Source organism: Peromyscus maniculatus, chromosome 14, assembly GCF_049852395.1.
Source record: "Peromyscus maniculatus bairdii isolate BWxNUB_F1_BW_parent chromosome 14, HU_Pman_BW_mat_3.1, whole genome shotgun sequence".
NCBI classification, from domain to species: domain Eukaryota; kingdom Metazoa; phylum Chordata; class Mammalia; order Rodentia; family Cricetidae; genus Peromyscus; species Peromyscus maniculatus.
In genome coordinates, this window is record NC_134865.1 from 83,839,464 (window position 1) to 83,889,960 (window position 50,497).

At 50.2% G+C, this 50,497-nt stretch overlaps 2 protein-coding genes and 1 long non-coding RNA gene across 6 annotated transcripts; 1 reads left to right on the forward strand and 2 right to left on the reverse strand.

The window, feature by feature from the left end:
- Window positions 1-17,068: 17,068 nt before the first annotated feature.
- Bag5 (BAG cochaperone 5) lies at window positions 17,069-22,696 on the reverse strand. Of its 4 annotated transcripts, none has more exons than XM_006987973.4 (2): window positions 22,557-22,696; window positions 17,069-20,694 (listed from the first exon to the last, which is right to left on the reverse strand). In XM_006987973.4, the coding sequence occupies exon 2, from the start codon at window positions 20,667-20,669 to the stop codon at window positions 19,326-19,328; it is 1,344 nt and encodes a 447-aa protein (XP_006988035.1). In that variant the 5' UTR covers window positions 20,670-20,694; window positions 22,557-22,696; the 3' UTR covers window positions 17,069-19,325. The 4 variants fall into 4 exon arrangements, with proteins under 4 accessions (XP_006988035.1, XP_042117153.1, XP_006988034.1 ...); XM_042261219.2 differs by lacking the exon at window positions 22,557-22,696 and adding an exon at window positions 22,085-22,462; XM_006987972.4 differs by lacking the exon at window positions 22,557-22,696 and adding an exon at window positions 22,097-22,461.
- A 124-nt stretch (window positions 22,697-22,820) lies between these two features.
- Coa8 (cytochrome c oxidase assembly factor 8) lies at window positions 22,821-50,204 on the forward strand. Its single transcript, XM_006987974.3, has 5 exons — window positions 22,821-22,952; window positions 35,207-35,404; window positions 37,186-37,249; window positions 47,519-47,609; window positions 49,867-50,204. Exons 1-5 carry the CDS (start codon window positions 22,830-22,832, stop codon window positions 49,970-49,972), a joined length of 582 nt encoding a protein of 193 aa, XP_006988036.1. The 5' UTR covers window positions 22,821-22,829; the 3' UTR covers window positions 49,973-50,204.
- LOC121822498 (uncharacterized) lies at window positions 37,087-41,339 on the reverse strand. Its single transcript, XR_006063664.2, has 3 exons — window positions 41,229-41,339; window positions 40,874-40,987; window positions 37,087-38,454 (listed from the first exon to the last, which is right to left on the reverse strand). It is a non-coding gene; the product is annotated as an uncharacterized LOC121822498 (long non-coding RNA).
- Window positions 50,205-50,497: the final 293 nt, after the last annotated feature.

Genomic DNA, 50,497 nt, shown 5'->3' on the forward strand with positions numbered 1-50,497 from the left:
GACCTTCCCTGGAAGGGCCGCAGGCCAACCCCTCACCAAGGCTCTCTGGGGGGTGGCCAGCCTGCCCTACCCACTACCCCTCCCTGCCTTTGTCCCTAGCCCCTCTGACCTAACTGCACACCTGGCATCACTCCCGCAGAGCCCAAGCATGGGGGATTCAGGGGGGTCCGGGATTTGAGGTGTAGGTGGAACCATACCTCCACTCAGGCGTGGGGACCCTTGTGTGTGGCTGCCATTTGGGGGAAGTTGGGCCACATCCTGCAGCCTGCAGAATGAAGGATGGAGAGTCACGAGACCCTTATCTGAGCATCCATCTCTCTTACCCGAGTTGTTAGCAACATTGCCTTAACTGGCCTCAGGAGTAGCTACAGTATATAGGCCAGGGAAGACTCAAAGGCTGGCTTGCCCTTGCTGAGGAAAGGCTTTCCAGGTGAAGCCTGCCGGGCCAGAAGCTGCCACATCCCTCTAAATAACCCCTCACCTCTGCTTTAGAAGGAAGCCCGATGCCTCGTGGGTTCCCTAGAGAGAACATTGGCAGAATCATGCCTTGATCTGTCATTAGGACCAAAAGAGAAGGGGTGGGTACCGTGTCTCTGTTTGGGAAGGAACTGAGCAGCAGCCCCTACCTGAGCCCGGGAGGCTGACCACGGCAGTCCCATGTTCCTGGTTCCTAAGACAGAGGAGAGTTTGTCTTATCCCTCAGGCTTTGCCTCCTCCTCCCATGAAAACGCTAAGGCGTTTCTGGAGTTTGGGTGCTGCCAACCACTGGGGGGGGGGAGGGGCTGTTACTGTGCTGTGCGGCACCCCATCCGGCCCCCATCTGGCTGTCATCCCCGCCCATGAAAACCTCTGAGCTTCTAGGTCTGGTCACCAGGTCTTTGTCCTGGAAGCTCCCTGACCACACCACACACACACACACACACACCCTCAGGGCCACTAGACACCCTCCCTGGGATATGTCAGCTCTCAAAAGTCCTCACCTCCCCCAAAGCCCCTGCCTCCCCCACACCTCTGTCTCCTATGGAGGTGCCTGAGCCTCAGCTGACTTGCTTGTTCTGGGGAAATATGGCCGCTTCCCCACCTGGAGCTGGGCACGTGGTAAGCACCCAGTGGACGGACGGTAGCCCCTGGCAGACACTGCCCATCACGGTATGTTCTGGGGACACCTCTTCCCTGCTGTGTCAGAACGGCTACTGCCACCTGCGTGTCCCGTCGTTGGCCTCCCTGAGCTGCCCCAGCCCCAGAATTCTGGGCGCAGCCCCGAGAGGGCTTCGCCTACGGTCACAGTGGAAGCAGCGATGCCCAGGAGGGCAGTTCCTGGGGTCCTGGCTCTGTACTGGGGTGGGGGCTTTGGGGCAGGAAGCAGCACCAAAAAGGTTACTCGCAGCAGTAGTCTGCCAGGCCCATGTGGACTGGGGTACACTCAGGAGCTCCCCACGTGGGCTCCTGGAGCTCCCTGAGAGCTCCATAAGGAAACCCCCAGGCCCTCCCCCTCCCTCCACCTAGACCTGCACACACTGCACACACACCAGTGCCCCAGGCCAGGGAGCCCTGGTCTCTGCCCAAGAGCCCACCTCTGGCCAGGAGACAAGCTGCCTCAGTGGCTCATCTCCTGACCTCAGGCTATCCCCCTCAACCCACTTCTGGAGCTTTCCTGCTTGTACTGAGGACCTGGACAAGCAGCTGCACAAGTCCCTGGACCAGGCCTCTGGCCTAGCCTGGTCTCCGGTGGCGCCTACCCCAGCAGGTGCTGTTACTTGATCAGGGCCGGGGGGGGGGGGGGGGGGGGGGTAGCACCCCTCCCCCACTTGGCGAACTTTCCAGAGAGGAAGCCTGGGCCCCTCCAAGGCTGAGCTGGGGCCTTGCAGGGTCTCTCCTAGACCAGGGGCTGAGGACAAAGCGGCAGCTGCCAGCGGGGTGGGGTGGGGTGGGGGCTGCAGCCTTTGTGCTTGCGGGGCCTCTCCTGGTGACCTCACCATCCACCAGAGAAGGGCCCTTTCTTCCCAAAGGCAGCCCTTGGGAATCCGCCTGGGGACAAAGCCGCTGCCAAGTGGGGGACCAGCGAGTGGCTGGCCCTCCTCGTGGCATAAATTAAGGGGGGCCGGAGAAGGGCATTGCAGCTGGTGCCTGTGAAGGGCACACATCCCCCACTCCTACGAGCTACCCCGCCTCATTCATCTGTCCGCCCTGTTCATAGATGGCTCTTTGGGCATTGGCCCAGGCAGAGGGTGGACAATGATGATGGACGGACGGGGGGTCTCTCAGCTCTGGGAGAACTGGGACGTGTGGGTCACAACTGCCTGCCAGGCTTGGGCAGATGGGGAAGATCCTGTCACAAGATCATGAGCCACAGCAACTTGGGGCCACACAGGCCTCTGGGAGCTACAGGAAGTCAGGAAAATATTTGCTTTTCTGTGTATCGTGTCCAGTGACACCCCTGCCCTTGACATGAGGCCAAGGGTTTCCTGTCTCCAGGGTGCTCACAAAGCCGCCTCACAGCTTGCTGGCTCTAGCCCTGTCTGCACTCTGCTGGAGACCCCTCAGATCGGGAAGGGCGGATGGCACAGAGGGTCTGCCAGGTCTCAGAAGTTGTCTACCATCTCGAGCTGAGCCCCCCCCTGCTAGTGGGGTCCGGCCACACTGAGTGAGAGGATGGAGCGGGTAATCAAGGGCCTAAAGGCCCCTATCCAGTGAGAGTTAAGCAGGAAGCTCCCAGGCTGACGACATCCTGACTAGAGGAGCATCGCAGAGCTGCATTCACCCAGCACCCCAAAAACCGGGGGGATGGAAAATGTATAAAGATCTTTCCAAACCACTGTGCCTCGTGTCACACAAGGGCAGGGGCATTTACAGGGCGCTGGGTCTCCCCACGTACCCCCTCCTCACCCCATCCATGGATAAGAAAGGGAATCAGTCTTGCAGACCTGGCTAGGCCAAGAAGAGGCCAAGGCTTCCAGGGCACTGGGCTCCCAAAGGCCAGGGGCACAGCGTCCCCAGGGGCCCCACAGGCCCTTTGCCCCTCCCCCCGCAGACTGAGGAGTGGGGGTGGGGTGTAAGTAGGCCAGCACTTTGTTCTGCGTTGCTATGGTGCAATCGCCTGCCTGTGCAGGCTTCCTTCTGGGCCTGTTCCCAGGACACCTCGAGCCAGCCCCAGCCCCAGCCCCCCCAGCCCCTGCCCAGCCAGCCTGTCCTCAGGAGCTGTTCCTAGACTCCAAGACCCTCACTATAACCAGTCTCCCCATCCCTGCCTTGACACATACACATGCAAGCATGCACACACACATACATACGCACACACAAGCATGCCCACGTATACACGGCACACCTACATAGCACACACAATGCATGTTTGCACTTATGTTAATGTTTGCACACTGGCATGAATTCACACACATGCACACGTGCATATGTGCACATTACACAGCCACACACAGACTACTCAGTGAAGCCGGGAGAGCACCAGGTCTCAGGGGCTTAGGTCCCTTAGGTGGCCCTGCAGATTGGCACTCCAGCCTCCAGAGATCGAAGCAATGTGGGGCTGCTCGGACCAGAGCAGGGGCACAGGGGCCTCAGTCAGGGTTGATCTTAACCTCAGCCATCCACGTGAGCTGAGGCTCAGAGGCTGTAGCTGAGCGGGAGGGGAGGGGAGGGAGGGACCCAGGAATCAAGGGACTCGGGGCCTAAATGGTACAGGGCATTGAAGTTTGGAGTAGACAAGAACTCACTACGGCCTCAGGCCTCAGGATCACTGGGGGAAGAGCGAAGTGGGACCAACCCTCTTGTTCTGTACCCCCATCCTGCCTCCACATCCACTCCCCCAGCCCCAAGCTCCTGGCCCTCGAGCTTCTGTCTTCTGCCCAGCTTCACTGTCTCTCCTGCTCTTGGGCCTCAGCGTGGAGCAGAATCCCCAGTGGGGCAGGCTCGTCCCCTGGCCAAAGGACAGAGTAGGACTGCCCGGCTTCAGCAGTGTCAAATCACGCGGGCCGGGGGAGGGCTGTTGTTCTCTTGCAGGGAAGTGCATTTGGTTTGGGTCATAGAAGAGGAGTACAAACCTCCTACAAGGGAGCAGCCAGAGTCGAGGTGAGGGGACAGCCTGGAAATGTGTGTGGGGGTGGGGGGCAGCACAGATTCGCCCTTTCAGACCCACACCCAGAGGTCATGCCCAGGCTCTGAGTCCCACCACCCTGGTGACATTGGGACCACATGGGAGCTATTGGGGAGTGGGCCAGGCAGGGCCAGGGCTGGAGACATCCCCCTGCAATCAGGAGTCTTAGGGTGAGTTAAAAGCGGTCCGATATGCAGGGCTCCATGCCAGCCTGTGGTTGTTCATGGTGGACAGTCATCAGAAGCCCAGCTGGAGCACCATCTACCACCTGGCACAGGGCTGCTGCCCAGGTGGTATCACAGGACTTCTCCACCATCAGCTGGGACAGGTGCACGCAGCAGGGGAGGCCCAGGCCTGACAGTTGTACCAGCAGGCTGGGCCCTGCCCATTTTTGGTGTCACATGCTCAGGTAAAAAAAAAAAAAAAGAAAGAAAAAACTGGCCTTGAGTGCCTCCTGGTGGTCACATAGGAAAGAACAAGGTAGGGTTGAGGAATTCTGAAGGAAGCAGATATGCCTTTTGAGGATGCTCCAAGGTCAAGGGCTCTAAGCTCTATGCAGGTGAACTACTCAATAGACTGGATATGGGTTGGGGGCAGGATGTGGCCAGGACTGTCCGGAGTCCCCTCTGCACAGCCTGGCAAGGCGAGGCTGGCTCTGCAAGTCCCTAGCAATAGGGGCTTTAGAAGGCAGAGCTGGCATCGGGGAGGAGCCCAGGCTCTGGTCCCTCCCTTTAAAGAGCCAGGCCTTTTCTAGTCACCTAGAAGCACCACTTGGGGCACCCTCTCAGTGACTGGGTGAATGTCCACAAGAAAGTCACCTGACCAGTGGCCTGGGGACAGAATTCTGTAATGCTGCCTCAGGAAGCTGATGCAAGAGGACTACAAGGCCTGCCACCAAGCTTGGCTTCAAGGCCAGGCCTGGCAACTTAACAAGACTCTGTCTCAAGAAAAAAAAAGTTGCTGATGATATGGCTCAGTGGTAGAGCACTGGCCTAGCAGAGGCGAAAAGCCCTGGTCTCCATCTTAAGAGGAAAGAATGTGAGATGGAGATAGAGAGGCTAGGTAGGTGAGCATCTCATGAGCTGAGTCCAGGGTACTGCCCCTGGTAACACCTAGCTGGAGATGGGGGCCTGTGCCTCTGGCTCCTCACTTTTCAAAGATTTGTTGCTGGTCATGGTGGCACGTTTTTTTAATCCCAGCACTCGGGAGGCAGTGGCAGTGGATCTCTGTGAGTTCGAGGCCAGACTGGTCTACAGAGCGAGATCCAGGATAGCCAGAGCTACACAAAGAAACCCTGTCTCAAAAAAAAAAAAAAAGTTTGTGTTGTTTTTTTTTAAATGTATATGGGTGTTTTGCCTGTATATATCTCTGTGCACCCATGGGAATCTGGTGCCTGTGGAGGTCAAAAGAGGGTGGTGGATTTCTTAAAATTGGAGTTAGAGATGGTTGTGAGCTGCCAGCTGCCATGTGACTGCTGTGAATTGAACTTGGGTCCCCTGGAAAAGTAGCCAACGCTCTTCGCTTTTAATCACTGAGACATTGCTCCAGCTCCTCCACCCCCTCCATGGCTCACTCCAGGGAGACTCCTGGTCCAGAACACAGACCCGCTCCTTGATGTGCCCGCAGCCTGAAAGCCCAGGACCCAGTTTTGCAGACTCTCATTCAAACGTGGCTAGCTCCAGCCTGAAGACCTTTGTGTTAGCTGTTCCTATTGCCTGCCTCCTGGCCTCTAGGATCCCTCCAGAAGCCATGTTGGTTTTGGGTCACCTGCTTTTCCTTTGGGTGCCTTGATCAGGAGTGAGAGCCAAAAGATGGCCTTCCATGGGAAGATGGAAACTGGGCTGTATCCAAGAACGGGGGTCACTGAGGGGCCTGCTGCAGCCAGCTGCCGACACTGTCAGGACTAGACTTCAGGCTACAGAGAGAAACGGAGTGCCTTGCTCCCCAGGCTCCTGGACTATACCTGGCCCTGGACCTCGAGGATCCTTGCACCTTGAATGCCCAGCTCACCTGGCTGTTCTGTTAAACCTAGCTTACGTGACCTTGTCCTGTGACAGGTTTTCTTATGTCAGGCAGGCTGAACCCGGGGACTGCCCTTCCCTCCTTAGATCCACCCTCTCCGTCTGTCTTCCAGAGCCCTGCTCTGGCTCTTCCCTGGGTTCCGTCTCCCTGGCCCCACGAGCGGGGACAGCTAACACAGTACCCTGTCCTGAAACATCCCACTGCTCGTCAAGAGTCCACCTGTGAGCCAGGCCCTCCCAGTTCCAGTCTTGTGCCAACCCAGAGATCTCCCACGCTCTGCAGCGTGGGCTCTGAGCGTCCTGTGGCTATTCCCACTAGGATGCCTCCCTCTCTGGGGGTTTCTGTAAAGTGGGTGCCCCTAACGTGGCCTTTACTGCCTCCCCTGTCAAAGCAGCCCCTTTTCTTTCCCCTGTACGTTCGTGGCATCAAGGTTGGGAAGTCAGGACCCATGTCTGCCTTGTCAGAGTACCTCACTGCTACCTCCAGGCACGGCACTTCCTGTCTGTGAGCACCACGGCTTTTCGATGAGCCGGGACCCAACTGTCTTACGTCATCGGGGTCTAGGGGGACTCATCCAGCAGAGAGCTGTAGCCGGGTTGCCTGTAAGCCCTTGCTGGGCTCTTCCACTTACCCTCAAGTCAGGAGCCATCCCTTCAGGGGCTTTCTATGACCAGATAAAAACCTCCCGATTCCCCACCCTAGCTCAGTAGCCAGAACCAGTTCTGCCCTTGTGAGCAAGGGCAAGACAGCTGCTCTGGATCAGGCCTGAGTTGGGAAGAGGATGCATGGAGCCCACTGGGGGCAGATGGCTCTCTATTATGCTTTCAATGTGCCATCTGGATCCTAGGCACCTTGCTGTATGGATGATTGCTAGACACCTTCCCTACCCCAGGCCTGGCCAGGAAGATGAGGAGACACAGAAAGCTGGTGTGCCTTTCTTCTTCTCATTTGTCACCATGACCAGGTACTCCCCGAAGCAGCTGAGAGGTGAGGGAATTAGGGAGCATGGGAGAGAAAGGGGTTCCCACTGCAGAGTTTGAAGCCTCTTGCTAGCTAAAGTCAAGAATTCTTAAGCCAGAGCTAGGCATGGGGCACCTTTAATCCCAGCACTTGCAAGTAGAGGCACCTGGATCTCTGAGTTTGAGGCCAGCCTGGTCCACAGATCAAGTTCCAGGGCAGCCAGGGCTACACAGAGAAACCCTGTCTCAAACAAAACAAAACAACAAAACAATCTGGCAAACAACGAAATTTGCTATGAAAACAATACTCTCTTTATATAGGGCTATTTCTGATGAGAATATTAAACCAGGCTGGGGTGTAGCTCAGTTGGTAGAGGGCTTGCTAGCATGCATAAGCCCGGGGTCCAGTCCTCAGTACTGCATAAACTGGGCATGGTGCCAGCTTATATAGTACTGAGGACTGTAATCCCAGCACTGGGGAGGTGGAGGCAGAAGAAGCCCCAGAAGCTTTGGGGCCCCCAGCAGTGTTGAACAAGAGATTGTCTCAAATGAGACGCTGGAGGTTGTGTTCTGAATTCGGATGGCCTTGGCACGTGTGTGTCTGCATGCACAGTAATTTATGTGTTCACGTACAAGACTAAACAAGTTAAAATAATGATGAGCCATGCTTAAGGCTAGGTCTGAGGTATATGACCTTTGCATATATAGCCTAATTCCTTCTCTGATATTGTCTAGGACTTTCAAACAAGACCACAAACCTTTGGATAATAACATCTTAGCTTCTCTCATGGCCTAGGCTTTTACCTCATCAGCTCTAACCTACCCCATGCACATCAGGAGCCACTCTGATTCATTTACTGAAAAAGTGGTTTCTTAGCAACCTTCTGAGATACAACTGGGGAAGCCCCTAAAACTGTACCTTAAGTGAGACTCTCTTGAGAAGCCCACAACCACACCTAAGGACCTCTTATCTATTCCCTGAGGTCTTGTCTAGTAATCCCAATGTTTAACACTGTTTAATTTCTAATAAACTCCAACTCTGCTTTATACTGGCTTGCCCTGAAATTCATTTTTATTAAGAATCCCCACTTTGGGGCTGGAGAGATGGCTCAGTGGTTAAGAACACTGACTGCTTTTCCAGAGGACCTGGGTTCAATTCCCAGCACCCACATGGCTATTGGTGAAATTATTCAGGCCACTCCACGTAGTGAAAAGGGAGGTTTATTTTGTGGGGTAACTCACAAATGAAGGGATAGGCTACAAGGTCTGGGGAAGACGTAGCACAGTCCGGCGGTGTTCTCTGGAGAACTCTGTTCGGTCTACCTCTAGGGTCCAGGGTCTGGGAACCAAGAGAGGGCAGTGCATGCAGATCTCGGGTCTTCAGGACCCTCTCTTGGTCCCGCCTTGTAGGCGTGATAGTTACCGAAGCCTCAGTGGGGGTTGGAACTTCCAAACCAAAGCTGGAATGGCTACCCACTACACATGACAGCTCACAACTGTCTGTAACTCCAGTTCTAGGGACCTGACACTCACACAGATGTACATGCAGGCAAAACACCAATGCACAGGAAAAAAAAAAAAAAGAATCCCCACTTCACCTGAGTGAGTCTTTAGCCACAGCACTGCCCTGACCCCCCCAGAACATGGGTCTCTCAGTTTCTGCTCTCTCTTGGCCAATGGTTGCTGTAGAGCCAGGCCTGGGTCTCTTTGCCTGCACCTCTCCTGACCTAGAACAGCTCTGGCTGTTGTTTAAGACCTCACCTATTCATCCACTGAGCTCTAGATGAGCAACGTGGAGATGCCTGCAACCACATCCTGCCGACACTCCAAGCCACAGAACCTCTGCCCTCAGTTCACACCCTTGGAGAAGGGGCTGGGTGAAGGAAGCATGCTTAGGGAACGTCAGACTTCAGCATTCCTGGAGAGGAGCAGAGGTGGGCAGGCCATGGGGAGCCCTGCACTTCCACAGCAGAGGCTGTGTGGCCAAGGTTCCTCATAATTGATACTACGTCAATATCTTACAGATGTAACCATCCAACAACCCATAAGTGATGACCCTGTCTCTGGACAGAAAACAGGTGCATGGGGGGACATCAGGCACTTTCGGGGTATCCCGTGTAGTTGGTGGCAGAAACCAGAATGGGGTGGACCATGTTGTCCTGCAGCATGGCGAAGAAGATTGCTGGCCCCTGTCCTGTTGTAGAATATTGTTTTAAGGTGTATTATTTTTGTTTATGTTGCATTTGTTTAACACTGTGAAGCTGTGTTCCTGTGCCTGTCTAAAACACCTGATGGTTTAATAAAGAGCTGAACGGCCAATAGTGAGGCAGGAGAAAGGATAGGTGGGGCTGGTAGACAGAGAGAATATACAGAAGGAGAAATCCAGGAAGAGGGAAAGGAAGTAGCCAGAGAAGGAGGAGGACTCCAGGGGCCAGCCACCCAGCTACACAGCAAACCATGGAGTAAGAGAAAGATTTACAGAAGCAAGAGAACAGGAAAAGCCCAGAGGCAAAAGATAGATGGGGCTAATTTAAAGTTAAGTAAAGCTGGCTAGCAACAAGCCAAGCTAAGGCCGGGTATTTCTAAGTAGTAATAAGCCTCTGTGTGTGATTTATTTGGGAGCTGGGTGGTGGGCCCCCCAAAAGAGCCAAAACAACCAACAACACTGTCCTTTTGTACAGCCACACTGCAGCACAGACTTATGTGGTTGCTGCAACCCTAGACCCTCCACAGGCAGCCCCCCAAAAGGCCCCTCAGCAAGTACAGCAGTGGCCGTGTTCCTGAGTGGTGGGGGCAAGCGCTGAGCTCAGTCAGAGCCTGGATAGCTGGGTGAGACATGCCCTGATGACCTACCAGACCTGCAGTCCTAGACACCGGAGAGAAAAAACAAAGCAAACAACCAACCAACCCAGAGCACTCTGGAGCACACTAGAACCACTGCAAGGCAGCTAGGCATGGTGGCACACTCTTCTAATCCCAGCTCTCGGGAGGCAGAGGCAGGTGGATCTCTGTGAGTTCCAGGCCAGCCTGGTCTACATAGAGAAACCTTGTCCCCAAATACCAAAATAAAAATAGAACTACCACAAGGAGAAAAGAACGGGAGTTTTTTTTTTTTTTTTGCGGAATGCCATTTATTGAAGGAGGGAGGAGGTCTTAAATACAGGTTTACAGCACAATGGGAGAACCCCGGAGGGCAGAAGTTCACTACTGATGTTTTACAATCTTGCATCTAAGCTGTTAACGCCCATTATGTAGGATACACAGACAAGGAACTTCCCTTAAGCATTCAGGAGAGTGGAACCTGGCAGGGAATTAGCATAGGGAGGATATCAAGGTCAAGGTCAGCAAGCAAGGCAACAGTTACCCAAAGGGGGGGCCAGGGACCTGCAGGTCCCCCTAGAAAATGATCTTCTGACTTAGGTTGTGTGGGACATCAGCAGGTCTCCTTACCCGTCATGGAGACGCCTGCCCAGGCCACACAGGCGCTCTGTCTTAGGGTGGTGAGCACCCCCCAGGCATTTCCAGACTGGGAGTCTTGTAAGTGGAACCTGGTGGCTGCAGAGGGAAAGGGTGCGGTTGAGGTTGGAGGAGTGGGTTCTGGAGGTTGCAGAAAGTCTGTCCAAGGCTCTCAGGTCCTGATCTGTGTTCTCAGAAGCCAGTTCACACTCCCATACTGTCACTTCTCTCCCCCTCAGCTCCAGGAAAGTTCTGGATTAGGCATGGCCAACCCTTCCTTCCTAGTGGAAACTCCAGGATCTGAAGTGACAGCCGCCTACATCTGCCCACCAGATAGCCACATGGGGCTGACACTCTCTGCAGCTGTGGGTGGAATCTGGACTCCTAAGGACAAGAGCCTCCCCAGGGCTGGGCTGTCTGCTGTAGGCTTGTGGGATGGCGGTGCTTGAAAGTAGGGCACCCTCGAGCTCAGGGCTCACATGTCACATGAGTCAGGTACCCAGGTGGAGCAGGCAAGCACAGGAGATACTTGGATCCTATTTGGTTTTGGTTATGTACACCTCCCCACCTTTGTAATGATGCACCTGGTAGTCTAGCTCCCTGACCTGCCCTGACCTCTACACACACATACCCCTGTCTAAACAATGCACCTAGCAACATCAGAACCAATCCACCCCTGACCTCTGTTGGGCTATACACAATCTCATCTCTGAACAATAACGTTTTCCTGCCTCTGGTAACAATGACATTTAGAGTTTTTATTCCAGTGTATTCCTAAAGTATCTATGTATGAATAATAGAAGGCCTGATCCAGCCTGAACTGGTTTTGGATGCAGTGCACTAGGACAAAACTGTGTCCTCAGTTGAGCATGGTAGCGCACACCTTTGATCCCAGCACCTGGGAGGCAGGATAGGTGGATCTCTGTGAATTTGAGGCCAGCCTGGTCTATATAACATCTTAAGGACAATAACAATGTCCTTTGGTAAACTTCTAGAAATAACTATTTGCCATCTTATGCATGACTGAACATGAATATGATTAAAAGCAGGTGCATTGGGAGGGACATAAGCAATAAGCAAAGTGAACATATATGACCTCATCTATCAGTTACATTAGAAAACCACCCAACTGGTGGGATGCGACCAGAACAGATCCGAACACTCTGCCTGAGGCCGACCCAGAGCCCAGCTGTCCATCCTGCGAAACCCAACAACTTGGAGGTGTTGGTGAGATTGCCCTACTGAACAACCCGCTCAGCTGAGATCCATTCGGGAAAGGATTCAGATCCCTACAGTCCGCAGTCTGAGGAAACAAGATCAGCTGAGGAGTTGACGAATGAGCAAAACGTGACGTGATGTGATGTGATGTGATGTGATGTGATGTGATGTGATGTGATGTGATGTGATGTGACGTGACGTGACGTGACCTGAGAACACAAAAGAAGGTGCTGCCCAGCCACCGAACCAGATCACCAGAATCATAAGCCCACCCTACACCAACTGGGAACAGGTAAGCCCCCATCTCCGGACAGGCAGATCAGATCTCTAGCCCCTAGGCCCTACCCATCAGAGACTCAGGAACCAGACAGTTACCTTTCCCTGCTCCCCCACCAAAACCAAAACCAAACAAACAAAAAAAGCCAACCCCTACACACCTAACAACCACTGGAGCCATAAGCACACCCTGCACCAACTGGGAACAACTGCTCCCTGAGACAGAACCCACTAACACTGATTGGACCCGAAGAAACAGAGCCCAACAGCACTGATTTAACCAAGAACTCCTAGTGGACCAAGACTAACAATTAGAACAAGAGAGGCACCTTCAGACATAGACACTGCCTACACCGAGCGGAGGAAGAGATGAGTAGATGCCAGTGCAAAAATACAGGCAACAACATAAAGACCTATATGACACCATCAGAACCTAGGGATTCTACACCTGCAAGACCTGAACATACCACGGCAGAAGAAGCAGAAGAAATCAATCCTAAGAAAACCACCCAACTACACCCCTTAATAACTAACTCCTTCTTCATTTAGAAGAAGTCCCAAACAATCGTCAGGACCCTTGAGTACCCTCACTCATGTGGCCCACTGTCAATCTCGATGGTGTTGGCCTGCTTCTTCCACAAATACAAGTGAATCCTTATTTTCAACTCTTTACATAAGAGGCCAAGAACTTGAAAACCTCTGACCCAGGCCCCAACCACCAGTGACACAGATGAGGACAGTGGCGTGATGGGAGGGTGTCCTGCTGCCACGGACATGTCCTCTGTGAGCATGGTGGGGAGCAGCTGGGTGGGGTCCCACAGGATGCCTCTCAGTCAGCAATGAGCCAAGGGTGAGGTGAGGGGCACAGAGCACCTGAGCCATGCAGGCTGGAAGGAAGGAGAGGTCCAGCTGTTGGGTGGAGACAGTCCCTGGAGGAGCAGGTGAGGGTGGCTTTCACCTGCCCACATGGGCTGGCCGACTTCCACTGCTCTGCTGAGGAATTGTGGCTGGGGTCCCCCAATAAATGATAGAGATGTTGCCCCATCCCTGGGTATGATGATATGGTCACAACTTTGCACAACTTTGGTCTTTAGCCATGGTGGCTCTGGGCTGGCCCTCTCCTCATACAGTATCCGTTAACAGGTGCCCATCTCTTCCAGGAAGCCTCCCCAGACTTCTCAACCACACGTGACCCTGCATGGTGGCCCTCACCCCAGGGTGCAGGCCCTTGGGTAGGGATCACTTGTGTCCCCAACTGACACTGAACAATAAGTACCTGGCTTTGAACCTTCCTGACACCCTGGTCGTTCCAGAGACTTGGTTATTCTGTGTCCTCTTCTGCACCCCCAGTTTAGTAATTCTGCACACCAAGCCATTTCCTGCCCTGTTGGAATCAGTTCTTCCCACCCCTTAGCTTTTCAAGACAGGGTTTCTCTGAGTAACTCTAGCTGTCATTTTGTAGACCAGGCTGGCCTTGAACTGCCAGACTCTCCTGCCTCTGCTGCCTCCCCAGTGCTGGGATCAAAGGCGTGTGCCACCACCACCCAGACTGGAATCAGTCTTAAAGAGGACAGCTTTGTCAGTCCCTCTCTGATCACCCACCCCACCCCTGAACACAGCATTTTTTTATTTTTTATTTTATTTGGTCACAGAACAGCTATGAGTTCAGCATTTACTTGAGTTCTTCTAGGTGAGCTTTAAGGCCAGCACCCAACACTGCATAGTGAGGCAGCGGTACTGGGAACAGGGGAGACTGTCAGCTCTGGAGGTCATCTGTCCCCATTCATGGCAGGCCTGAGGGTCTCATGCACACGGGGCACTCTGCATCCCACCGGAGCTCCTGACAAAGTGGCACCAGATAATGGGCTAAGGGACGGCAGAGAGAAGGTCCTTTCAGAGAAGGAGCCTGAAGGGCTAATCAAACCTCCTCTCTAATTGTTCAGCAAGTACCTTCTGGGTGCCTGCCATGTGCCAAGACACCACCCTAAAGAACAGCTCACCCCACAGGCATGTGTGTGTCTGTTCCTACCAGGCCCTGGGGCTACAAGGTACAGAGGCCAGCTTGAAAGGCAAGGCAGCCTGGCCAGGGACAAGCAAGCCAGTACTAGAGTGGTGAAGGCAGACACCTCCAAGCCTAGAGATGGGAAGGAGCAATGTGGAAACAGGCCCAGGCCACAAACAGGCGGGCTGTCCACGACTCACCTCTGTTCACTCAGGACTATCCCAGTCCATGTCTTAAGACCTCAAAGGGCTGCACTGAGATACATGCAGAGCAGGAGACTGGAGACAACCAGCAACGTTCATGTGCGGAGCAGGCAGCTTCAGGAAGCGGCCCGAGTATTCAAAGGCATTTGGCACCCGGTGAAATGAAGCGAGAGTGGAGGTCAGTGGGGATGGTTGGGCAGCCTGAGGCCCTGCTGCTCTGGACAGGTCCATGCACCCCGAGTAGTTAGACATGAACTTCACGTTGGTGTAATTTCTGCAGGCGTGGTTCACAGCTGGAAGACATTAGCCAGCAGGCAAGCCACAGCATTCTTGTCTCTGAAAGGGACTGGTGTTGCCAATGTAACTGGAGAGCTTGGAGCAACGTGACATCGTGGCCAAGTGTTCCATTCATGAATCACCCTGAAGTGTGACACCTACTAACCCTCCAGAAGCCCTCTGGCTTTGACAGAGGCAGAACTGTGGTGTGAACCCTGGGTTACTGGAATGTTGTCTAACCCTCAACTCTCCTGCCAGCGTTCTTGCAGTGGGAGCTTCCCAAGCCTGATGTTCATGCTGTGCCTTAAGGTGGTGGAATCATCTTTCTCGGGGGACCACAAACCAGCCATTGCTCCAACTTCCCAGAAACATTCTTTTTTTTTTTTTTTTTTTGTCTTGGGACAGGGTTTCTCTGTGTAGCCCTGGCTGTCCTGAAAAAAGCTGGCCTTGAACTCAGAAATCCACCTGCCTCTGCCTCCTGAGTGCTGTGATTAAAGGTGTGTACCACACCACCACCACCACCATCACCACCACCACCACCACCAGCACCACCACCACCCTGGCCCAGGTAAATTAACTTATGTAGACCTGCACTTCCTTGTCCTGCCTTCCCACTAGTTATGTGACTGAGGGACCATCTACGGATAGTACTAAACCTGCAGCAGGTTCTGAAAACTTGAGTGCATGGGAAACACTGCATGGCACCTGGCCCACAGGGAGGTAATGGTAGCGTACCCGGTAAAGGATCTAATTATAGCATGGGAAATAGGTGGCTTCAGACACGTCCCAACCAGGAAGGGCAGAACCCAGTGCTGCTTCCAGGACTGGACTAGGGCCATGCACAAGCTGGCTTGGGTGTCGCCTGCTACAGGGACTCATGTTCTATGCTCAACTGTCCTGTGGGGCTGCTGGGTTTCCAGATCTAGGCTTGTCAGTTCCCAGGATGGCCAATTCCATATCCTTTATCTCCTAGAGCACAGTTCTCAACCCGTGGATCTTGACCCCCTTGGGGGCTAAATGACCCTTTCACAGGGGTGACCTATCGGATGTTTACATCACGATCCATAATGGTAGCAAAACTAGTTATAAAGTCGCAACAAAAATAATTTTATGGTTGGGGTCACCACAACATGAGGAACTGTAGTAAAGGGTCATAGCATTAGGAAGGGTGAGAACCACTACTGTATAGCTGATTCTACAGAATAGCCAGCACTTGCTCGGGTGGACACCTGGGCCAAGGCCAGAGCCCACTCTCCCACTGGTGTGGGGGTGTGCGGCATGTTTTGGGGGGCACAGACAGGCTCTGTAGTAGCCTGCAGTGTAACTGAGATTTTCCTCAGGAAGATGATCTTTCTAGACCAGATCCTACAACCCCTTCTCATTTTTACAAGGTCAACTCCTATGCAACTAAGGGGCAGGGTGCCAGGCCCATCCTAAGCCGAGGTCTAGGGACCTAGCCAAGGCCATTACCTCCATACAATACTATGGTAACTCTTAAGGAGTTGCCTGGCGCACCAGGGCATAAAGGGCTCCTTCCCAAAGTCACACAAAACAAGAGGCGACAAGGTAGAAGGTAGAGGTCAACAGAGAACACAACACACACTTTGGATTCATATCCTTTTTCCACACCAAGAGTAAGAGCTTTGTTTTTATTTCAGTAATAATTAAGGGTGAACCTAAAGTGTCTATGTCAAGAGAATAGTGAATTTTTCAGACACCCTAATACAATGGTCACATGGTTAATAATGATGAGGTAGGAACTAGTGTGCTGGAGACACTTCTGGATTACAGATTACACATCAAAATCATGGGGAAATGTTTGCAATTTTGTTTTTGTTTTTTGAAGACAGGGTTTATTTGTGTAACCTTGGCTATTCTGGAACGAGCTCTGTAGACCAGGCTGGCCTTGAACTCACAGAGATCCTCCTGCCTCTGCCCGGCTTGTTTCTGCAATTCTTTATTTTTATTTTATGTGCATTGGTGTTTTGCCATGGTGTTGGGTCTCCTGGAGTTGGAGTTACAGACAGTTGTGAGCTGCCATGTGGGTGCTGGGAGTTGATCCAGTAGTTAACTACTGAGACATCTCTCCAGTCCCCATTTCTGCAATTCTTTAGGGAAAATATCCAATCAGTTAAAAATGGCAAGGCCTTTATCAGCTCTGGTGGCATACACTGATAATCTTAGTCTTCTCAAGGCTGAGGCAGAAGGATTACAGCAAGTGTGAGCAGGCCAGGGCTACGTAGTGAAACTGCCTCAAAAACCAAAACAAAAACAATCTGCATGTATAGAATTAGCTGAGGTTCAAAAACAAAACAAAAAACAACAACAACAAAAAAACCACCACCCAGGGGACACTGCATTAAAGCTGAAAGAAGCCAAGTGTGACAGGGAACACCTGTGATCCCAGCACTTGGGTGTGGAGGCAGGAAGGTCAGGAGTTCAAAGCCAGCTACAAATTAGAAACAGGAAGAAAAAATATTAAATGAGAAAATCTGGTGGAATTACAGCTAATCTCTAGGCATCTTTAGCAAAATAAAGCATTGAACTGGACTGAGTATACACATTTGTTCCATTTATTTTAACAGTGACTTTGTCACAAGACTTTCATCTAGGTGGACAGAGAATGAACTGGAGGCAAAGCTATCCAAATTTCAGGGAAGATGGTGAATGTTCCCAGCCACTTCCTCCTTTTCAGAAACAGGGCTGGCATGGTTTAATGCCGACCAAGGCCTGGCTTCTCCAGGAAACAGGTTTCCCCGCAGCTGCTTCTTCACACATGCCCATGAAACTACTACAGTGGTGAGCCCAGGTCAAAAGTCCAGGAAGCGGCCCACAGTGACACACACGGGTCCCAAGAGGGACAGGAAATCAGTCTCAACTTTGCTACTGTTCTTTATATGAGATAACTGGGTCCAAGGAACTGTAACAGGAGATAAAGCCTCTCCCAACAGCCACACAAAGTCATGTGACCACCTCCAGGACCCAAAGAATCCACGTGGAAATCCCACTGGTGGGGCAGAGTGGGGGTGGGGTGTCTTAGCAAGAGTCAGAAAACCACTTTAAGGAGAAAATCTGCTTCAACAGGACAATGGATACTTTGAGAGGAAAGGCAAACGTGTAACTTTAAGAAACAAAGTTAAAGAATTAAGTAACCCGGGGAAAGGTGCAACTGAATGACTTTCATGAACTCCCCAGAGAGTTCAATTTAAAAACCTGCAGTCAGACTTGAAGGGCGGTCTAAAGTCACGACACAGAGGACCAGTTATCACACGGCTTAGGCCGATGGAGGATTCCAGGGACTCTAGTGGGGAGGACTCATTGCCGGAGGCCCTGGGGACCTACTGTTCTGAGATGGTGCACTTAAGCTAACTCACTCATCGGTCATACTTTTAGCTGTTTAAAGAGAATTCCCTTGCATAGTTTTCAAATTAATATTGGGGGGGGGGCACAGAGAATGACAAAAAAAAAAAAAAAAAATCAAACGAACAAACAAAGCCCAACACAGCTCACCAGAGTTGAAAAGGTTGGCTCTCACAGGATCTTGTAATGAAACGAGACATGGAATGAGGTCTATTAGTCATGATGCTGGGATACTGTCAAGACACTGCAGAATTTTGGGGAGTTCCTGTTTACATTAATAGACAACCGTAAAGTTGGCTACTTAGAAAATAGTCACAGAAACACACATGCCCTTTAACAGAAGGATAAAACAAATAATAAAACCCTTTATATACCCGATGGGCTATAATTAATTTTCAGGCAAAAGAGGGGTCCTTATGTCAATATCATTAGGTACCCCATAGCCTCACTCCAAGTAGGTACAAGCAATGTTTAGGATGCCAGCAGCAGTCACCTCTGACAGCTGCAGAGACCTGGTCCCCCTGGATGACCAACAGTCTCTGGCATCACGGTGTAAATGTCATGTTTAACAGCATGTCTGTTTCATAGCTGTGACTGTCAGAGGAATCCATCTATCTCATTTCTGCTACAGGTAGATGTTCCTCGTCAGCTTTGGTGACCTGACACTGGACATGACAGGTTTCATCCTCCGGTTACAGCTCTCTAAAGGTCACTGGCTTCATTCTTATTAACTAAGGAGAATTTTAGTTGAGACCTCACAAGCAAAAATGACTTGAAGTTATCGAATAGCTGATTTTTTTTTTCCCTTCTTCAAGCAGTCTCAAATTTTTGGTTGTTAGGTTTCATTTTTTTTTTTTTTTTTTTTTTTTTGGGTGCTGTATACAAGATTTCCCCCTCTAAAATGAAAAGCCTAGGAGAAGTTTTTTTTTCAAGCAAAAATGTTTATGAAAAAAACAGACCATCTGGACAAAAACCCCACCCCATAAAATAAAGGACTAATCAGCCTTGTAACTTAAAAAGGCCCAGCTTTGTCCAGTGTAACAAAACATCTCTGTTCTGTTTCTGCGCTTGGACTTTATTCCCGTTCAGCCCGAGTTTCCTCCTCCTCGTAGTTTAGCTAGAGTTAGACTCTCAAATTCTGCGTTTAATGCTTGCACAACCCATTTAAACATTAGGAATGCTGCTCTTTTCATGTTCCCATTAAAAACACAAAATCAACACAAACCACACACTGTAGGATAATGAACCAGATGGAAAAGTTAATGTGCTATAATGATATTCGTTTTGCAACATCAAAAGCAGCAGAAATACTGAATATAATTTGATTAAATCATAAATACTGAGATTGAATATGCACATAGAAATTACATTCAGGCTCCACGAGCTGAGAGCTCTCTAGAAGCAGAGAAAGTGCGAACGAGATCGGCAGCGAGATCGGCCCCTGGTCGTCAGTACTCCCACTCGTCAGACTTCATGTCAAGGTAGCTGAGGATGTTCTGGGCCAGCTTCACAGCCTGCTTCCTGGCCGCCTTACACTTCTCTTCTCCCTGGGGGTCAACGGCGTCCAGGGCCAGCAACTGTTTGGTCAGCAGCTCCTCCAGACGGATGTAGTTCTTATCAGTTCGCTTCCCACCAAACGAGAGGACTTCGCCCTGGATCTCTGACAGGTTTCCAAGGACACCCCACACAGCCTTGTGTGGGGAGGTCTCCTCGCAAGGGAACAGCTTCCTCTTCTCGAGGGCTTCCTTCAGGTCCAGGTACGTGATCAGGGTCTGCACTTCAATCACGGCTCTTCGCCTGGCTTCCCGGATGCAGGGGTTTTTCTCAAGACTCACTTCATCTAGCTGTCCGATCAGGCCCTGAAGTTCTGTCTTGGAGCTCAGACACAATTCAGGAGGGCTCTGAGGCTGGAGAAGTTCGTTTTTTATTTCTCTCATCCTCTTGAGGACCTTTTCTATTTTTAGAATGGAGTGGTTCTGTCCCAGGTCAAATGCATGGGTATTGTCAGCTTCCTCTTCTAAATCCAGATATTTCAGTAATTTGTTGATATCTTCCACCACCTCCCTCCGATAATTCCTGATCTCTGTACGCCCACACACATCCAACGCATCTAGATCAGCCATCAACCCTGACAGCACGCACGATAAGTGCCTGCAAGTCTCCGTGCTGTCCACGCCCATGAGCAGTGCGATCAGAGTACCTCTGGCCTTGTTCACTTCACACATCACAGAATTGATCTTGGCAACAGAAGGATGCACGTCCTCAGAGAGGGGCAGGGAAGGCTGCTTCCTCATGCAGTCTTCAATGATCTCTTGCACTGCACAGATCTTGGTTAGCGTGTTGTACCTTGCTTTCCGCAAGGAGATCTTCCCTCCGGTTTTAACATGTGTGAGCCTCAGAATGATGTCCTGGATGCCTTCCTCAAACTCGTCAGTCACACAGTTGCCTCCACTGTAAAAGGGCACGATCTTCTCTTTCACAAGGGCCTGTGCTTCCTTAAAGATGTTCTGGATTTCAATGCGGTGTGGGTGGTTTGCATTCTGCTCTAGCTCTTTGAGAAGGCGTTCTATCTCCTGGGCTGCCCTCTTCCTAGCTTGCTGAATGTCTCCTTTTCCTTCTGTATCTACAGAATCTATTTCAAAAAGTTGTTTCGTCAGAATCCTCTCCAGTTTCTTGTAATTCTTGTCATCCGACAGGCCACTGAAGCCCACCACTTGAGGCTCTATACTCTTTACTTCCCTTTGGATCTCCTGAAGCCTACTAATGGAAGGGTGCTGGTTTCCCATATCCATGCTTCTGTGTTCAGTTTCACAAGCACTGAAAGATGGCAAGAGTAACTTATTACAGTCTTTGCAGGATAATTAGATCAACCCATTCTACACTCGCTTTTAAAAGGCACACTTTTTTTTTTTTTGGTTTTTCAAGACAGGGTTTCTCTGTGTAGTTTTGGTGTCTATCCTATCCAGCTCTGTAGACCAGGCTGGCCTGGAACTCACAGAGATCCACCAGGCTCTGCCTCTCAAGCGCTGGGATTAAAGGTGTGTGCCACCACTGCCTGGCTAAAAGGCGCATTGTTAAAAGGACTGGTTGGGACTATGGAGATGGCTGTCAGTCAAGTGCCCAGGCTGGAGCTCCAGAACACACCTAAAAAAGCCAGGGAAGGGGCTGGAGAACGGGCTCAGTGGCTAAGAGCATTTGATGCTCTCCAGAGGACAAGGTTCAATTCCCAGCACCCACATGTCGGCTCTTGGCCACCTGTAACTCCAGTTCAGGGGATCTGATTCCCTTTTTTGGCCTTTACAGGCAACAGGCACACACGTGGTACACACACACACACACACACACACACACACACACACACACACACACACACGCAGGTAAAACACCAATGCACATAAAATAAAAGCCAGGCAAGATGGTGCTCCCTTATATTGCCAGTGCCTGGAAGGCAGAGGTAGAGGGATCTCTGGTTTACTGGCCAACTAGCCCAGCCTAATTGAGAAGCTTCAGGACAAGGAGAAGTCCTGCCTCAAAAAACAAAGTGGAAGGACACCACAGAAATGACGGGGGTGGGGATGGGATGAGCGGGCAGGCTGAACTCTGGCACCTGGGCACGCACCAAAACACACGGTTTTGTCATCTTATAGATTTAAAAGACATACTTGAGGAAAGAGAAGATGGGACATGTCAACTCCCTCTCCTGAAAACAGTTGAACAGGAACAAAACAATCCAAGCTGGGTGTACACTGTATGCCTACATACCCAGCCCGAGGGAGATAAGAGAATTATGAGTTCAAAGATCAGCCTGGGCTACTTGGTAAAACCATTAACCATTTAGCATTAAGCAAAAGCAAAACAAAAACGGGAACACGGCAGGGATTTTAAGAACAGACAGAAGTTACTCAAGGGTCCAGTCTGGGGTGGATGTCTGGGCCTGTGAATTCTATCTCCAACTGCATACACTTTCACACTAGCCAAACCGTCAGGTTAGCAGCAACACCATTTCCTTAGATCGCATCATCCTACACTAGTTTTGGACACCGGCAGGGTACCCTTGTGGAAGTGAACTCACAGGGGTACCATTCTGCCAGGGGGCCAACCTTTTACTTTTCAAAAAGGGGAACTAAGCAACACCCAAGTCCTCGCCCTTGACTCCAATCCCCCCACCCCACCCCCGCCCCGCAAAAACGTCATAACTGCGATTAACTCGGTCACTCGCCTCCCCGTAAACGTGCTTAGAGACATTTCCCACGCTCTCGGGTTTCGGTCCAACAGCTCACTTCCGGCGGGCGGACCACAGAACTCAGGCCCCGGGCAGGGTCCAGGCCTGGCCCTCGTAGCGCTTGGCCCCGCTTGGCCCCGGGGAGGTCTAGGTGGCGGCGGTCTTGGCTGCCGCGGAGGGCGGCGAGGTGGGAGGTCGGCCCGTCACGGGGAGCGGCACCGGAGCGGGGCCCCCAGCGGCATCCCCCTCGCCCTTCCCGGTTAGGTCTGACCCGGGCAGCCGGTGAAGGGGCCGGCGGAGGCGGCGGCAGCTACTGGCCGCGGCGGCCGCTCCCGGGCGTCTCGGCCGGCCCCGACGCGCCGCCGCCTGACCTCACAATGGGCGCGGGGCGGGCGCGGGGCTGCAAAGCGCCCGAGCCGGGGGAGAAGCGAAGCTCGCGCCCCCGCGCCGCGCTCACCTGGGCCGCTCGCGCCATCGCGCCCCTTCTCCTCCGCTTCCGCAGCGTTGTCACCGCCCTCGCAGAGCCGGCCACGCAGCTCCGAGCCCGGGGAACACTTGGCGTCGCCTCGTCCGGTGCGAGAGCCGCCGCCGCCGCCGCCGCGGTCTCTCCGGGAATGTGCACGGTCGGCCTCGCCGCGCGTCGCCGCAGCCTTTGCGACGCTGGCCGTAAAGCCGACCTTTCCCCTGCCGCGATTCTGCCGTGCGTCGCGACATCTAGGGCGCGCCGGCCATGGCGGCCCTGCGGCCCGGAAGCAGAGCGCTCCGCCCGCCTCTCTGCCGTTCCTTCTCCGGCGGCGTTGGTCGGCTGGCCCGTGAACGCGGTACGGAGCGCAGGGACGCTGCGTCCAGCCGGGTAAGCGGGACGCCCGGGGACGCTGGTCGGGAGGGAGGCCGCTGAGCATCCCTCACGATGATCATGGACCCGCTATGGAGAGTGCGAACCTTGCTTATTCCCGAAGTTAATTGCTATTTGTATTTAATCAACTCTTGAAGTGTGTATTTTCTCATTGTTGCTTCCTTAAGATTAGTGTTCATCTTAAAGCGGTGGCTCCCGCTTTTGTAGACTTCACGTTGTTTGCAAATGTGCACGCAACGTCAAAGATCCAGTGTGTGTCTGCAACGATAAAGAACGGCAGCAGTTTTGTTGTTGTTGTTGTCGTTCTTTTGTTTTGTTTTTAACCAGTTACACTTCATGGGGAGTGGATGTTTTGTTTGACGGAGGCCTAGGTCTTGAGTCTATCAGTCAGATGAAAATGTTGACTAAGGACGGCTTCAGATAAAACATTAAACAGGGCACATGGCTGCTAACACTTCATTTGCCATCAGGCTAATGACAGAGACTGGAGAGCTGTGTTTAGGCAATAATTAAGGGAGGATAGAAAAAAAAAGGAGATAATTAAGAATTGCAAAATGTGGTTGCTGTGTGAATTTTCATTTCTGTCATGCTGTGTCTCTTAACACCTCTATTATAGCTATGGCTTTGAAGTTCTGTCTAGTCCACAGTTTAGATTTGTTACCTAGGCTTCCAACCTCTGGCTCAGTTCCCTGGCACAAGAAACAAACAAGCCTTCACTCTCTCTAGAAAATAGAACTTTATAGTCCTTGGGCAGAAAAAACAAAATAGGTGTCTGAACATGCTTTGGGAGGGAAAAATGTAACTCGGCTAAGAATTTTCTCAGGGTGAGAGTTTACCCTAGCATTCATTCATTTACTTTTTAAGAAATTGTGTGTGATATGTATGCTGTGGAGTTGGGAGGACAACTTTCTGGAGAACTTTCACTCCTTCCATGGTAGGTTCTGGGAGTGGAACTTAGGCTTTCACATGAGATGCTTCTACCCTCTGAGCCATCTTGCCTGACCTTCCCCAGCCAATTTGGTGAACTAATGTTGGAAAAAAAGATCAACAAGGAGAAATCTTTGAAGAGTCTTGCTGGGGTGTGGTGGCTGCACGCCTTTAACTCACAAGGCAGGCTGCTCTGTGTAGCAACTTCAGGGGAGCCAGTGCTACAAAGCGAGACCGAGACCCTATCTCAAATAAAACAAAACAAAAAGTAAATCTAACCCAGGGTCTGAGTCCAGATGGCACACCTGTGCTGTTCACCCGTTGGAAAGCAGCTGTGGGGATGACCGTGGCTGGGAGCGCTCCAGAACCTGCCCAATTCTCCATCGACTACCTGTGCTGTGTTTAGGCTCTAACTGTCCCATTATGGTAAATACTAAGTGGCACAAAAGAAAGCAGTTTTGCCTAAGGGCAATTTATGTGTTAATACTTTCTTGTCTCTTGAGCTATGAAATGATTGTAAGATAGATTGTTGCCTTGCAAAGACACTTTGTAAAAAACAAGTCTAAAAAGTAACATTGCAGCTGGGCATGGCAACTGCCTTTAATCCCAGTATTTGGGAGGCAGAAGCAGAAGGTTCTCTGAGTTTGGGGTGAGCCTGGTCAACAGAGCAAGATCTACACAAAAAAACAAAACAAACAAACAAACAAAAACCAATCTTGAACAATCAAAAACAAACATTTTCAAAAAGGAACATTGCAAACAAAGCTTTTCAATTAAATAAATGTTATACTAGCTTATTCTGCATATCTTTCTTTAGCTGTCTTGCTTTAAGGAGACCCATATGTTGGTACCTAACAGAACTTCATTTCTGGTTTCTTTGTATTCGTTGCTTTTGAGTTTTGTCTTTGACACAGTCTTGTGTATCCCAGGTTGACCTCAGACTTTCTGTGTAGCTGAGGATGACCTTGACCTCCTCATCTCTGTCTCTATCTTCCCAGTACCCTAAGGTGTCCACCAGGCAGGGTTATGCAGCTCTAGGGACTGAGCTATATCATTAAGGGGGAATTTTGTTGTTGTTTTGTTTTGGGTTTTTTGTTGTTGTTTTTTGACAGGAGTTTCTCTGTGTAGCCCTGGCTGTCCTGGAACTCACTCTGTGGACGAGGCCAGCCTTAAACTCAGACAGAGATCCACCTGCCTCTGCCACTTGAGTGCTGGGATTAAAGGCTTACATCACCATACCCTGCCAGGGGGTGAATTTTTAATGTTTATTATTATTTATTTATTTTTAAAGATTTTTATTTTATGTGCATAGGTGTTTTATCTGTGTGTAAATGCAGAGACTAGAATAGTGTGTTGGCTCCTCTTGAACTGGAGTTATAGATGGTAGTCAGCCCCTGTCTTACAGTCTCTATTGCTATAAGAGACACCATGATCACAGCAACTCTTATAAAGGAAAACATTTAATAGGGTAGCTATTAAATGTTCAGAGATTCAGTCCATTATCATCATGGTGGGACATGGCGGCAAGCAGGCAGACGTGGTGCTGGAGAGGTAGTTGAAAGTTCTACATCTTGCTCAGGTGACAGGAATTGGACTCAGATACTGGGCGCGTGCACGCATGCGGGTGTGTGTGTGTGTGTGTGTGTGTGTGTGTGTGTGTGTGTTACCTCAAAGACCTCCTCTACAGTGACACTTCCTCCATCAGAGCCATAACTACTCTAACAAAGCCACACCTCCCAATAGTGCCATTCCCTGTGAGCTTATGGGGGCCTGTTACATTCAAACTACTGCAGCCCCCTTTTGGGTGCTAGGAATTGAACTTAGGTCTTCTGGAAGAGCAGCTTAAGTATTCTTTTTTTTTTTTTTTTTTTTTGTTTTGTTTTGTTTTGTTTGTTTTTCGAGACAGGGTTTCTCTGTGTAGCTTTGCGCCTATCCTGGAACTCGCTTTGGAGACCGGGCTGGCCTCGAACTCACAGAGATCTGCCTGCCTCTGCCTCCCGAGTGCTGGGATTAAAGGCGTGTGCCACCATCGCCCAGCACAGCTAAGTATTCTTAATCACCAAGCCATCTCTCCAGCCCAAGGGGTAAAAGTTTGATAAGATATAGGACTTTCACACCATTTACATCATTTACAAAAGAAAAAACTGAATAATTATATACTCAGCAGGCCTGTTGTCTACTACAGGAGCCATGGCTTCCTGACATGATATGTATTTACTGCTGTGGCATTCCTCAAAAAAATTAGTCTGCCAGGTATAGTGGTTCATGCAGATAATCCTATCACTCGGGAATCTAAAGGGGGAGAAACAGTTAAAAGCTAGCCTCAGCTACATACAATTCTGAGGCTATATGAAACTCTTTCTCAAGACAAAAAAGTCACTTTTAGCTTCATAAAATGTTGGTGATCAGTGGTGGTGTGTGCCTTTATTCCCAGCATTTGGGAGACAGAGATTGTGTGGATCTCTGAGTTCAAGGTCAGCCTGGTCTACAGAGTGAGCTCCAGGACAGCCAGAGCTACACAGAGAAACCCTAACAACAACAACAGAAAGCCTTCCTTTTTCTATTCTGAGGATTGTTTATTGTGGTTTAAACTTTTCTGCAATAGGAGAACATTCTGGACCTTTTATTTTTTTATTTTTGTGTTTTTGGTTTTTTGAGACAGGGTTTCTCTGTGCCTGTCCTGGATCTTGCTCTGTAGACCAGGCTGGCCTTGAACTCACAGAGATCTGACTGCCTCTGCCTCCTAAGAGCTGGGATTAAAGGTGTGCGCCACTGCCACCTGCCATTCCAGACCTTTGGGCCTGAGTTTTCAAAGAACAGGCCATTTTGATCACTTTTAGAGGTAGCAAAGGACAACTTGAAATACTGCACACAGACACAGATGGGGCGCTTGATGAAGCCACCTCTGCATTTTTGAAAACCATGCCCTGCGATGTGTTGTTGCTGAAGCATCAATGGAGTCTTGTGTCTAGTAATGACTGGCATTTCCTGTGTGGGTCCCTGTGGTGCCAGGGGTACGGACTACTTAGCACACACAGGTGACTGTGGAGGCAGGGCTTCATATGGTCATTTGTGTTTCTTAGTGTCTGAAGGTAGCAATGCAGGAAAAACAGGCTGCCCCACCCCCACACCAAATGTGGATTCCTGCAAAACCTTACTGTATTACTGTAGCCACCACTTCCTCCACCTCTAGAGAACACAGAAGGAGTTTACACAGCCTGTAGCTGGAGACTGGGCCCCTTGAAGACAGTACCTCTAGGGTGCCTAGTTCTTAGGAGGTATGGGAGTTGGAAAAAACCACCAATAAGATCTTTAGACAGTGTGCTGGATAGTTTTATGTCACCTTGATACAAGCTAAAGTCAAATGGGGGGGGGGGACCGCAATTAAGATCAGGCTGTAGGCAAGCTTGTAGGACATTTTCTTAATTAGTGATTGATGGGGGAGGGCCCAGCCCATAAACAGCATCCCTCTGTGGCATCTGCATCAGCTCCTGCCTCCACGTTCCTGCCCTCACTGCTTTTGATAATGAACTGTTATATGGAACTGTGAGTGAAATAAACCCTTTCCTTTCCAAGTTGATTTTGGTCATGGTGTTTTGTCACAGCAGTAGTGACCCTAACTAAGACAGACTGCAATGCAGTGTCCACCTGCAGAGTAGACCTGGACCTGGACAACTAAGACAGACTGCAGTGCACTGCAGTGTCCACCTGCAGAGTAGAGCTGGACCTGGACAATTAAGACAGACTGCAGTGCACTGCCCACCTGCAGAGTAGACCTGGACCTGGAAAAACAAAGATAATAAAGCAGTAGACATGGAGGACTCCAGGGAGGAGAGACCTACTGTGGTCCTAATGTGCACTTTCCTTTGCAGATGGCATTCAAGATAGCAGGAGGTTCTGTGACAGTTGCTTTTTCTAGTGTTAAAGCTTTGCGTGCCTGATGGGGTAGTCTTTGTGTCGGCTGAATTTGGTTTGCTGGTTTATATAGCACCTTTCTTCATGCAGTAGGGGCTGGGGTCCTCACTCCAGTGCAGGCTTTGAGCTCTCATCTCAGAGGAGCCTTGTAAATGGAGAAGCCTCTGGCAGGTGTGCCCAGGCCCTGTTGTCCGTCTCCCACTGTGGCTTTAGGCTGTACCGCACTGCCTGGGAGGAGGGAGCTGGGAAACAGGGCAAGACTGCCAGGCTGGCTGCCTCTCGCACATGGTGGATTCTTGTCTGACTCCCTGCAGGGTGCATGGCCTCCCTTCCCACGCACAGCCCTCCTGTCCACGTTTCAGGAAGCCAGGCATTATGTTCTCACACTATCAGAACTTCAATTACAGTAATTATTCACTCTACAAAGGGAGGCTTCTTTTACAAAAGAGGTTTCTCCCTCCCCCAAGCCTCTTGCTTTCTTTCCTAATAGCACCTGCTTGGTGAACAGAGACACAAGTATTTTCATGTAGCAAAAGCAGAGGAATTAACCCATCATAGTCAAAGATAAATATCTCTAAAGTTATTATGCAAAACAGGACGACTGGAACTTTTCTTACACAGGTTCATCTGTGGAAGCAGGTGATCTGTCACCACTAGATCCGTCTGAAGAAACCACTGCTCTGCTGGCCACTCCTTAGGCTCACTGTGCTGTGCCGGCCGTTAGGAAGAACAGTGCTTGCTGGGGCAGCCCTTTGTTTGTTTTTGATACAGTGTCTCCTTGTATATCCCTAGCTACCCTGCAACTAGCTATGTGGACTGGGCTGGCTTGGAATTCTTCTTGCCTCTACCTCCTGAGTACTGGGATTAAAGGTGCACATGGGGTGGTTCTCGAACATTTTCTGATGCGGACAGAGTCTCTAAGAAAGGGGCATGTTTCTACACAGTGAAAATGCTCCTTGTAGCCAGGCGGTGGTGGTGCACGCCTTTAAGTGCTGGTGGCCACCCGGCACTTGGGTGGCAGAGGCAGGCAGATCTCTGAGTTCGAGGCCAGCCTGGTCTACAGAGTGAGATCCAGGAAAGGCACAAAGCTACACAGAGAAACCCTGTCTCCAAAAACAAAAAAAAAACAAAAAAAAAAAAAAAAAGAGAGAAAAGAAAAGAAAATGCTCCTTGTAAGGGTTTGAAGCTATGAGCAGGAAGTGCAAAATGAAGCCACTGTGCCAAGTGGTTGAAGGGCAGCCTGGGCTGCAGGGCATGGACTGTGCCGGGCTCCTGAAGTGTCCAGCGGTCTTCAGCAGCAGTGGCTGTGTCAGCACTACCCACTCCCTGTGCTCCGTCTCCCCTGGCCAGGCTTACCTTCCCGCTGCTCCCACTAGCCCTGACCTGCCTGCCTCTGCATCTGCGGGCAGCAGGAACATATCCTAAGAACGCAGCCGGTTATGGCAAAGTCACTACCTGGAGGGATCAGGGAATTCCTCCAGAGGAAGCCAAATCCCAAGGAGTTTTTGGTGTTACTCGGCTTGTTATATATCAGCTGTCTTCTGTTATGAAAATCATGTGTGCCTTCATAGATTTCCCAATTGACTTTTCCCTAAGAAGGGCTAACAGTGTGGACTGAACACTCTCTGGACACACACATTCCAGGTATTTGGAGAACAGCCTCAGGAAAGGCTTCCTTTGGAATCAGATATCTCCCTTGGCCACTTTCAAGGATAGCAGTAATAACAGTCCACATGCAAGTCTCCTGATTTAAGGTAAATTCCACAAGGAGACACCACCTAGGTCAGGTGGACGATAAGTAATAGCTTTACACAATTTAGCTCGGACCCTCCTTTCTTACAGCTTTACTAACTTTATAGACCTTTAACTCCTTACCTAACCACTTCTAGGAATATTTAGATAACTTTCTGTGCTGACAGCTATGCTTAGCCAGAACCCCAGTTCAAGCCTCCTTGTAATTATCATTGGCAGCATCCGGCCAAGTCCATCCCCAGTTGAAGGAAAGTACCTTATCAGAGATACCTCTGTACTCTCTAAGAACAGACTTAAGCATCCAGACTATCTGTTTGAAAAGGCCTGGCGGATGTGCCAATTAAGCTTTACTTCCTCCTTTCCCAAACCTTACCTCTAGTTCCAGATCTCCCTTTAACTATCACCAGAGGCATCTAGCTGTACACAGGTTGCCTAGCGACTGAGCACACATTCCCCCACCCTGCAGAAAAATGGCAGATAGCTTGGACAGATAGGAGCCACAGGAAAATGAAGACAGTTTTATTTTCTCCCATTGACCTAGCAACTTATAGATTTTTAACATTTTCTACCAATCACGTTTAAAATTATAGTTGAGCACATAAGAGCCCTCTTCTTAGATATTACCTGAATTTAGCCTTTGGTTAATTCATTTCCCCATTGGTCACTCCCTTTGGGGTTGCAAATGATAACTAACAGTTATTGCCTCCCTATGTGATTCTTATCACCCCTCCATTTGACCCTGGAAGCCTGGTTTTGCATTGCTAAGGGAATACTGCTTGTAAGTGTATATATATACCGGGACTTCCAGGGCAAGGGAGAATGGAGAGGAGAAAAGAGAATGGAAGAACTAGACGGGTAAGAACTTGAGAGGAACAAACTGAGATGGGGAAGAACTAGACTGAAGGGCTAGAAGAGAGGACTAGAGGAATGAGATGGAAGATGAGGAAGAGCCAGATGGGGAAGAACAAAATGGGGAAGAGCCAGGTGAGAGAGAAGGAGACGGGAGAGGAGCTGATATGGGAAAGAACTAGATGTATGAGAACCTAGAAGGGGCAGAACTAAGATGAAGGAATTTAGATAGAACCTAGAGGGGACAACAGATAAATGTATAGAGAAATTGGACAAGAAAGGAGCTTAAAATGAGAGCAGAGTACTGCCGGGTGGTGGTGGGGCACGCCTTTAATCCCAGCACTTGGGAGGCAGAGGCAGGGGGATCTTTGTGAGTTCGAGGCCAGCCTGGTCTACAGAGAGAGATCCAGGAAAGGCGCAAAGCTACACAGAGAAACCCTGACTCAAAACCAAAAGAAAAAATGAGAGCAGAGTATGAGCTTGTAGAGAGAAAACTGACAGAATAATAAAGTGTATGGACTAAGGAATTTCGTGTACATAGATCCATTTCTTTTCTTCAAAGATTAATCATCAGCTGGTTGTAGATTCTTCCCGGATCCTGGGAGGGGACTGTCGAGGGGCTGGACCCCATAGTCACCAATATTCTGCCTCATCCAAAATTGCCATGTGTGGTGGAGTGGTCTATATGAGTCAGCCTGGCCTGGGGAGGCGGCTCAGTGGTGAGGTGCTTGCTGCAGAAGCCTGGGGTCCGAGTTCTGATCCCCAGAGTCCATGTGGAATTTGAGTGAGTGTGACTGCTTGTCTGTGATCCCAGCCCGTGGGAAGCAGAAATGATCCCTGGAGTAAGCTGGCTCCCCAGAATAGCTGGAACTGAGCTTCCAGTCCAGTGAGAGACCCGCGTTAGTGTGCAAGGTGGAGAGCAATAACAGAAGACACCCAGTGCCAACCTTGGGCCTCTGCATGACAGTGCACAAATGTGCACACACACACACACACACACACGCACACACACACACACACACACACACGCACACACACACGCACACGCACACAAAGAAAGGGGAAAGTAAGCCTTTGGAATGCTAGAGAGATGGCTTAATTGGCCAAGTGTGTGCCACACAAGCAGGAAGTCTTAGGTTTGCACCCATGTGAAAACCCAGTATGCCTGTAATCCTGGTGGTGGGTGAGGACATGGAGACAGGTAGATCCATGAAGCTTGTTGGCTGGCCAGCCAACTTACCCATTTGATGAGTTTCAGGTTCAGTGAGAGGCCCCATTTCAATAATAAAGGAGATGAAAATGATCAAGGAGGCCGCCTGACGCAGACTTCTGACTGCCAGTGTTGATAGAATCTCATCCAAAATGGCACATGTGGTGGAGTGGTCTATGGGAGTTAAGCCTGGGCTGGGGAGGTCGCTCAGTGGCTTAGGCATGGGTGCTCACACCTCCAACTGTCCATAGCCACACAAACAAGTACACAATATGTGCACAAAGGTAAGCCACTGGGGGCTAGGACTGAGGCTCAATGAAAGAGTGTTTGCCTTGAATGGGTAGGGTCCAGAGTTTGATACCAGCACCATTAAAACAAATAATAAAGAAAGAACTATTTGGTTAGCCAGGTGGCTCAGTGGTTAAGAGTACTGGCTGCTCTTACAGAGGGCCCAGGTTCAATTCTCAGCACCTGTATAGCTGCTCACATCCACCTGTAACTCCATTTCCAAAGGATCTGACCTGTCTTCTGGCCCCTACAGGTACTAGGCATGCATGCTGGTAAAATACCTTACACATAAAAATAAACTTAAAAAATTAAAATGTTTTTATTTTGGATTAGGTGTTGTGTGTGTGTGCAAGTATGGGCATTTGTAGAAACAGTGCAGGTACCTACAGAGGCCAGAGGAATCAGATCCACTTGGAGCTGGAGTACTAGGAACAGAATGTGGGTTCTGTGGAAGAACACCAAGTGCTGTTAACCACTGGACCATTTCTAGCCTCACTGCAGGGTTTTCAAAGAAAGCATTTAGGAGAGATTGCTTTGGCTGTGGTCTGGAGTAGTATGGGCGGAGGTGCAGAATGTCAAAGGTGAGGGCAGTGTGGACATACTGGTCCCCATGGTAATGGTATTTACTTAGAGGGATAAGTAGGCGTCTGCCTCAGCCTCCCAAGTGCTGGAGTCACAGACATGCACTATGCCCAGTGCCCAGATCATTCTTGTTTTGTTTTGTTTGTATTAAAAATATGTAGCGCCAGGCGGTGGTGGCATATGCCTTTAATCCCAGCACTCAGGAGGCAGAGCCAGGATCTCTGTGAGTTCAAGGCCAGCCTGGTCTACAGAGTGAATTCCAGGACAGGCACCAAAACTACACAGAGAAACCCTGCGTCGAAAACAACAACAACAACAACAACAAATATGTAGCAAAACACTTGCATGAGTCTGGTTTCAATCTTTACGACTACAACAATTAATAAATAAATAGGAAAAGCTTCAGAGGGCTGGGCATGTGCTTGCCCAACATGTGTGTAGCACTGCTGAGCTCTATCCTCATCTTTCCTGACTTGATTTTGAACTTGCAGGAAGAGCCTTTGTTTTATTTTTATTTTTTTTATTTTTTTATTTTTTTTTTTTTGAGCCTTTGTTTTAAGATGGTTGATATTGGGTTCAATTCCCAGGACCCACATGGTAGCTCTCAACTCTCTGTAACTCCAGTTCCAGGGAATCCAACACCATCACACAAGTATATATATACAGGAAAAACGATAAACATATAAATTAGACCTAACAAGCACATAATTGCTGTATTTTAAAAAAGATTTTGAAGGATTTATTTTTATTTGTTTATGTGTATATGAATGTTTGGTTGGAGCCTCCAGCTCCACGCTGCACAGTTCAGAAAGTCCCATTTCTCTGTCTGTCTGTCTCTCTTCCCCCTCTCCAAACCCTGTCCACACAGAGAATCTCTGAACAAAGGGAAGGCACCAAAAAGCCCAGTTCTGCATTCTTGGCAGCTGCTACTGCTTCCTCCCCTGGAGTTGCCAGCAGCTCAAATCTGTCTAAATGCTCAGTTTTTGACTCTACTTGGGGACAAACCCAGCTTATGGTGGACACGTCATCACCCCTCACCTACAGCTTATAAAATCTCCCTGCTATAGTTTGGGGGCAAGACTTCTCTGGCCTCTGGAGAACCCACCTGGAAGTTGCTTTGCTCAGTGCACCTGTTATACTTTTAATTTCAGCTTGATCCGGCTTCCTGCACTGGGGGCGGGGGAGCAGCAGAAACCCTGTTAGTGAATAAATATATGTGACGTGTGCATGTCTGCTGAGTCCTGAAGAGGGTGTCTGGCTCCCTTGGAGCTGGAGTTACAGATGATTGTGAACCACAGAATGAGGTTGCCGGGTCACCTGAAAGAGCAGCACATACTTTTAGTCACTGAGCCGTCTCTCCAGCTGCCATTTAACTCTTGACAGGGTCTTACTATGTAGCCCTGAGTAATCTGAGACTCACTGTGTAGATCATACTTGCATATCTGTCTACCTCTGCCTCTGCCTCTGCCTCTGTCTCCTCAGTGCTTAAGAGATTTTTTTCATTAGGTTTTTTTTTTTTTTTCTCTTTTCTCAAGACAGGCTTTCTCTTGTAGTTTTGGAGCCTGTCCTAGATCTTGCTCTGTAGACCAGGCTGGCCTCGAACTCAAAGAGATCCACCTGGCTCTGCCTCCCGAGTGCTGGGACTAAAAGCATGTACCACCACCGCCTGGCCATTTTATGTTTGTTTGTTTGTTTTTTGTTTGTTTTTTGTTTTTTGAGACAGCATTTGTCTGTGTAACCCTGGCTATCCTAGAACTCACTCTGTAGACCAGGCTGGCCTAGAACTCTGAGATCATTGTGCCTCTGCCTCCTGAGTGTTGGGATTAAAGGCGTGTGCCACCACCACTTGACCTTAGTAGTTATTTTCAGAAGACCAAAGTACACATACATGCACACACATACACGCCTACACACGTAAGTTTTTCTTTTGTTTTTGTTTTTTTAGATGTACTGGGGGTAGAACCAAGAGCCTTGGAAGTGCTAGGCAAACCCTCTTACCACTGAGCTACATACTTGGTCCTTTTATTCTTTTATTACACTTACAATTTTGAAACAGTGTTTACTGAATTGTCCAGGCTAGCTTCAAACTCTGATCCTGCTTCAGCTTCCTAGCTGGAGTTACAGGCCAGCCTCCTAGGCCTGGGCTCCTTCTCTGTCAGGATGTAGAACTGTTTTAGCATCGTTTGGTGAACAGTATAATGATGTTAATATTTATTAAGCCAGGTGTGGTAGTGTCTACCTCTAATACCAGCACTTGGGAGGCTAACTGAGGGAAAAGGACTGTGAGTCTAGCCTGGACCACATAGTTAGATGCTGTCTGAAGAAACAAAAAGGAAAACAAAACAATTAGTACTATAACACTTTGAGCCGGGCGGTGGTGGCGCACGCCTTTAATCCCAGCACTTGGGAGGCAGAGGCAGGCGGATCTCTGTGAGTTCGAGGCCAGCCTGGTCTCCAAAGCGAGTTCCAGGAAAGGCGCAAGGCTACACAGAGAAACCCTGTCTCGAAAAACCAAAAAAAAAAAAAAAAAAAAAAAAAAAAAAAAAAAAAAAAAAAGTACTATAACACTTTGTTTGCAAAGTGATTGGATACTTTGTAGTATAAATATATATCCACAGTATAAACCCACAGAATAAGCTAACTAGGGTCTTGAATAAATGCAGGCTGCTAATTTTATAACACCAGGGTTGGCTTCAGTTGCATGTTAATCCCATGTGTTTCATTGAAGGTCTCAAGATTCTGCCCTCCAAGACAGTCTTGCCATGATTGGATAGGACCCCCAGATAAATATTCAAACCTTCGTCCAGTTCATTTTCATATTCCTGAAAACGAGTCCCCCTTGGAACAAAGGCTTAGAGAATTGAGACAAGAAACACAAGAATGGAATCAGCAGTTCTGGGCGAACCAGAATTTGAGTTTTAATAAGGTAAGTGTGGGATTCAGGTCCATGAAGAATAATACCTTCACCACTTGGGGGTGCTAAATCCCCAGCGTTTATGTTGCTCCTGTTCTGTTTGTGTTGATGCATTCCTTTAATCCCAGCACCTGGGAGTCAAAGCCAAGAGGATCTCTAGTTTAAGGCCAGCCTGGTCTTCATAGTGAGCTCCAGACTAGCCTGAGATACATAGTGAGACCCTGTCTCAAAATAAATAAAATAAAAATATTTTGTTTTAAGCCATTGTGTAACTAACTGTATGGAAGACACCTTGCCGAGTCATAAGTCACAGAGTTTGAGGCTTTCTGGGAAGAGAAGTAGCAAAGGGCCAGGACTGATTCCTGTCCTGAATGGTGTTCCTGTTCATGAGAAGTCACTGGCATAGGTTGTCACTTATGAGAGCATGAGAGCTCATGATTTTATTTATTTTTATTTTTTAGACAGGGTTTCTCTGTGCAGCCCTGGCTGTCCTGGAACTCTCTGTAGACGAAGCTGTCCTCGAACTCAGAGATTTGCCTGCCTCTGCCTCCTAAGGGCTGGGATTAAAGGCACGCACCATCACTGCCTGGTGAGAGTTCAGGATTTTTAGTGACTTACTCATAAGCTGCCTGAGAAGCAAGTGTAAATATCCTAATGGAGTAGGAAATATAAATGGATTCTTTGTTGTATTCTGTAGCTACAACTTCCCAAATACATTGAACATCTTGTTTTCAAGTCCTCCTTCAAGCTGGGTGTGGTAGCGGCACACACCTGCTATCCCAGCACTCTGGATCGGGAATTCAAGGCTGGTCTCTACTACACATCAAGTTTGAATCCATCCTGGGTTATGTGAAAGTTTCCAATACTAGCAAGAAACCTTAACCAGGTTGAGTGGCTTAAAACAAGTTCTGACGGCAGCTGGAGAGATGGCTCAGCAGTTAGAGCACTGGCTGATCATCTAGAAGACCATTTTCAGTTCCCAGCACCCACAGGGCAGCTCACACCTGTAACTCTTGTTCCAGGGGGTCCAGTGCCCTCTTTTGGCCTCCTCAGGCACTGTGTGTGCATACAGACACACACATACATAAAATAAATCTTTAAAAAGTAGGCTTTGAGGTGTGATGTTCCTCAGGAAATCTACCACAAATTTCTCAGTATTGTGCTCTAGCTGAGAGAAGCAGGAAGCTAGGAAAGACATGCTGTCTTTCTCCTTTTGTTTTTGGTATGGAATTAAACCTAGGGCTTTGCACTGGGCAGGTGCTCTACTAGTGAGCTACAATTCCAGCCCGCTTTAATTTTTGCCTTTGGGATGGAGTCATGTTAAGTTGCCCATGGTGCCTCATACTTTCATATTCCTGCCTCAGCCTCCCGAGTAGCTGGGTTACAGGCATGCACCACCGTTCTTGCTAAGAAGAGAGTTGTTCGCTGAGTTTTAATTTTTGTTTGTTTGTTTCTTTCTTTCTTTCTTTTTTTTTTCCGAGACAGGGTTTCTCTGTGTTGTTTTGGTGCCTGTCTTGGATCTTGCTCTGTAGACCAGGCTGGCCTGGAACTCACAGATATCCACCTGCCTCTGCCTCACTAGTGCTGGGATTAAAGGCCTGTGCCACTGCCGCCCGGCTAATTTTTTTTCTTATTTTGATGTTTTGAGACAGGGTCTCATGTAGGCATGGTGGGCTCAATCGTGTAGCTGAGGATGACCTTGACCTGATCCCCTTGTCTCCAGTCCTCAAGTTCAGGGAGTTGAGGCATGTACTAAACGCCTGGCTAAGAGAGTTCTGATGGTCATCTTTCAGGAAAAAGAAGAATTCATTTGCTCAAGACTGCAAGCTAAAGGCTCAGTCCTGCGAACCGAGTCAGGTTAGTACGTTTGTGCTGTGTTACTGTTGGAAGAAAGGTTGTTGAGAAGGGGCATAACAGGTTTCTCTGCCTGCGCAGTAAGCCAGATCAAGTCAAACTGAAAGAGTATGACAGCAGGTTTATTTGAGCAAAGCAACTCCCGGGTGAGATCTCCAGTCCCAGAGATTGAGGCCAGAGAAGCCACGCGCCCAAACTAAAGCAGGGAGATTATATAGGTTGTAGACAAGGGGTGATGACATGTCTGCTACAAGCTGGGTTTGTGCCCAAGTACCGTCAAAAGCTGAATGCTTTAGGTGGGGATTTGAGTGCCTGGCAACTTCAAGTAGCCCCCAAGAATGCAGAACTGGGCTCTTTGGTGCCTTCCCTTTGTTCAGAGATTCTCTGTGTGGGTGGGGTTTGGAGAGAGACAGGAGTAGGGCTTTCTGGATCATGCAGAGGTGAGCTGGAAGTTCCACCTAACGGGGAAGCAGAGGGCAGACAGCCTCTGTGACCTTTACTTGCTGTCTTACTGGCCTTCGGGAACTTCCTTTCCCGTGTGTGTGTGTGTGTGTGTGTGTGTGTGTGTGTGTGTGTGTGTGTACACCTATGTGTACCATCAGGGTTCCCACCAGCTCCCGGCTCCCTCTTCTCCTTCCTTCAGGTGATGTCACAGCCTGTCAGAGTTTAGGTCTTCCTTTCTCATTTGATTTTCTTTCTTTATGGTGCTGGAATGGAAGCCTGGGCCTTGAGCATTGTGGGTGAGCACTCAGCCATTGGACTGCACAGTCCTTTGTCCTTCTGATGAGTGACTTCAGACTAAGGTCATGAGGCCTCTGTAATCTCCCAACCCTCCCATCTTCCCAGCTCTTCCTGGATTCCTGAGTGTTCTCAAGCCAGAAAGCAGAGAGCTGTCTCATAGCCTTCCTCTGAATCAGGCCAGAGGAACTGGGTTTCCCAGCATTTTGCTTCTCTGTTTTGTAACAATTGTTGAAGTTCAGGCCCCTGTTAATTCTCTGTCTACTGCAGCTTCTCAGTTTTCCCCAGCTTCTGATCTTTTTTATTTGTTTGCTTTGTTTTTTGAGGCAGGGTCCCACTTTATAGCTCCTCTGACTGTCCTGGAACTCATTCTGTAGACCAGGCTGGCCTTGTGTGGGAGTCCAGCTCTTACCTTTTGAAGGTTCTTAGGTGGAGGAGAGAGGAATTAAGAAAATATCAGTATGAGTGACCTAGACGACAAGAAGAAAAACACAGGATAGCTTCGGGAGGGCCTGGGTCAATATCCAACTGCCACTTCATTTAGGCAGAAGGTCTTTTTATAACAATGCCAAGGGGCGGGGCAAAAGACCTCCCCCTTGCAAAATCAAAGCACACTATACAGCCAAGTGTAGACCCTTCCAAACACCTGGTAACGACTCCTGTGACCAAGTCGTCTTCTTATGCAGCCCTGCTGAGTAAAGCAAGCCCAGATTCTCTGACCCTGAGTTAAGTTCTCACTAGATATCCCCTGTGGCCTCCCACAGCCTTGAACTCACAGAAATCTGCCTGTGTCTGCCTCCTGAGCTCTGGGATTAAAGGTGTGAGCCACCACACCTAGCCCCAGCCAGCTTCTAGTCTTTAAAACAGAAGCCAGCATACTTTTCTCTGTAAAGGGCCTTTGTGGTACCTGGGTATCTGTCAGCACTGTTCAGCCTGCTGTAAAGAATACACACAGAGGGCTGGAGAGATGGCTCACAGGTTAAGGGCACTAACTGCTCTTCCAAAGGTCCTGAGTTCAATTCCCAGCAACCACATGGCGGCTCACAGCTATCTGTAATGAGATCTGGCACCCTCTTCTGGCCAGCAGGCATACATGTAGACAGAACACTGTATACATAATAAATAAATAAATTAAAAAAAAAAAAGAATACACACAGAGGACTTGGGTTAATTTATAAAAAGTAGATTTGACCTCTAAATGTCCTTTGTCAACCCCTGCTTTAAACCTGTTCTTTGCACTGTAGCTAGACTATTCTACCCAAAATGCACACCCGACACTCCCTTTGTGGGCTGCTGCTGTTGTCGAGACAGTGTCTCACTATGTAGCTTTGATTAGCCTTGAATTTGGAGATCTGAAGTGCTGGGATTAAAGTGTGGCTATCACACCCAGCCCTCACCACAGGCTTTTGGCCTCTGTGGCCACAGAACAGCTCCACTACCTCACATCTTGGTCTTTGTCCATCTCCTAGGACAGGAAAACAGACCACAGGCTGATGGATTTGCTTGTTTGCTTTTTGTTTGTTTTTTTGAGACAAAGTCTCACTATGTAGCTGGGGCTGGCCTTGAATTCATGATAGTCTTTCAGTCCCACCTACTCCAGCACTGAAATTAAAAAGGGTGACACCACACCTGGATTGCCATTTCTTTTGCTCAGAATAGCCTTGGCCAGCGGGCGGTGGTAGTGCACATCTTTAGATTTTTTTTTTTTTTTTCCTGTAGTTTTGGTGCCTGTCCTAGATCTCACTCTGTAGACCAGGCTGGCCTAGAACTCACAGAGATCCTCCTGGCTCTGCCTCCTGAGTGCCGGGATTAAAGGTGTTTGATCCCAGCACTCAGAGGCAGGCAGATCTCTGTGAGTTCAAGGCCAGCCTGGTCTACAGAGTGAGTTCCAGGACAGCCAGGGCTACACAGAGAAACCCTGTCTTGAAAACAACAGCAACAATGAGAATAGCCTTGGCCATTTTCCCTTAGTGTTGAAGCCTTAATAACACTCCACACTGTTTGTTACGCAGATGCCTACTGTCAGATCTCCTAGTGGACAGCCCAGAGCCACTCACCTCCCACGCTGAGTGAGTCTATCATTGGTTTCTTTAGCCATCACCCTCTGCTGACCCCTGCCTGTCCTGGTTCCCCAGAGGAAGAGCTGAAGGGTAGTGGTCGGAATGCTACCCCCACTTCTATTGCTCTGTGCTGACGGCTGGGGTCTTAGTGGGCCAGCGAAAGAAGAGGGTGCTGCACCCTCACACTGAGTGTGGGAATGAGTGGGGTCGTTTGTCCTGACTGAGTGCCAGGCACTGTGCCGAGCCCTTCACATGTACCAACCACAAAGACCAAATACTGTGTGGTGAACCTGAGGCTTAACTGCGGGTGACGGCTGCCCAGCCTGAGACGCACAGTGAGGAAGGAGGCGAGGTTCTGCTCAAGGCCGTCAGGTCTGCTGACCACCTTGCTGATCTCATCAGTTCTCAGTCAGCTGTGTGTATGTGGTGTGTGTGTGTGTGTGTGTGTGTGTGTGGTGTGTGTGTGGTGTGTGTGTGTGTGTGTGTGTGTGGTGTGTGTGTGGTGTGTGTGTGTGTGTGTGTGTGGTGTATGTGTGTGTGTGGTGTGTGGTGTATGTGTGTGTGGTGTGTGTGTGGTGTGTATGTGTGTGGTGTGTGGTGTGTGTGTGTGTGGTGTGTGTGTGGTGTGTGTGTGTGTGTGTGTGTGTGTGTGTGTGTGTGTGTGGTATGTGTGTGGTGTGTGTGTGTGTGTGGTATGTGTGTGTGGTGTGTGTATGGTGTGGGTGTGTGGTGTGGGTGTGTGGTGTGGGTGTGTGTGGTGTGTGTGTGTGTGTGTGTGGTGTGTGTGTGGTGTGTGTGTGTGTGTGTGTTCTTCCCCCCCAATACTCACATATGTGGTAAAGGGGGTGTCTGTGGTCTACCAGATGGTGGTATCAGGTCAGCTCATACTGTGGTATTGCATTCGAGATCGGCCATTCTTCTAACAGGAGAATTGTTTTGACTCCTGTGAACATGACAATCTTATTAGTGACTCTGCTGTGTACTGAAGGAATGGTCTTAAGTAATATTTATAATTAATTTCGCAATGAAAAAGGACAGACTGTCTGTGGAAAGGGACAGTACAGAATCACCACTCTGGCAATATTCAGAGTCACGTGGAGCATATATAATCCCAGTTGGGTGGGAACAACATGGTTAATTAGATGTTTCTGGAAACTGCTGAGCATGGATGTCAAGTTGCTCACCACAATGACAGCTCTGGGGAGATTCACGTCAGCTAGCTGGATACAGCCGCTCCATAATGTGTACATACTTAAAAACACCATGTTCTGTCAAGGTGAGACAAGCGTTCCCAGCTGCGGCAGTTGGGATGGGGGAGGGGCACAGTAGGGAAGAGAACTCAGCTGTCCAGAACACACTTATGCTGCGAAATACTTAACACGTGGGCTCTTTAGAGGCTCCCTGGAGCCGAAGGCAAAGGAAGTTTGTCTAGTCAGTTATATTGGAAAAATGAACTGCTTTTGACATCAAAAAAAAAAAAAACTAGATTTATTCCTCTTAGAATACACATTCCAAACAATTTTTAAAGTATTGGGTATCAGTTTCTAATAGACTTCAGAGCTAAATTCAGCATTTCTAGTGATAGAAAGTCAAGTTGAGCCAGACAGTGGTGGCACATGCTTTTAATCTCAGAACTTGGGAAAGGCAGGCAAATGTCTGTGAGCTCGAGGCCAGCCTGGTCTACAAAGCAAGTTTCAGGACATTCAGGATTGCTCAGAGAAACCCTGTTTTGAAAAACAAACAAACAAACCAACAAAAAATCATGGAGCTAGAGAGATGGCTCAGTGGTTAAGAGCACTGGCTGCTCTTCCAGGGGACCTGGGTTCAATTCCCAGCACCCACATGACAGCTCACAACTGTCTGTAACTCTAGTTCCAGGGTTTCTGACACCCTCACACAGATGTACATGCAGGCAAAACACCAGGAAACACAAAGTAAAAATAAATTGTATATATATTAAAAAAAAAAAAAGACTCAGTTTTTCAATGGATGGGACCTAGGTCCCAGAGTCCCCTTTGAAAGCACACAGCAGTGACCCAGGGGCCTCCTACTCATCTCCACCCTAAAGATTATGCCATCTGCATCTGAGGACACAGGAGACACAGACCCAAACATCATCAGCACGGGGACGGAAAGCACTGACCAGCTGGGGCTCCCGTGGGGGGACTTCCCAGCAGGCACTGGCTGAGCAGGCTCAGTGGATGTTGAGGACGTGGGCATCCTAGGACTCCTTCCTAAAACTCCTCTCTTGAGCTGTCTTGCTCTTTTTCTTGGTGTACTCTGGCCTTCTGCCTCCCTGTTTATTATTCTCTCCAGTGATGCCAAACCCCAGGGCCAGCTTTCAGCCATGCTGGGCCTTGGATCAGCAGACAGAGATGGGATTGTGTTGAAAGAGCCTGGCTGCTGCCATGGAAACAGGGGATGGAGGGGGCCCAGAGGGGTGGCCAGACAAAGGGGTCAGTGTCCAGGAAACACACACAGTTCACCATGAATGGCAGATGGGTGGTGTTTGTAGCCAAGATGACATGGGCCATTGGGACCTTTAAACAGACTGCAACCAATTTGCCTTAATAAGAACACCTATGGACAGTGACTGAGTGTGCAAAGAAGGAGCTGCTAGCTGTAACCAATAGTGCATCCACGCAGTGGGAGGCAGTCTGCTTTCTGAATTCATATGGACGTTTTCACTCAGGCCTGGTAGAGTTGCTTTGGTGGCTGGTGGCCGCCTCAAGTCCCTAGCCCCTTTCTAGATCTAGTGTACCCATTATGACATACAAAGAAGACAGCAGTCGCCACGAACCGTCTCCAAGAAGTCCTTATGGGGCAAACCGTGAGTTCTGCAGGTGTCCTAACAGGCTTCCTTTAATTGCAAAGTGGGGATGTCTCGCTGCCCAGGGATTGCAGACGAGGTAGACAGCCGGCCACCGCGGGCTGAATGTTCTGCGAATTCTGCTGCTGTGTGGGAAATTCACCGACTGACTCCAAGTGCAGGAAGCAGAAACGCCTGATTTCAGTTGTCGACAGTGGTCAGGAAAGAGTTCTTTCCCCCCTTTTCTTGACTGCACAAGTGTTGGTGCATCCAGAAAAGAGGGAGCCATGGAGACAGATCACTTTGTCAGATGGCATTTGTGAGACACCCACACATTTTCAGTAATGATGCAATGAATTGATTTTTTTCCTTCTCCATCCCTCCATTATGGCTCCCTTCCTCCTCCCCCTCCCTTCCTGTTCCCAACCCTTCTCTTTACCTTTTCCTGCTCCAGTGTTCTTTATGTTCAGTAACAAGAGGCAGAGGTGGCGGGATGGAGCAGAAATGACTTGGCAAGCTTTGATGGGCTTCCTGCTGTCTGATCACTGGCCTGCGGGGTTGGGGTGCGGTGACCCTAGGTCTGAGAGCCCCTGGGGGAAGCATCAGGTGTGGGCAGCTCTGCCTGCCTCCACCCTGCAGTTGACCCTTCCCTGTGCACACTGAATGCAGCAATGACAAGCCCACCTAGATTCCCCTCACCCCTCCACTACTGCCAGGCCTCAGAGACGCACGCCTGTGAGAGGCTGTGCCGGGAGAGAGAGGCTGTGCCGGGAGAGGCTGTGCCGTGGAGAGGCTGTGCCGTGGTGAGAGGCTGTGCCGTGGTGAGAGGCTGTGCCGTGGTGAGAGGCTGTGCCGTGGTGAGAGGCTGTGCCGTGGAGAGGCTGTGCCGTGGAGAGGCTGTGCCGTGGAGAGGCTGTGCCGTGGAGAGGCTGTGCCGGGAGAGGCTGTGCCGTGGAGAGGCTGTGCCGTGGTGAGAGGCTGTGCCGTGGAGAGGCTGTGCCGTGGAGAGGCTGTGCCGTGGAGAGGCTGTGCCGTGGAGAGGCTGTGCCGGGTGAGGCTGTGCCGTGGAGAGGCTGTGCCGGGAGAGGCTGTGCCGTGGTGAGAGGCTGTGCCGGGAGAGGCTGTGCCCTGAGAGGCTGTGCCGTGGTGAGGCTGTGCCCTGAGAGGCTGTGCCGTGGTGAGGCTGTGCCGGGAGAGGCTGTGCCGTGGAGAGGCTGTGCCGGGAGAGGCTGTGCCGTGGAGAGGCTGTGCCGGGAGAGGCTGTGCCGTGGTGAGAGGCTGTGCCGGGAGAGGCTGTGCCCTGAGAGGCTGTGCCGGGAGAGGCTGTGCCGGGAGAGGCTGTGCCGTGGAGAGGCTGTGCCGGGAGAGGCTGTGCCGTGGAGAGGCTGTGCCGTGGAGAGGCTGTGCCGTGGAGAGGCTGTGCCGTGGAGAGGCTGTGCCGTGGAGAGGCTGTGCCGTGGAGAGGCTGTGCCGTGGAGAGGCTGTGCCGTGGAGAGGCTGTGCCGTGGAGAGGCTGTGCCGTGGAGAGGCTGTGCCGTGGAGAGGCTGTGCCGGGAGAGGCTGTGCCGGGAGAGGCTGTGCCGAGGTGAGCTGCTGAGACAGGGAAAGACAACGGGAGGACACAGTTCGCATCTCGTAGCCGACGGCAGAGCCTGTCCCTCCAGTGAGGCGGCTTGTGCTGCTGTCGCTGGGGACGGCTTTCCTGTTTGGACAGTCTCTCTCCCTGTGCGGCCCAGAGAGGCTGCTGGAGGAGAGGGCACACCCTTCTCTAAGATCAGCTAAGACTGCCACCCCGAAAGTGTCTCTGCACTGGGCTTCATCCTGGTGCCCTCCGGTCTGGTCCCCCTTTTCCCGGCTGCCTGTGTTGTTCCTTTGAGACCAGCTCAGGTGTCACCTTCCCTGGAACCTTAGGCCTCCCTCCCCTCTCAGGAGACAGGTCCTCTCCACTCCATGTGAGTAGCGTCTGTCTTCACAGAGGCATGCCACTGGCCACTGGGATAGGGTGGGCGGAGCAGGACTTCTGTCCTCCCATGGGAGATAACAAGCCCACCCACCGAGCAGGGTCAGCATACAGGTGGGTGTGTGCTGTGGACATAGCATATGGACCCTGCGAGAAGACTAGCAGGGAGTTAGGGAGGGGGGTGGGCACCTGCCAGTGTGCATGTGTGTGTGTGTGGGGGGGGTGTGGCGGGGATGTTCTCAGAAGAGTCTTTTAGGTGGAGGGGACAGCAGGAAGGCTGAGCCTGAAACAAGCAATGTGAATAGAGTTGTGCGTGGTTAGCACGTGGATACCACAACTGAGCTCACGAGGGCTTGACCCTTCCTCTGTGTGTTAGCACAGACCACTGCCTGCGCCGCCGTGCAGTGCACAGGCACAGAAGACAGGTCATCCGCACCTGCCTGGTAAGAGACAGGCTGTGCTTGAACACACAAGTGCAGCCGAGAAGTGCGGTCTCTAGAGCTGTCCTCGGCGTAGGGCTGTCCAGGCAGGGGTGGGCCTGGAGGAGGCCCCCTGGTTTTGTCCTGCCGTGACGACTGTGTGCATTTCTGCCAGCGTTCACCTCCCCCTTCGGTATCCCCACCTCACTGTCAGACGCGTTCTCTGCTCCACGTGTGGCCTTTGCCAGATGCCTCCAGGCCGTTCTGGAGCTGCTTTTTCCCCCTGGTTTTTTCAGACAGCTTTTCTCTAGCTCTGTAGCCCAGGCTGGCCCAGAATTCACAGAGATCCTCCTGCCTCTGCCTCCTGAGTGCTGGGATTAAAGGCGTGTACCACTACTGCTCATCCTTCATTTTGTTATTTTTGATCCAGAATGACCTTGATTTTATGATTTTCCTGCCCCCATCCCTGGTTTATGTGACTCTGGGTAAGCACTCTGCCAGCTGGAGCCAATCCCAGTCTTACTTTTACTTTTCTTTCGTCCTTTTTTTTTAAAAAATATTATAAAATAAACAACAGCAGTGAAAACTGGGTTGGAGAGGTGGCTCAGCAGTTAAGAGCACTAGCTGCTCTCATGGAGGACCTGGATTCCATTCTCGGCACCCACATGGAGACTTATAAGCAGCTGTAACTCTATTTGCAGGGGCCCAGGACCCTTCTTCTGGTTTCTGTGGGCATCAGGTGTACAAGTGATTCACAAACATACAGTGCAGGCAAAACATCCATACACATAAAATAAACAATAGGAAGTAACTGGGGTGATGGCTTCTTCGGTGGTTAAGCTCTTACTCTTCTAGTAGAGTCTTGTGAGCCGCAAGACTATATTATAGAGATTCGGCTATGTATTAAAGCTATACCTAGAAATTTCAAGGCATTTTTCTAGTGGGAAGCCATTTATCATGGAATATTTGGTGTTATTCAGCTTTAATAGTCAGCTGCTCCTCGTTATGAATCTCTTGTGCTCATAATTCCCATAGAATATATATGTGAGCATCCTGCTTGGGCCAGTACTTGGATAAGGTCACATAGGCAGGGTCTTCTGCCTCTGAGCACCCTGCTCCCTTTTTAGCATTTGATTGAGTATCTGCCTTTTACAAATATCCAAAAGGGGAATCATCCAAAGATAGGGCCAACTCCAAACAAAGCACTGAGGGACAAGTGAGGAGCAGAATAGCTACCAGACCACCTGCTAGGTGCCTGAAGTCCCTGAACTAAGGTAAAACTTCAAGGCAACCTGGCTCCTAGATGCATAGCTTTGTTTCTTGTGCAGAGGAAGCTCAGACCATCCCTTGCCTTCAGGCCTAGTGGCATCACAGACTGAAATTGACTGAAAACAAAGGAGGTTTTTGCATATCTAGGTGGAGTAAAGAGTGAGGCAGAATTCCTGGCAGCAGAGAGTCCTGTGGCAAGGAGAACCAGACAGTTTCTCTGGAGAGGGTAGACAGAACCGCATGGCCAGAGAGAAGAGAGGAAGTCAGAGATTCTGTAGAGGGTTAGGCAGATCTCTTGTAGAGTTTTCTCAGAGCCAGGGGTAAGGAGCAAGGAGAGATGCAGGACGAAGGGACAGAGGACGAAGATGAGGTCAAAAGCATAGGAGCCAACAAAACTATGAGGACAGGAAAAGTGGGCACAGAGAGAGGGGCTGATGGGAGGATGGAGCTGAAGCTGTGTAGATGGACTTTTGTCATAGAGGAATAAAGTGAACGGACAGAGAGCTTGCTGTCATTCATTCCCACACCTGGGCCTCCGGGAAGAAAATTAATAAGAGACTGGACCTCAAAATTTCTGAAAGTAGAGGACTCAGTTTGGTTCCCAGCAGAATGTCATGTGACCCACAGCTGCCTGTGACTCTGGCCTAGGGCCTCTGACACCTACTGGCCTGTGCAGATACTCTACCTACCCACTGTGCACAGACCTACAAATAGATACACACATATACATAATTTAAAAAACAAACTAGAATCTTATTCTTTTACTTGTGTGTGTGTGTGGGGGGGGGGGGTTTGCATGCGCCATAGTTTGCCTGAGGAGGTCAGAGGACAATGAGCGGTAGTTTTCTCCTTTTGCCTTCTGGGTCCCAGGAATCAACTCAGTGAGCCATGTCACAGGTAACCAAGGCTGACCAAACTTCTGACACTTCAGCCTCTACCTGTGGCCTGGGTTATAAATGTGCTCCACCACAAGCAGCTCCTCCTCGAGTCTTACGTTAAGTTGTAATTTATTTCCAGGTCAAAGAGCAGCGTTGGACGCAGAGGAAATGGCTGACTTTTATAAGGAGTTTCTGAGTAAGAATTTTCAGAAGCACATGTGTTATAACCGGTGAGTGTTTGCGTCTTCCCTGAAGTTTAGTTAGCACATCCACATTTGCTTATCTTCTTACCTTAGTTTAAAGCCTTGATGCTTTCAGTAGAGATGGAGGTCACATGATTTTGTGATCTTCACTTTTTGCCGTTTTAGCTAAATTGTCAGCCTCCCCTGTACACGGCGTCTTCTGTGCCCTGGGCCTTAGGTCAGTAAGTGGGTCCCGAAGACGTCCTTAAGTGTCTTTCCCTGGGGGTCCTGGTCAGTCAGGGTGTTGCCTGTGTGGGAACAAGGAGGTCAGCAGAGACCAAAGGCCCCAGGAGAGCCATGCAAGGACCAGTAGGAACGTGTAACCTCATGGAGAGTCAGACAGCCGCCCAAAAGTACATATATTGGACAGCAAAAATGTCAGTGCACACTGTGTCTGTGCTAGTACCCCCTCTGGCTGTGTAAGGTCACATGTGGAACAGTGTAAACGGTATAAACTTCCCTGCCCTGTGCCACACGAGAACACTCAGAACTGGTGGTGAATTACCGTTTTCCGAAGGGCACACGTAGATCTAGGCACTTGTCTCCCCTGGCTGCTGAAACCACTGGACACAAACAGCTGTGGGACGGGGTGACGACAGCCCAGGATGACACACGTGCGTCCCAGCACGTCCACACCTTATGCAGCGGGACGCCACAGTGGCTGCGTCTGCAGGGTGTGTCCTGAGAGATGGGGCTACAGTGGGGTTGGACTTCTGAATCCAGAACAGGACACAGGCAAAGAGTAAGAGGGTGTGTACGTGGGGAGGGCCGCTGAAGACATTTGAAACGGCGGCCTGAAGATGTCAGCTCAGCCCATAATATTGGGAGTCCACAGTGTCCAGTCGTGAGAGATTTGGACAGGGTATCTAAAGATGGGGTGGCTGTGTCCATGAGTTAGTCGATCATTCTGTCAGATTAGTGACTTTTTCTGTTTCTTATTATTTATTTATTTAATTGGAGACAAGGTCTCATATATAGGCCTGACTGGCTTGAAACTTGCTATGTGGACCAGGCCTCTGCCGTGGGAGTGATAGAATTACAGGCAGATGTCGCCATGGTTGGCTCTTTTTTGTTACTGTTGTTGTTTGGTTGGTTGCTTTGGTATTTTGAGAAAGAGTCTCACTCACTGTAGACCATGCTGGCCTCGAACTCAGAGAGTCTGTCTACCTTCGCTTCCCAGGTGCTGAGATTAAAGGTGTGGGCCACCATGCTTGGCCTGATCAATCTGATCTTTAATAATCACCTTAGCTTTTGGTTATATCTGGTAGTTAAGACGCAACTTGAGATTTGCTTTAAAATCTAGCAATGACGGGACTGGGCATGGCCAGAGCGGCAGGACCTCACGGTGACAGTGGGGGCTGGGTGAGCGTCTGCCTCCTTGTCTGGTGGGCCTTACCCTGACCTGGCTCGTCACTCAGCCACAGGGGCCTCTGCCCACTGCCCACTGCCCTCCAGCTCTGGGTGTCTGCTCAGCACAGAGCCAGGGCGCTTTGCTGGCTTTCCCACACATGGCCAGGTCAGCTCCACGACATCAGGAGAGCAGTGACGCGTGGTGACGTTCTGTGTAGGTGGAGTTGAGGGCTCACACTCGGTGACTTGTACTGTCACTCCCTGAGGGCCCGGGCTCCTCCCTTACCTTCTGTACTGAGATCAGGAACTCAGAGGATCCGGCCCAGTGCAAGTGGTTCAGGAGCTCGGGCTGGAATGACCGACTGGTGCCGGGGGCTGCCTGCCGGGGCTAAGCGGAGCCCTTCTTGTGTCCAGTAAGCTCCCCAGACTTCGCCGCAGGTTAGAACCGGCCCCAGTGGGTCGGCTTCCACTGAATGACTTGTAGGCAGCGTTTTCCTTGTACAGATTCCACCAGGGTCTGAGTGAGGGTCAGAGACCTGTGGCCCAGGAGAAGGGGATGTAGAGCTTGGCCCAGTGGGGAGCGCTGTGCCTGGGCACTTCTCTACACATTAGGCCAACGCAGGACACCCTCTGGTCCCCAGGAAGCTGCCAGGCTGTGTTCCATGGTTACCTCTCCACAGTGTCTGTCTAGAATGTTGCTGGGTTCAGAGGGTCTTATGAATCCTTTAGTAAAGGCCAGAGGAAGATTGGAGCCCTCCACACACAGGGAAACTGGCTATCTGTGTGTATGGCCAGCTGGGGAGGTCGGGAGTCAGGGGACCACACCTCCAGGGGAGCTGCTGTCTGGTCAGGACTGTCCCTGTGGTTGACTTGGGGTGCCTCTCTTTCCCTGTAGAGACTGGTACAAGCGTAATTTTGCCATCACGTTCTTCATGGGGAAAGTGGCGCTGGAGAGGATGTGGAACAAGCTGAGACAGAAGCAGAAGAAGACGAGCGGTTAGGAGCCCACCTGGATCTGCCCCGCCAGCACCCAGCTGCCATTCATGAGGACCCTGGAAGTGAGCACAGGTCCCACAGCTTGGCTCGTCCGTGTTCAGGACTTTCCTGACTCTGTATCCCCGGCTGGCTTATTCTCGACGAGATCAACTGTCTATTTGTTGACTGTGTCTTGAATTATACCAATTCAGAATATGGCAGCGTCAAAATATGAATAAAGTTTCACTGAAACAATTAGACCAGTGCAAGTTGGGAGTGACCTTCAGCTGGCTGGGGGGGCGGGGGAGCCACGGATCCAAGCCCCGACACAGTAAAGTCAAACCCAGCAGATGCAGCAGCGTCTTTGTGTGAAAGACTGCTGATCACAGAGTGATGTCATCAGTTTATTTTTTTAATGTATGCAGTGTTCTGTCTGCACACATCCCTGCAGGCCAGAAGAGGGCACCAGATCTCATTGTAGATGGCTGTGAGCCACCATGTGGTTGCTGAGAATTGAACTCAGGACCTCTGGAAGAGCAGTAGGTGCTCCT

Coding starts and splice junctions, on each gene's coding strand:
- Coa8 (XM_006987974.3), top strand. CDS start 22,830: ATGGCGGCCCTGCGGCCCGGAAGCAGAGCGCTCCGCCCGCCTCTCTGC. Junction 22,953..35,206: donor GGGACGCTGCGTCCAGCCGG/GTAAGCGGGACG, acceptor GTTTCATTGAAG/GTCTCAAGATTCTGCCCTCC. Junction 47,610..49,866: donor AAGCACATGTGTTATAACCG/GTGAGTGTTTGC, acceptor CTTTCCCTGTAG/AGACTGGTACAAGCGTAATT.
- Bag5 (XM_042261219.2), bottom strand. CDS start 22,122: ATGTCTCTAAGCACGTTTACGGGGAGGCGAGTGACCGA. Junction 20,695..22,084: donor ACGGGGAGGCGAGTGACCGA/GTTAATCGCAGT, acceptor GCCATCTTTCAG/TGCTTGTGAAACTGAACACA.